At 37.1% G+C, this 69,940-nt stretch overlaps 7 protein-coding genes and 2 long non-coding RNA genes across 14 annotated transcripts; 4 read left to right on the top strand and 5 right to left on the bottom strand.

The window, feature by feature from the left end:
* Window positions 1–7,931: 7,931 nt before the first annotated feature.
* On the bottom strand, window positions 7,932–8,697 carry LOC116121620. 2 transcript variants are annotated; one of them, XR_004126754.1, is made up of 3 exons: window positions 8,471–8,697; window positions 8,201–8,385; window positions 7,932–8,090 (listed from the first exon to the last, which is right to left on the bottom strand). It is a non-coding gene; the product is annotated as an uncharacterized LOC116121620 (long non-coding RNA). The 2 variants fall into 2 exon arrangements; XR_004126755.1 differs by having other exon boundaries at window positions 8,220–8,385.
* A 16,392-nt stretch (window positions 8,698–25,089) lies between these two features.
* On the bottom strand, window positions 25,090–27,573 carry LOC116121621. The gene is made up of 3 exons (XR_004126756.1): window positions 27,434–27,573; window positions 27,164–27,327; window positions 25,090–25,141 (listed from the first exon to the last, which is right to left on the bottom strand). It is a non-coding gene; the product is annotated as an uncharacterized LOC116121621 (long non-coding RNA).
* Window positions 27,574–29,497: 1,924 nt separating this feature from the next.
* On the top strand, window positions 29,498–30,525 carry LOC116121651. Its single transcript, XM_031407593.1, has 3 exons — window positions 29,498–29,970; window positions 30,055–30,231; window positions 30,309–30,525. The coding sequence occupies exons 1-3, from the start codon at window positions 29,498–29,500 to the stop codon at window positions 30,523–30,525; spliced, it is 867 nt and encodes a 288-aa protein (XP_031263453.1).
* Window positions 30,526–33,303: 2,778 nt separating this feature from the next.
* Window positions 33,304–44,617, top strand: LOC116121649 (chaperonin CPN60-like 2, mitochondrial). The gene is made up of 22 exons (XM_031407592.1): window positions 33,304–33,654; window positions 35,174–35,263; window positions 35,709–35,777; window positions 37,096–37,138; window positions 37,221–37,463; window positions 38,716–38,777; window positions 39,528–39,659; window positions 39,833–39,962; window positions 40,836–41,011; window positions 41,454–41,549; window positions 41,627–41,731; window positions 42,019–42,105; window positions 42,229–42,318; window positions 42,632–42,712; window positions 42,796–42,864; window positions 42,932–43,009; window positions 43,175–43,270; window positions 43,349–43,448; window positions 43,566–43,669; window positions 43,758–43,863; window positions 44,067–44,145; window positions 44,231–44,617. Exons 1-22 carry the CDS (start codon window positions 33,304–33,306, stop codon window positions 44,334–44,336), a joined length of 2,493 nt encoding a protein of 830 aa, XP_031263452.1. The 3' UTR covers window positions 44,337–44,617.
* Window positions 44,618–45,396: 779 nt separating this feature from the next.
* Window positions 45,397–47,737, top strand: LOC116121688 (putative pentatricopeptide repeat-containing protein At1g17630). The gene has a single exon (XM_031407625.1). The coding sequence runs from the start codon at window positions 45,429–45,431 to the stop codon at window positions 47,541–47,543; it is 2,115 nt and encodes a 704-aa protein (XP_031263485.1). The 5' UTR covers window positions 45,397–45,428; the 3' UTR covers window positions 47,544–47,737.
* A 539-nt stretch (window positions 47,738–48,276) lies between these two features.
* LOC116121648 (LOB domain-containing protein 22) lies at window positions 48,277–49,020 on the bottom strand. Its single transcript, XM_031407591.1, has one exon. The coding sequence runs from the start codon at window positions 49,018–49,020 to the stop codon at window positions 48,277–48,279; it is 744 nt and encodes a 247-aa protein (XP_031263451.1).
* Window positions 49,021–50,100: 1,080 nt separating this feature from the next.
* On the bottom strand, window positions 50,101–52,587 carry LOC116121681 (mediator of RNA polymerase II transcription subunit 9-like). Its single transcript, XM_031407619.1, has 6 exons — window positions 52,263–52,587; window positions 52,100–52,162; window positions 51,864–51,944; window positions 51,095–51,153; window positions 50,936–51,018; window positions 50,101–50,294 (listed from the first exon to the last, which is right to left on the bottom strand). The coding sequence occupies exons 1-5, from the start codon at window positions 52,527–52,529 to the stop codon at window positions 50,961–50,963; spliced, it is 528 nt and encodes a 175-aa protein (XP_031263479.1). The 5' UTR covers window positions 52,530–52,587; the 3' UTR covers window positions 50,101–50,294; window positions 50,936–50,960.
* Window positions 52,588–53,314: 727 nt separating this feature from the next.
* On the top strand, window positions 53,315–55,744 carry LOC116121701. 2 transcript variants are annotated; one of them, XM_031407640.1, is made up of 2 exons: window positions 53,315–53,514; window positions 55,349–55,744. In XM_031407640.1, exon 2 carries the CDS (start codon window positions 55,356–55,358, stop codon window positions 55,551–55,553), a length of 198 nt encoding a protein of 65 aa, XP_031263500.1. In that variant the 5' UTR covers window positions 53,315–53,514; window positions 55,349–55,355; the 3' UTR covers window positions 55,554–55,744. The 2 variants fall into 2 exon arrangements, with proteins under 2 accessions (XP_031263500.1, XP_031263501.1); XM_031407641.1 differs by having other exon boundaries at window positions 55,334–55,744.
* Window positions 55,745–57,011: 1,267 nt separating this feature from the next.
* Window positions 57,012–63,673, bottom strand: LOC116121626 (beta-galactosidase 17). Of its 4 annotated transcripts, none has more exons than XM_031407568.1 (19): window positions 63,422–63,673; window positions 62,943–63,047; window positions 62,519–62,714; window positions 61,988–62,076; window positions 61,753–61,833; window positions 61,273–61,367; window positions 60,928–60,998; window positions 60,487–60,577; window positions 60,306–60,423; window positions 60,129–60,224; window positions 59,994–60,042; window positions 59,609–59,796; window positions 59,425–59,496; window positions 59,131–59,280; window positions 58,576–58,626; window positions 58,171–58,339; window positions 57,901–58,046; window positions 57,730–57,795; window positions 57,012–57,472 (listed from the first exon to the last, which is right to left on the bottom strand). In XM_031407568.1, exons 1-19 carry the CDS (start codon window positions 63,614–63,616, stop codon window positions 57,323–57,325), a joined length of 2,178 nt encoding a protein of 725 aa, XP_031263428.1. In that variant the 5' UTR covers window positions 63,617–63,673; the 3' UTR covers window positions 57,012–57,322. The 4 variants fall into 4 exon arrangements, with proteins under 4 accessions (XP_031263428.1, XP_031263429.1, XP_031263431.1 ...); XM_031407569.1 differs by having other exon boundaries at window positions 57,901–58,047; window positions 58,178–58,339; XM_031407570.1 differs by lacking the exon at window positions 57,901–58,046 and having other exon boundaries at window positions 57,330–57,472.
* Between the last annotated feature and the right edge of the window lie 6,267 nt (window positions 63,674–69,940).

The raw sequence follows: 69,940 nt of genomic DNA, 5'->3' as shown, positions 1-69,940 counted from the left end.
TGGGGAAAGATTTAAATACCAAACCTTAAAGAAGACTACAGATGTTCAAACTATTTATCAAAGTATCTAAAAACTAGAGCACAATTTAATCACCTTCCAGTTCGACTACGTTGTTGGTTTTCCTCTTAACGATGCTTGGTTTACCACCATAGAAAAAACCAGTCAAGTCAAGTGCTTCACTTGCCGCGTGATACAACGCGAAGTGCGGGTGTAAAAAAGCGTGGGAAGGACCACCAGGGTCAATAATATTAAAACAAGCAACTAAAGTGTAAGTGAAGTATGGGACAGGTGCGAAGATTATTGGAGGAAGGGTATTTCTGTTAGTAGAAGAAATGAATAAAGGGCAGCAGAAGGAAATAGGCATCGAGAAAGAAGTGAGGAAAAGGGGAGTAGCTGGCCCTCGAAGTCCAGCATATCAGTTTCTATTACGTTCTAGCTTGGTTTCTCTTTTTTTCAGTGTATTTATTAAACCCAGTAGTTCTTATTTGAGAGATGGTCTAGAGTGGTGTAAACAGAATTATTAATGAATACTTCTCTTATGTTATTCTGGAACTCTAGAGGTTGCTATAAATTGTTGTTTGTTTCGGTTATGGCTATTGTATGTGTGAGTGATTGAGAAATCTGGGTAGGTTCGCAACAAATTGGTATCAGAGCAGGTGTGTGCGTGGGTTATGGTAACAACAAAATGGAATCTAGGCTTGAAAATGTGGACGAGAGTGTAACGAATTGGGCGTGGATTGGGGACAATTCGTGAATGCATGGTAGAGATACAGAGTTGGATGAGGAAAGGATGAAGAAGAAGCTGGGCGTGAGGAACAAAATTCATCTAAAACATGGAAATCAGGAAGGGAGAATCAAAACAGAGTAAGTGGATCAGGAGTTTGGGAAGTCAAGTGAGTTGGGAGGAAGAAAACTGGAATTACCCATTTTCATGGGTGAAGATCCTTACGGGTGGATCTTTAGAATTGAAAGGTATTTTTCTCTGAATGGAATTCCTGATGGGAAAATTAACAGCGGCGGCAGTGTGCATGGAAGGGAAGCCTTACTGGTATCAGTGGATGGAAGTCAGAGCACCTGTAACATCGTGGCCATCATTTAAACTTGCTTAATTCAGAGATTCAGCGGATCTCAAGAAGTAACCCTTATGAAACTCTAATGGCCCTAAAGCAAAACAGTACAGTCGCTGATTACAGAAGAGATTCGAAGCTGTAGCTGCTTGTTTTGGTGGAAGAGAAGGAAGAGATCCTGAACGCTGCGTTTCTGAATGGGTTAAAGGCAGAAATTCGGCTGAGCTGGGTTGATCCAGCCCATTTCTCTTCTCCAAACAAGAAGAGCCCACAGAGTAGAGGAACGTAACTGGGCTTTAGAAAACTGAAGACAGGTCCAGCAAGAGCCAATAGTGGAATGGGCCAGGATTAAATGTCGGGTCAAACCATTTGGGATCCAGGAGTTTTAACCCGATATCCACCACCCGACCCGAGATTCAATTAAAGCCCCAAATTTGACTGAATCCCTAAATCGAACTCCTTCTCAAATTCTTCCTCAAATTCATTCTCCAATTTCTCAAATCCTGGGCGAAGAAACCAGAAGGTACTGTCGTGGGTTCATCCATGAATTCCTCTCCTCGCGAATACACTTCGCACAAACTTCAGATACTTCGACAGAACCATCCACCGCGACGGGAATTTCCCTTTCGAAAGATGACGGAGGCCGAAATACAGAGGAAAAGAGAAAAAGGGTTGTGTTTCAAGTGTGATGGGAAGTATTTCTTTGGCCATAAGTGTGGTGAGAAGCAATTTCAAGTAATCCTCGTGGATGAGAAGAAGAAGAATTGGATCCAGACATGGAAACCAGTGAAGGAACGACGACAGAACAAACCCAAGGTAATGTTGAACTTTCCCTTAGCTCGGTTGTGGGAATCAATGGCCCGAAAACGATGAAGTTGAAGGGCAGTATTATGGGTCAGGAGGTTATTATCTTGATGCATGGGGCTTCCCACAATTTCATTAGCCGAGAGTTGGTTGAGAAGCTGGGTATTGCTGTAGAAAGAACACAGGCGTTTGGAGTGAGAGTTGGTGATGATATAAGTCCGATGTGAGGAGAGTGTAAAGCAGTATGTTTGGGAGTCCAGAGGGTACAAATAACTCAAGATTTTTTTCCCTTTGAAATGAGTAGTGCAGATGAGTGTTAGGCATGGCTTGGCTTGAAACATTAGGGGAAACCACAATGAATTGGAGGCAGCAGGTGATGATTTTAAATTAGGTGAGGAAACGGTGACAATTGTAGGGGATCCTGCACTTAGCAAAACAAGGTTTCCTTGAAAGCCATGATCCGAACATTGGAAGTGAGGGAAATGGTTACATGGTTGAATTTGGGCACTGCAAAAACAGTCAGACGAAGGATCAGGTCAGTATACGCTGTTTCCAGTTTTAGAAACTTTCAGATCCGTATTTGAGCCTCTACCAGATTTACCTCCTAGCAGACCCCAAGCCATGCAATTAGGTTCTGCCAGATGCCCAACCCCCAACCTTAGGCCTATAGATATCCGTTTTACCAGAAAAACAAATTGAAAAATCATTGGGGATGTGTTAGCCTCAGGACTTATTAAGCCTAGTATTAGTCCTTTTTCCAGTCCAGTGTTGTTGTTTAAGAAAAAAGATGGTGGTTGGGATTTTGTGTAGACTATAGGCACTCAAAAGTGACCATCCCGACCGATTTCCCATTCCAGCCATTGATGAACTGTTCGATGAACTTGGGGGAGCTGAGGTATTTTCCAAGCTGGACTTAAAGTCTGGTCCTCAAATCAAGTGCGCTCTGAAGACACGCACAAGACGGCTTTTCGCACTCATGAAGGGCATTACGAATTCCTTGTTATGCCTTTCGGATTGACCAACGCCCCATCCACATTTCAACTTTGATGAACGAGGTATTCAGGTCTTATCTTCGGAAATTTATTCTGGTTTTTTTTGATGATATTCTTGTGTACAGCCAGTCAATGGAAGACCACATGCAGCACCTCAGTCTCACATTTCAGAAGCTACAGGAACACCAATTAGTGGCCAACCAAAAAATGTTCCTTCGGGCAACCCCAATTAGAATTTTTGGCCATGTTATTTCAGCAACGGATTGGCTGTGGATCCCTCTAAATTGAGAGTATCGTCGACTGGCCCCGTCCAAAAGATATTAAACACTCAGAGGGTTCCTTGGACTGACCGGATACTACAGACGGTTTGTCAAAGGATACGGTAAAATCGCACTTCCCTTGACTAACCTGTTGAAAAGGATGCTTTGTTTGGGGTGAGCAACCGCAGGCCGCATTTGAAGCTCTAAAATCCCTTGACCAGTGTACCATTGCTACGCATGCGGATTTCTCTAAACAGTTTGTTATTGAAACAGACGCATCAGGATGTGGTTGGGAGCTGTCTTAATGCAGGAAGGTAGGCCTCTTGCATTTCTTTAAAGGACTGTCAGCCAATTCGAAACTCAAATCAGTTTATGAAAGAGAATTGATGGCTATTGTATTAGCAGTACAGAGTGGCGACATTTTTTGTTAGGCCGACGCTTCCTTATCAGAACTGATCAAAAAGCCTCCATTTCCTTACTGAACAGAGGTTGCTGAATGAAGACCAACAGAAATGGGTGTTAAAACTGCTCGGTTACAGTTTGAAATACAGTATCGGCCCGGGCCAGAGAACAAAGCTGCTGATGCCTTATCCAGGCGGCCAGAGAGTGTGAAATTAACGCCATCTCAATGGGTTTTTCGGAGGGTTGGAGGAATTGGAAGAGACCATCCAAAAAGATGACAAGTTGCGCAGCTCACCCAGCAACTTGTGGTCGACCCTCATTGCCATCCTCCTTTCAAGCTAATGGTAGACACCTTATGTATCATAACAGTTTAGTTGTTCCGAAACAAGGCCCCCATATCAAAAACTTTTGCATGAATTCCACTCATCCCCGATCGGCGGTCACTCTGGATTTTTCAGAACTTACAAAAGGCTGATGAATGTGTTTTATTGGGATGAATGAGAGGGATATCCGACGTAGTGAACTCCTGCAGTGTTGTGTCAACAGAATAAATATGAGCACTGCGGCCAGCCGGATTTTTACAGCCTCTCCCTATTCCCGTTCAGGTTTGGGAAGACTTTCTATGGACTTTATAGGGGGACTCCCAAAAGTGCACAATGTGGATACTATCCTGGTGGTGGTCGACAGACTCACTAAATACGTCATTTCCTCACACTCAAACACCCTTTTACAGCAAAGAAGTAGCACAGCCTTCATAAAGATATAGTTAAGCTTCATGGGTTTCCACGAACGATCGTGTCGGATCGCGATCGGGTGTTTATGAGCCATTTTTGGGGAGAATTGTTCAGGCAGGCTGGAACTAAACTTCATATGAGCTCGGCTTATCATCCGCAAACGGATGGGCAAACGGAGTTTGTTAATAGGTTGTTTAGAAACTTATCTCCGCTGTTTTGTAGGAAATCAGCCTCGGCAGTGGCCTCACTGGATTCCGTGGGCAGAATTCTGGTTCAACACTACCTATAGTAGCTCCACGGGCATGAGCCCTTTTAAAGCATTATATGGACGCGATCCTCCAGCATTGCTGAAATACACAGACCATAACTCTCCGGTGGATGAGTTAATCAACAAATGCAACCCAACAGCATTTACTTGAGCTTAAGGAGAACCTGCACAAAGCTCAAAACCGCATGACAACTTCTGCCAATGCAAAGAGAGGGATGTCCAGTTTGAAGTGTGAATCTGCCTACTAAGCTACAGCCTTACCGTCTGAAATCTCTAGCTTGCCGCAGTAATGAAAGCTAATCCCGGTTTTTATGGCCCCTACCAAGTCCTTGAGAAAATTGGTTTAGCCGCTTACAGGTTAGACCTACCAGAAACTGCCCGTATCCATAATGTATTTCATGTGTCTCAACTCAAAAGGTCAATTTTCCATCACCCCATTCAGCCTCTCCTTATCACTGAATGAGATTTGGTCTTAGTGGTTCATCCAGGAAGTGCTCAGCTCCGCAGGTTATCAATGGGGACAGGGAGGTTCTTGTTAAGTGGACAGGGTTACCCCACCATGAGACACTTGAGGAATATGACACCCTGAATTTGCAATTTCCTTCATTCCACCTTGAGGACAAGTGGCCTCCTTCGGGAGGGTATTGATACAACACGCGAAGTGCGGGTGTATAAGAAGCGGGGAAGGAGCCCAGGGATCAATAATATTAAACAAGCAACTAAAGTGTGAATGAAGGTAGTGGACAGGTGGCGAAAGATTATTGGAGGAAGGGTAAATTCTGTTAGTAGAGAAATGAATAAAAGGAGCAGCAAAGGAATAGGCATCGAGAAGAAGTGAGGAAAAGGGAGGTAGCTGGCCCTCGAAGTCCAGCATATCAGTTTCTATTACGTTCTAGCTTGGTTTCTCTTATTTTCAGTGTAGTTAATTAAACCCAGTAGTTCTTATTTAGAGATGGTCTAGAGTGTGTAACAGATTATAATGAAATACTTCTCTTATGTTATTCTGGAACTCTAGAGTTGCTATAAATTGTTGTTTGTTTCGGTTATGAGCTATTGTATGTGTGAGTGATTGAGAAATCTGGGTAGTTCGCAACACCGCGCCACCCAAAACAGATACAACATTGGCAGACTTGCTAGAAATCAGCAAAGAAAGGAGAAAAGGAAACAAAAAAAAAAAGGTTAGCTGACCTGAAATGCAGCTCCTTTCTTGCGTTTGATTGGATGATGATTACTTTGTGAGATAAAATACATGATTACCTCTTTGCAAACTTATGAAGTCCCAGTTTATAAATCAAACTTGTGTTAAGATACCCAACTGCATCTGCAACCTCATGCCTTAGCATCATTTCCCGCAGCCTTTTCAACGGTCTGCATTTTAATATGTAAATGAGCTCCAAAAAAGTATTTAAATGTGAGAAATGATTTAATAGTAACTAATATGTAAAGGCGGACAAAACAGAGAAAATGTTACGATACAATGTCTTTCCACATTATATGTGCTCTTAAAAACACTATTCGGATGGGGGGAGAACCCTCATAGCGAATTTGCGTTAATGAAATAAATAAACTGGAACAAACAAAATGAAGACATAATATAATTACAAAGAATAATGTCAAGCTTTCACTAACTTTTCCTAAGGTTTGGCTCAATTTTAAAGAAGTGTTTTTTTCTTTTTTTTTTTTTTTTTTTCTTTTCAACAAAGCCTCCATATGAAGGTTTCTGCTGGTATTATACAATTGTGTTATTGGCAGTTCTCATATATTTAATTGGGAAGAAATAAAAATTTTATCACGATGCTTGGATTAATGAGATAAGTCAAGCTTTCTTGCTAAGACTTCATTTATATCTTTGAAACTGAAACCTACAACAACAAAGAAAGAGCACCTTATCTTGTTAAAATCCAGATTTCAAGCATCACTAGTTCTATTTCTTTCCGATCATTATACAACAATGCTGGTGGGAACAAGGGATGCACGTAATCATCAACTCTCTTATATTCCAACAAAAATAAGTCTTATTTATGGCTAAAGAACCAAATCCCAATTCTAATCCTAATACGGCAATGAACTATGGATATTCTAATCCTAATTAAACAAAGAAACTGAAATAAAAGACTGAAATAACTAAGACACTCAATCCTAAAACATAGAAAGATAGAACTAAATATCCTTTGCATCGTATATGCTCTAGAACGCTTCCTAGCTGAGAAGGTTGGCTTGGTATTTAGGGCTTCCAAGTTCTAGTTCATCCACACGAAAATGAGGTATTTGGAAAATGGCAATGTTGTGGAGGATTGGTTGTGGTAATAGTCAAAACGAACCATTTCGTTCTATTTAAAGCAGAAATTAGTAAAGAATCTAGATTTATACCAGCATTCTATGTCATTGAAGATATCTGGTTTAAATGAAGAGCAGCTGATTGACAATGATATTAGCCACCACATATAAGGGTCTTAGTTTGTTTTGCTATCTAGCCTTAGCTCTGATTGATTATTGAGAATAAAGAAACTTCCCCATTCAAATTTTCTCTTCTCACTTCTCTAATTCCTCCCCTTGCTTTTCTATTCCATCATCTTCATAGTTTTCTTATTTTCTTCCTCAAATTTTCTCTCCTGACTTCTGTTCCTCCCCTTTCTTTTTCTCTTTCATGATCCTCATATGTTCCCTATTGTAACACTAGAGGATTTATGTTGACAGTTTGTCCTTGGTATTAGGAAAATTTGTTTATCTCTTGTAAAATCCCCTTTACATAATTCAACTATGCTTGTTTTCATAGCATATAACAAAAGATCATTTATAAAACAGAAAGAAGCAATTACCACACAGTAACCTACATAGCAAGTCACAGAAAGCATAAAAGTTCCTCTACTTTTTATATAACGGAACTGGAAAACTGTTGTCGATGATTTCTTTAGGTTTTGGCCATTTTATTGGTGGTAATGAATTGGAAACTTGACTATACATGGCCATTCTCAACTTTACTGTTTTTCACACCATGATCTGAAAAGGAAAAAAAAGTAATGGCAAGAGGAGTGCATCACTATAAAATAAAAATTAAAAAATAAGCAAAAATAAACTCAAGCAATTATTTCATTTCACGCATAAACATCCTGAAAAGGTAAAAATTCTAGAAAATAAACAATTATTCATTTTCTCATACAACAAATAGATAACCAGGCATGAGAACCAATTCTGGCTCTAAATTAAAAGACGAATTCAACTAGTAAAGATCACAGTGGTCAGAAAGGAGAAATAAGTAAAATAAAAAAAAATAAAAATTCTTTTAAGAATATATCCACGACTTTAAATTGCCTAGGTCCATAAAAATTCAATTAAAATTCATTTTAACCCAATGAATTATGGCCAAATAAATGAAAAATACACCAAGTGGAAAATACCTGAGTTCGATTTTCGAATGCGCCCCATCTGATTGAATAGAGACATGAGGAAGCATAATCAATTGCGCTCATCTATACTGTATATCGCATGACCGCATATACATCCAATTTGTCTTTGCTTGGTAACCAAAATCAAATAATATGACTCCAAAAACTTAATGCAACCTTTACAAAATGAAGAAAAAAAAAAAAAGAACTCAATTATGTACTGAAATGCACAGAAATAATAATATAATAGTAATAATAGAAATAATAAGGTCTTTAACCCCGCCCACCCCTCCTAAATAAAAAGACCTCTTGTTCCTGTCACTCCCAATTAAATTGAAGCAGGTTTTTGATTTCCTGAGGGGGAATAAACCACCGTATCCTCGTTGATATTTAGATCAGACGGCTCTGATAGATCAATTTTCAACACTCGAAAAAACCTCTTGTTCCTGTCACTCCCAATTAAATAGAACCTCTGCTCAAAAACACCCAAACTCAATTCAGTTGAATAGCCCTTAGTTTATCAATTATTTGAAAATTACAGTTAAAAGAACCCTCACCGCTCTGCTCTCCTAAAGCTTGAACTTCTCAAGGGAGCAGGAATTGGGGTCTATCTCGGGGTGGATTTTTGCGGAAGAGGAAGCATATGCAGGCAAATGAGATTTCGCCATTGAAATAAGCTTCATACTGATCTTGTCGGCTACAGATTTTGTTTATAGGATTCCAATTCCATGGTGAAGGGATTTCAACGGTCGGGTTAATTACATTTTGAAGTCCGGTCACACTTATTACATTTTAAAAGTTGTATAATGTTATCTCTATACCATTTTTATCACATAATGATTCTGTAATATGTTACAATCAAACAAAATTTTAATTATTATAAATTTTTAATATTATAATAAAATTATTATTGATAAAATAGTCATGAAGTAAAAGAATGGCATAAAATACTGGTGATATATTACTGTTTAAAGTTAGACCAAATTACATTTCCCACCCCTAATTTCAAACCATCTGTTCCACCCAATTTTTAAAATTCAAATATTATGCTTAACCGTCAAAGGGTATTTACATCTTTTTATGCAATATATATAAACTTGAATAAATAAATAAAAACTTAAATCAACCATAATCTCTCTCATTATTTTTTAAATTAGAAAAATAATCCAAAAACAGATGTTTATACAAAAAAAGAACAAAATTGAAAGTTTATATATTCATTTTTGGTATTTGTGAGTATCCGGCCGGACTAGTTTGCGCAAACCTCTTAAATAATACACTCAAAAGTCTTAAGCGAACTGTCAAGTTATTTAAAGGTATTTATGAAAGTTTAATGTTGATGATGTGAAAGTTTGATTTTGTATCACCCGGAAAACATTTTTATCATAAATAGGACACAAATTTAGAAGAGATAATAAGAAGACATTTAAAAATCTATTACTTTGACCGAAATTTTTTAAATTATTTTAATATATATGTAGATGATTTAATCTTTTCAAAATTAATATATAAATTCAAGGCCTTTATAATGTAATTATAATATTACATTATAAAGGCCTTTTTTCTAAGTCTATTTGGAGCAAGATCCTTATGCTTGCTGACCTCGACTATGTGGTTAGACCTTGGCATGATTACATCCCCCATTTGGCAAGGAAATCGAAAGGTAAGAGTCTAAAATTCACTTTGGGTAGGCTTTGTTTAGGGGCTACGGTTTATTGGATTTGGAGGGAGCAAAATTCGCGAATTTTTAGGGGTGACTATAAGGATTCCTTCACCATAATCGATGTTATCAAAAGTGTTGTGAGAGACAAAGCTATGGACCTTAGGAATGTCAAAGCATCCTACATCAATAGGAAGTTGGCGAATGATTGGGGCCTCCCTAGATCTATTTTCAAAGACATTCCTCAAGTTCTCGACACCGTTTGAAGACTGGATTACTGAGGTTTATGCAGAATGGTTTTTGCTTGGTTGTATTTGTATCATTTGTAAAGAGTTTGATCTCATATTTTTCTTTTCATGATCCTAACCTAGGGAGGTGTCCTATGGTAAGTGAAATTTTTGGTGTTCTCTTTGCTTTCTTCTTGGTGTTTATCTCCCTATGTGGTTTCAGATAAACCCCAAGAGTGGATGGCCATTTGTAGGCTTGTTTCTTTTGATTCCTATTTTCAGGGCATGTCCCAAAATAGGATGGTTGCCTTTTATTAGGCCTTTGTACATTCTTCTCTTATTTTCAGTGTAGTTAATTAAACCCAGTAGTTCTTATTTGAGAGATGGTCTAGAGTGTTGTAAACAGAATTATTAATGAAATACTTCTCTTATGTTTTTCTGGAACTCTAGAGGTTGCTATAAATTGTTGTTTGTTTCGGTTATAGAGCTATTGTTGTGTGAGTGATTGAGAAATCTGGTTAGGTTCCAACAAATTGGTATCAGAGCAGGTGTGGTGCTGGTTATGGTACAACAAGAATGGAATCTAGGCTTGAAAATGTGGAACGAGAGTAACGATTGGGCGTGGATATGGGACAATTCGTGAATGCATGGTAGAGATACAGAGTTGATGAGGAAAAGATGAAGAAGAAGCTGGCGGTGAGGACAAAATTCATCTAGAAACATGAGAAATCAGGAAAGGAGAATCAAAACAGAGTAAGTGGATCAGGGAGTTTGGGACAGAGTCAAAGTGAGTTGGGAGAAGAAACTGGAATTACCCATTTTCATGGGTGAAGATCCTTACGGGTGGATCTTTAGAATTGAAAGGTATTTTTCTCTGAATGGAATTCCTGATGATGGAAAATTAACAGCGGCGGCAGTGTGCATGGAAGGGGAAGCCATTAACTGGTATCAGTGGATGGAAGTCAGAGCACCTTGTAACATCGTGGCCATCATTTAAACTTGCTTTAATTCAGAGATTCAGCGGATCTCAAGAGAGTAACCCTTATGAAACTCTAATGCCCTAAAGCAAAACAGTACAGTCGCTGATTACAGAAGAAGATTCGAAGCTGTAGCTGCTTTGTTGGTGGAAGAGAAGGAAAGATCCTGAACGCTGCGTTTCTGAATGGGTTAAAGGCAGAAATTCGGGCTGAGCTGAGGTTGATCCAGCCCATTTCTCTTCTCCAAACAATAGAAAGAGCCCCAGAGTAGAGGAACGTAACTGGGCTTTAGAAGAACTGAAGACAGGTCCAGCAAGAGCCAATAGGTGGAATGGGCCAGGATAAATGTCGGTTCAAACCATTTGGGATCCAGGATTTTTAACCCGATACCCCCCACCCCCCGGAGATTCAATTAAAGCCCCAAATTTGACTGAATCCCTAAATCGAACTCCTTCTCAATTCTTCCTCAAATTCATTCTCCAATTCTCAAATCCTGGGCGAAGAACGCAGAAGGTACTGTCGTGGGTTCATCCATGAATTCCTCTCCTCGCAATACACTTCGACAAACTTCAATACTTCGACAGAAACCATCCACCGCGACGGGAATTTCCCTTTCGAAAGATGACGGAGGCCGAAATACAGAGGAAAAGAGAAAAAGGGTTGTGTTTCAAGTGTGATGGGAAGTATTTCTTTGGCCATAAGTGTGGTGAGAAGCAATTTCAAGTAATCCTCGTGGATGAGAGAAGAGAAATTGGATCCAGGGGACATGAAACCAGTGAAGGAACGACGACAGACAAAACCCAAGGTAATGTTGAACTTTCCCTTAGCTCGGTTGTGGAATCAATGGCCAAAACGATGAAGTTGAAGGGCAGTATTATGGGTCAGGAGGTTATTATCTTGATTGACAGTGGGTTCCCACAATTTCATTAGCCGAGAGTTGGTTGAAGCTGGGTATTGCTGTAGAAAGAACACAGGCTTTTGGAGTGAGAGTTGGTGATGGATAAAAGTCCGATGTGAGGGAGAGTGTAAAGCAGTATGTTTGGGATGTCCAGAGGGTACAAATAACTCAAGATTTTTTTCCCTTTGAAATGAGTAGTGCAGATGTAGTTAGCATGGCTTGCTTGAAACATTAGGGGAAACCACAATGAATTGGAGCAGCAGTGATGAAATTTAAATTAGGTGAGGAAACGGTGACAATTGTAGGGATCCTGCACTTAGCAAACACATGGTTTCCTTGAAAGCCATGATCCAAACATTGAGAAGTGAGGGAAATGGTTACATGGTTGAATTTGGCATGCAAAAACAGTCAGACGAAGAGATCAAGGTCATAATACGCTGTTTCCAGTGTTAGAAACTTTCAGATCCGTATTTGAGCCTCTACCAGATTTACCTCCTAGCAGACCCCAAGCCATGCAATTAGGTTACTGCCAGATGCCCAACCCCCAAACCTTAGCCCTTAAGATATCCGTTTTACCAAAAACGAAATTGAGAAAATCATTGGGGAGATGTTAGCCTCAGGACTTATTAAGCCTAGTATTAGTCCTTTTTCCAGTCCAGTGTTGTTGGTTAAGAAAAAGATGGTGGTTGGAGATTTTGTGTAGACTATAGGGCACTCATAAAGTGACCATTCCCGACCGATTTCCCATTCCACTCGCCATTATGAACTGTTCGATGAACTTGGGGGACTGAGATTTTCCAAGCTGGACTTAAAGTCTGGTTACCACAAATCAGAGTGCGCTCTGAAGACACGCACAAGACGGCTTTTCGCACTCATGAAGGGCATTACGAATTCCTTGTTATGCCTTTCGATTGACCAACGCCCCATCCACATTTCAAGCTTTGATGAACGAGGTATTCAGGTCTTATCTTCGGAATTTATTCTGGTTTTTTTTGATGATATTCTTGTGTACAGCCAGTCAATGGAAGACCACATGCAGCACCTCAGTCTCACATTTCAGAACTACAGGAACACCAATTAGTGGCCAACCAAAAGAAATGTTCCTTCGGGCACCCCAATTAGAATATTTGGGCCATGTTATTTCAGCAACGGATTGGCTGTGGATCCCTCTAAAATTGAGAGTATCGTCGACTGGCCCCGTCCAAAAGATATTAAAACACCTCAGAGGGTTCCTTGGACTGACCGGATACTACAGACGGTTTGTCAAAGGATACGTAAAATCGCACTTCCCTTGACTAACCTGTTGAAAAAGGATGCTTTTGTTTGGGGTGCAACCGCAGCGGCCGCATTTGAAGCTCTAAAATCTGCCTTGACCAGTGTACCATGTCTACGCATGCCGGATTTCTCTAAACAGTTTGTTATTGAAACAGACGCATCAGGATGTGGGTTGGGAGCTGTCTTAATCGGAAGGTAGGCCTCTTGCATTTCTTAGTAAAGGACTGTCAGCCAATTCGAAACTCAAATCAGTTTATGAAAGAGAATTGATGGCTATTGTATTAGCATTACAGAAGTGGCGACATTATTTGTTAGGCCGACGCTTCCTTATCAGAACTGATCAAAAACCTCCATTTCCTTACTGAACAAGGTTGCTGAATGAAGACCAACAGAAATGGGTGTTAAAACTGCTCGGGTTACAGTTTGAATACAGTATCGGCCCGGGCCAGAGAAACAAGCTGCTGATGCCTTATCCGGCGGCCAAGAGTGTGAAATTAACGCCATCTCAATGGGTTTTTTCGGAGGGTTGGAGGAATTGGAAGAGACCATCCAAAAAGATGACAGTTGCGTCAGCTCACCCAGCAACTTGTGGTCGACCCTCATTGCCACCTCCTTTCAAGCTAATGGGTAGACACCTTATGTATCATAACGTTTAGTTGTTCCGAAACAAGGCCCCCATATTCAAAAACTTTTGCATGAATTCCACTCATCCCCGATCGGCGGTCACCTGGATTTTTCAGAACTTACAAAAGGCTGATGAATGTGTTTTATTGGGATGAATGAAGAGGGATATCAGACGTATGTGAACTCCTGCATGTGTTGTCAACAGAATAAATATGAAGCACTGCGGCCAGCCGGATTTAACAGCCTCTCCCTATTCCCGTTCAGGTTTGGGAAGAACATTTCTGGACTTTATAGTGGGACTCCCAAAAGTGCACAATGTGGATACATCCTGGTTGTGGTCGACAGACTCACTAAATACAGTCATTTCCTCACACTCAACACCCCTTTTACAGCAAAGGAAGTAGCAGCAGCCTTCATAAAGATTATGTTAAGCTTCATGGGTTTCCACGAACGATCGTGTCGGATCGCGATCGGGTGTTTATGGCCATTTTTGGGGAGAATTGTTCAAGCAGGCTGGAACTAAACTTCATATGAGCTCGGCTTATCATCCGCAAACGATGGGCAAACGGAGGTTGTTAATAGGTTTTAGAAACTTATCTCCGCTGTTTTGTAGAAATCAGCCTCGGCAGTGGCCTCACTGGATTCCGTGGGCAGAATTCTGGTTCAACACTACCTATAGTAGCTCCACGGGCATGAGCCCTTTTAAAGCATTATATGGACGCGATCCTCCAGCATTGCTGAATATCACAGACCATAACTCTCCGGTGGATGATTTAATCAACAAATGCAGACCGCAACAGCATTTTACTTGAGCTTAAGGAGAACCTGCACAAAGCTCAAAACCGCATGACACACTTCTGCCAATGCAAAGAGAAGGGATGTCCAGTTTGAAGTGGGTGAATCTGCCTACCTACTAGCTACAGCCTTACCGTCTGAAATCTCTAGCTTGCCGCAGTAATGAAAAGCTAAGTCCCGGTTTTATGGCCCCTACCAAGTCCTTGAGAAAATTGGTTTAGCCGCTTACAGGTTAGACCTACCAGAAACTGCCCGTATCCATAATGTATTTCATGTGTCTCAACTCAAAAAGTCAATTTTCCATCACCCCATATTCAGCCTCTTCCGGATTCACTGAATGAGATTTGGTCTTAGTGTTTCATCCAGAGGAAGTGCTCAAGCTCCGCAGGTTATCAATGGGACAGGGAGGTTCTTGTTAAGTGGACGGGTTACCCCACCATGGAACACTTGGAGGAATATGACCCCCTGAATTTGCAATTTCCTTCTTCCACCTGAGGACAAGGTGGCTCTCCTTCGGGAGGGTATTGATACAACACGCGAAGTGCGGTGTATAAGAAGCGTGAAGGAGCACCAGGGGATCAATAATTTAAACAAGCAACTAAAGTGTGAGTGAAGGTAGTGGGACAGGTGGCGAAAGATTATTGGAGGAAGGGTAAATTCTGTTAGTAGAAGAAATGATAAAAGGAGCAGCAGAAGGAAATAGGCATCGAGAAAGTGAGGAAAGGGGAGGTATTGGCCCTCGAAGTCCAGCATATCAGTTTCTATTACTTTCTAGCTTGGTTCTCTTATTTTCAGTGTAGTTAATTAACCCAGTAGTTTCTTATTTGAGAGATGGTCTAGAGTGGTGTAAACAGAATATTAATGAAATACTTCTCTTATGTTATTCTGGAACTCTAGAGGTGCTATAATTGTGTTTGTTTCGGTTATGAGCTATTGTATGTGTGAGTGATTGAGAAATCTGGGTAGGTTCCAACACCCGCGCCACCCAAAACAGATACAACATTGGACAACTTGCTAGAAATCAGCAAGAAGGAGAAAAGGAAAAAAAAAAAAAAAAAGGTTAGCTGACCAATGCATGTCCTTCTTGCGTTTGATGGATGATGATTACTTTGTGAGATAAAATACATGATTACCTCTTTGCAAACTTATGGAAGTCCCAGTTTATAAATCAAACTTGTGTTAAGATACCAACGCATCTGCAAACTCATGCCTTAGCATCATTTCCCGCAGCCTTTTCTCAACGGTCTGCATTTTAATATGTAAATGACTCCAAAAAGTATTTAAATGTGGAGAAAGATTTAATAAGTAACTAATATGTAAAGCGGACAAAGACAAAGAGAAATGTTACGATACAATGTCTTTCCACATTTATATGTGCTCTTAAAACAACTATTCGGATGGGGGGAGAACCCTCATAGCGAATTGCGGTTAATGAAATAATAAGAACTGGAACAAACAAAAATGAAGACATAATATAATTACAAAGAATTTGTCAAGCTTTCACTAACTTTTCCTAAGTTTGGCTCAATTTTAAAGAAGTGTTTTTTTTCTTTTTTTTTTTTTTTCTTTTCAACAAAGCCCCCATATAAGGTTTCTGCTGGTATTATACAATGTGTGTGATTGGCAGTTCTCATATATTTAATTGGGAAGAAATAAAAAATTTTATCACGATGCTTGGATTATAGATAAGTCAAGCTTTCTTGCTAAGACTTCATTTATATCTTTGAAAAACTGAAACCTACAACAAAGAAAGAGCACCTTATCTTGTTAAAATCCCAGATTTCAACCATCACTAAGTTCTATTTCTTTCCGATCATTATACAACAAATGCTGGTGGGAACAAGGGATCACGTAATCATCAACTCTCTTATATTCCAACAAAAATAAGTCTTATTTATAGGCTAAAGAACCAAATCCAATTCTAATCCTAATACGGCAATGAACTATGGAATATTCTAATCCTATTAAACAAAGAAACAATGAAATAAAAGACTGAAATAACTAGACACTCAATCCTAAAACATAGAAGATAGAACTAAATATCCCTTTGCATCGTATATGCTCTAGAACAGCTTCCTAGCTGAGAAGGTTGGCTTGGTATTTAGGGCTTCCAAGTTCTAGTTCATCCACACGAAAATGAGGTATTTGAGAAATGGCAAATGTTGTGGAGGATTGGTTGTGGTAATAGTCAAAACGAACCATTTCGTTCTATTTAAAGCAGAAATTAAGTAAAGAATCTAGATTTATACCAGCATTCTATGTCATTGAAGATATCTGGTTTAAATGGAAGAGACGAGCTGATTGACAATGATATTAGCCACCACATATAAGGGTCTTAGTTGGTTTTGCTATCTAGCCTTAGCTCTGATTGATTATTGAGAATAAAGAAAACTTCCCCATTCAAATTTTCTCTTCTCACTTCTCTATTCCTCCCCTTGCTTTTTCTATTCCTCATCTTCATAGGTTTCTTATTTTCTTCCTCAAATTTTCTCTCCTGACTTCTGTTCCTCCCCTTTCTTTTTCTCTTTCTTCCTCATGATCCTCATATGTCCCTATTGTAACACTAGAGGATTTTATGTGGACAGTTTGTCCTTGTTATTAGGAAAATTTGTTTATTCTCTTTGTAAAATCCCCTTTACATAATTCAACTATGCTTTGTTTCATAGCATATACACAAAGATCATTTATAAAACAGAAAGAAGCAATTACCACACAAGTAACCTACAATAGCAAGTCACGAAAGCATAAAAGTTCCTCTACTTTTTATATAACGGAACTGAAAACGTTGTCAGATGATTTCTTTAGGTTTTGGCCATTTTATTGGTGGTAATGAATGGAAACTTGACTATACATGGCCATTCTCTAACTTTACTGTTTTTCACACCATGATCTGAAAAGGGAAAAAAAGTAATGGCAAAGGAGTGCATCACTATAAAATAAAAAATTAAAAAATAACAAAAAATAAACTCAAGCAATTATTTCATTTCACGCATAAACATCCTGAAAAGTAAAAATTCTAGAAAATAAACAATTATTCATTTTCTCATACAACAATATAAGATGAACCAGATGAAACCATTCTGGCTCTAAATTAAAAGACGAATTCAACTAGTAAAGATCACAGTGGTCGAGAAAGTAGACAATAACACTTAATCAACATGCCAATATTATCAAGTAGAAGTGAAAGAAAAAAGGAATGTGAATATAGAATTTGTAATATTTTGTGAGGAAAGAAATAAAATTAATTTTATGGCTTCTATAAAAGAATTTAATGTATTCTCAAGAGGAAGTACTCAGTCAAAACTTCAAGAGTGCTAAGTTGCTTCTCCCAAGATTTTGAGAATACAACTTCTTTAAGAAAATTTTGCCCTTCCCAATCCATATTACTTAGAAACTTACTCACTTAGAATTGTTTTCTCCATGGTTGTAGTCAGTCCATCTACAACTTATGTGAAAAGAAATGAGAAAAGCCATCTCCTCCCATTCTTCCCCCTTTGTCTCCCATTTATAGATATACAAAAGCAATAATCCAACGTCCCCAGTTGTAGTCAATCCATCTACAACTAATGTGAAAACAAATGAGAAAAGCCATCTACTCCCTTATTCCCCCATCTACTCCCTTATTCCCCCCTTGCCTCCCATTTATAGATATAGAAAAGCCATAATTCAACCTCCCTAGCTCCCCCTCACAAAGAACAAAGTCCATCAAACCCAATCTAAATGCTAAGAAACCTTTTCAAAATCTATTTAACCACCATCCCTTCCAGCTTTTTCTTTCCTACATTACTCAACTTCATTGGCCACCAACGCAACATAAAAATATTTGTGTGCCCTTGGCAAAGGCTCATTGTGGAGTGGAGGCTTAGCACTTCTTTCTTTCAGTCTATTAGGCAATTGAAACAAGAATTAGTTGCCTATTATGGATTAAATTTAACTACCATCCTAAAGTTTCACAAACTGAAAGCTAGACACTAACTTTAGGAGTATTATACAAAATCACCCTTAATGTTTGAAAATTATTCAAAAACCACCCCTATTGACAGAATCTTTTAGTCTACCATTAACAAACTATGAAATATCACTTATACCCTTAATTTTATATCTTAGTTAAAAACAATTAGATAAAAATCCCAAAAACACCCTACTAAAAATATCACAAACTTTGTGGTGTCTTTCATAATATCCCAAAAAAAAAAAAAAAAAAATTCTATTTTCCTCTCCCCCATCTTTTTCTCTTTTTTTCAAATCCCTAAATCCTCCCAAATGACAAATGGTGACGAGGCCAACGGTGTCCATGCCAATGGTGGCCGAATAAGTAGTCCAGTGTGACCGCCGCACAACCTTATGTGACGCCCAGTATGGTTGCATCATGGCCTCATGTTGTTGCCTGCTATGGCCTCGTCACAGCCTCAAGTTACTACTGGTGATGGTCATGTGACGACCTTAAGCTACAACCAACTTGGGCCGCATCGCGACCTTATGCAGCAACTACCACCACCATTGCCCACATTTCAGACAACTACCACCAACCACTTTCAAATTTTTTTTTTAATTATTTTTAATTATTTTTTTGGGTCAGATTTTGATTTGGGTGTTTATACATGTGCTATGAATGTGGGTTTTTCTATGTTTTTGCCTATCATTTGGTGCCAAATAAAGAAAAGAGTTGCCTTTACTATCCAAGAAGTCAGGACTATGTTTATTCTGCCTTTGAAATCATATATTCTGCTTACATGCATGGAAAGGATTATTTGGGAAAATTGCTTGAGGATGGATAGAAGGTTTTACAGGAAATAATAGGTAATGGGGAAAGATTTAAATACCAAAACTCTTAAAGAAGACTACAGATGTTCAAACTATTTATCAAAAGTATCTAAAAACTAGAGCACAATTTAATACCTTCCAGTTCGACTACGTTGGTTGGTTTTCCTCTTAACGATGCTTGGTTTACCACCATAGAAAAAACCAGTCAAGTCAAGTGCTTCACTTGCCGCGTGATACAACACGCGAAGTGCGGGTGTATAAGAAGCGTGGGAAGGAGCACCAGGGGATCAATAATATTAAAACAAGCAACTAAAGTGTGAAGTGAAGGTAGTGGGACAGGTGGCGAAAGATTATTGGAGGAAGGGTAAATTCTGTTAGTAGAAGAAATGAATAAAAGGAGCAGCAGAAGGGAAATAGGCATCGAGAAAGAAGTGAGGAAAAGGGGAGGTAGCTGGCCCTCGAAGTCCAGCATATCAGTTTCTATTACGTTTACTAGCTTGGTTTCTATTTTTTCAGTGTAGTTAATTAAACCAGTAGTTCTTATTTGAGAGATGGTCTAGAGTGGTGTAAACAGAATTATTAATGAAATACTTCTCTTATGTTATTCTGGAACTCTAGAGGTTGCTATAAATTGTTGTTTGTTTCGGTTATGAGCTATTGTATGTGTGATGATTGAGAAATCTGGGTAGGTTCGCAACAAATTGGTATGCAGAGCAGGTGTGTGCGTGGTTATGGTAACAACAAGAATGGAATCTAGGCTTGAAAATGTGGAACGAGAGGTAACGAAATTGGGCGTGGATATGGGGACAATTCGTGAATGCATGGTAGAGATACAGAGTTGGATGAGGAGAAAGGATGAAGAGAAGCTGGGCGGGAGGAACAAAATTCATCTAGAACATGAGAAATCAGGAAAGGGAGAATCAAAACAGAGTAAGTGGATCAGGGAGTTTGGGAAGAGTCAAAGTGAGTTGGGAGAAGAAAACTGGAATTACCCATTTTCATGGGTGAAGATCCTTACGGGTGGATCTTTAGAATTGAAAGGTATTTTTCTCTGAATGGAATTCCTGATGATGGAAAATTAACAGCGGCGGCAGTGTGCATGGAAGGGGAAGCCATTAACTGGTATCAGTGATGGAAGTCAGAGCACCTGTAACATCGTGGCCATCATTTAAACTTGCTTTAATTCAGAGATTCAGCGGATCTCAAGAGAGTAACCCTTATGAAACTCTAATGGCCCTAAAGCAAAACAGTACAGTCGCTGATTACAGAAGAAGATTCGAAGCTGTAGCTGCTTTGTTGGTGGAAGAGAAGGAAGAGATCCTGAACGCTGCGTTTCTGAATGGGTTAAAGGCAGAAATTCGGCTGAGCTGAGGTTGATCCAGCCCATTTCTCTTCTCAAACAATAGAAAGAGCCCACAGAGTAGAGGAACGTAACTGGGCTTTAGAAGAACTGAAGCAGGTCCAGCAAGAGCCAATAGGTGGAATGGGCCAGGATTAAATGTCGGGTCAAACCATTTGGGATCCAGGAGTTTTAACCCGATATCCCCCCGACCCGGAGATTCAATTAAAGCCCCAAATTTGACGAATCCCTAAAATCGAACTCCTTCTCAAATTCTTCCTCAAATTCATTCTCCAATTTCTCAAATCCTGGGCGAAGAAACGCAGAAGGTACTGTCGTGGGTTCATCCATGAATTCCTCTCCTCGCGAATACACTTCGACAAACTTCAGATACTTCGACAGAACCATCCACCGCGACGGAATTTCCCTGAAAGATGACGGAGGCCGAAATACAGAGGAAAAGAGAAAAAGGGTTGTGTTTCAAGTGTGATGGGAAGTATTTCTTTGGCCATAAGTGTGGTGAGAAGCAATTTCAAGTAATCCTCGGTGGATGAGGAAGAAGAAGAATTGGATCCAGGGACATGGAAACCAGTGAAGGAACGACGACAGAACAAACCCAAGGTAATGTTGAACTTTCCCTTAGCTCGGTTGTGGGAATCAATGGCCCGAAAACGATGAAGTTGAAGGGCAGTATTATGGGTCAGGAGGTTATTACTTGATTGACAGTGGGGCTTCCCACAATTTCATTAGCCGAGAGTTGGTTGAGAAGCTGGGTATTGCTGTAGAAAGAACACAGGCGTTTGGAGTGAGAGTTGGTGATGGATATAAAGTCCGATGTGAGGAGAGTGTAAAGCAGTATGTTGGGAGTCCAGAGGGTACAAATAACTCAAGATTTTTTTTCCCTTTGAAATGAGTAGTGCAGATGTAGTTAGGCATGGCTTGGCTTGAAACATTAGGGAAACCACAATGAATTGGAGGCAGCAGGTGATGAAATTTAAATTAGGTGAGGAAACGGTGACAATTGTAGGGGATCCTGCACTTAGCAAAACAATGGTTTCCTTGAAAGCCATGATCCGAACATTGAGAAGTGAGGGAAATGGTTACATGGTTGAATTGGGCAGCTGCAAAAACAGTCAGAGACGAAGAGATCAAGGTCAGTAATACGCTGTTTCCAGTGTTAGAAACTTTCAGATCCGTATTTGAGTCTACCAGATTTACCTCCTAGCAGACCCCAAGACCATGCAATTAGGTTACTGCCAGATGCCCAACCCCAAACCTTAGGCCTTATAGATATCCGTTTTACCAGAAAAACGAAATTGAGAAAATCATTGGGAGATGTTAGCCTCAGGACTTATAAGCCTAGTATTAGTCCTTTTTCCAGTCAGTGTGTTGGTTAAGAAAAAAGATGGGGTTGGAGATTTTGTGTAGACTATAGGGCACTCAATAAAGTGACCATTCCCGACCGATTTCCCATTCCAGCCATTGATGAACTGTTCGATGAACTTGGGGGAGCTGAGGTATTTTCCAAGCTGGACTTAAAGTCGGTTACATCAAATCAGAGTGCGCTCTGAAGACACGCACAAGACGGCTTTTCGCACTCATGAAGGGCATTACGAATTCCTTGTTATGCCTTTCGGATTGACCAACGCCCCATCCACATTTCAAGCTTTGATGAACGAGGTATTCAGGTCTTATCTTCGGAAATTTATTCTGGTTTTTTTTGATGATATTCTTGTGTACAGCCAGTCAATGGAAGACCACATGCAGCACCTCAGTCTCACATTTCAGAGCTACAGGAACACCAATTAGTGGCCAACCAAAAGAATGTTCCTTCGGGCACCCAATTAGATATTTGGGCCATGTTATTTCAGCAAACGGATTGGCTGTGGATCCCTCTAAAATTGAGAGTATCGTCGACTGGCCCCGTCCAAAAGATATTAAACACTCAGAGGGTTCCTTGGACTGACCGGATACTACAGACGGTTTGTCAAAGGATACGGTAAATCGCACTTCCCTTGACTAACCTGTTGAAAAAGGATGCTTTGTTTGGGTGAGCAACCCAGGCCGCATTTGAAGCTCTAAAATCTGCCTTGACCAGTGTACCAGTGCTACGATGCCGGATTTCTCTAAACAGTTTGTTATTGAACAGACGCATCAGGATGTGGGTGGGAGCTGTCTTAATGCAGGAAGGTAGGCCTTTGCATTCTTAGTAAAGGACTGTCAGCCAATTCGAAACTCAAATCGTTTATGAAAGAGAATTGAGGCTATTGTATTAGCAGTACAGAAGTGGCGACATTATTTGTTAGGCCGACGCTTCCTTATCAGAACTGATCAAAAAGCCTCCATTTCCTTACTGAACAGAGGTTGCTGAATGAAGACCAACAGAAATGGGTGTTAAAACTGCTCGGGTTACAGTTTGAATACAGTATCGGCCCGGCCAGAGAACAAAGCTGCTGATGCCTTATCCAGGCGGCCAGAGAGTGTGGAAATTAACGCCATCTCAATGGGTTTTTTCGGAGGGTTGGAGGAATTGGAAGAGACCATCAAAAAGATGACAAGTTGCGTCAGCTCACCCAGCAACTTGTGGTCGACCCTCATTGCCATCCTCCTTTCAAGCTAATGGGTAGACACTTATGTATCATAACAGGTTAGTTGTTCGAAACAAGGCCCCCATATTCAAAAACTTTTGCATGATTCCACTCATCCCCGATCGGCGGTCACTCTGGATTTTTCAGAACTTACAAAAGGCTGATGAATGTGTTTTATTGGGATGGAATGAAGAGGGATATCCAGACGTATGTGAACTCCTGCAGTGGTGTGTCAACAGAATAAATATGAAGCACTGCGGCCAGGGATTGTTACAGCCTCTCCCTATTCCCGTTCAGGTTTGGAAGACATTTCTATGGACTTTATAGTGGGACTCCCAAAAGTGCACAATGTGGATACTATCCTGGTGGTGGTCGACAGACTCACTAAATAAAGTCATTTCCTCACACTCAAACACCCTTTTACAGCAAAGGAAGTAGCACAGCCTTCATAAAGATATAGTTAAGCTTCAGGGTTTCCACGAACGATCGTGTGGATCGCGATCGGGTGTTTATGAGCCATTTTTGGGAGAATTGTTCAAGCAGGCTGGAACTAAACTTCATTGAGCTCGGCTTATCATCCGCAAACGGATGGGCAAACGGAGGTTGTTAATAGGTGTTTAGAAACTTATCTCCGCTGTTTTGTAGGAAATCAGCCTCGGCAGTGGCCTCACTGGATTCGTGGGCAGAATTCTGGTTCAACACTACCTATAGTAGCTCACGGGCATGAGCCCTTTTAAAGCATTATATGGCGCGATCCTCCAGCATTGCTGAATAACACAGACCATAACTCTCGGTGGATGAAGTTAATCAACAAATGCAGACCGCAACAGCATTTTACTTGAGCTTAAGGAGAACCTGCACAAAGCTCAAAACCGCATGACAACTTCGCCAATGCAAAGAGAAGGGATGTCCAGTTTGAAGTGGGTGAATCTGCCTACCTGAAGCTACAGCCTTACCGTCTGAAATCTCTAGCTTGCCGCAGTAATGAAAAGCAAGTCCCAGGTTTTATGGCCCCTACCAAGTCTTGAGAAAATTGGTTTAGCCGCTTACAGGTTAGACCTACCAGAAACTGCCCGTATCCATAATGTATTTCATGTGTCTCAACTCAAAAAGGTCAATTTTCCATCACCCCATATTCAGCCTCTTCCGGATTCACTGAATGAGGATTTGGTCTTAGTGGTTCATCCAGAGGAAGTGCTCAAGCTCGCAGGTTAATCAAGGGGACAGGGAGGTTCTGTTTAAGTGGACAGGGTTACCCCACCATGAGAACACTTGGGAGGAATATGACACCCTGAATTTGCAATTTCCTTCATTCCACCTTGAGGACAAGGTGGCTCTCCTTCGGGAGGGTATGATACAACACGCGAAGTGCGGGTGTATAAGAAGCGTGGGAAGGAGCACCAGGGATCAATAATATTAAAACAAGCAACTAAAGTGTGAAGGAAGGTAGTGGGACAGGTGGCGAAAGATATGGAGGAAGGGTAAATTCTGTTAGTAGAAGAATGAATAAAAGGAGCAGAGAAGGGAAATAGGCATCGAGAAAGAAGTGAGGAAAAGGGGAGGTGCTGGCCCTCGAAGTCCAGCATATCAGTTTCTATTACGTTCTAGCTTGGTTTCTCTTATTTTCAGTGTAGTTAATTAAACCCAGTAGTTCTTATTTGAGAGATGGTCTAGAGGGGTGTAAACAGAATTATTAATGAAATACTTCTCTTATGTTATTTGGAACTCTAGAGGTTGCTAAAATTGTTGTTTGTTTCGGTTATGAGCTATTGTATGTGTGAGTGATTGAGAAATCTGGGTAGGTTCGCAACACCGCGCCACCCAAACACGACAACATTGGCAGAACTTGCTAGAAATCAGCAAAGAAGAGAGAAAAGGAAACAAAAAAAAAAAGGTTAGCTGACCTGAAATGCAGCTCCTTTCTTGCGTTGATTGGATGATGATTACTTGTGAGATAAATACATGATTACCTCTTTGCAAACTTATGGAAGTCCCAGTTTATAAATCAAACTTGTGTTAAGATACCCAAGCATCGCAAACTCATGCCTTAGCATCATTTCCCGCAGCCTTTTCTCAACGGTCTGCATTTTATATGTAAATGAGCTCCAAAAAAGTATTTAAATGTGGAGAAAGATTTAAGTAACTAATAGTATAAGGCGGACAAAGACAAAAGAGAAAATGTTACGATACAATGTCTTTCCACATTTATATGTGCTCTTAAAAACAACTATTCGGATGGGGGGAGAACCCTCATAGCGAAATTGCGGTTAATGAAATAAATAAGAACTGGAACAAACAAAAATGAGACATAATATAATTACAGAATATATGTAAGCTTTCACTAACTTTTCCTAAGGTTTGGCTCAATTTTAAAGAAGTGTTTTTTTCTTTTTTTTTTTTCTTTTCAACAAAGCCTCCATATGAAGGTTTCTGCTGGTATTATACAATGTGTGTATTGGCAGTTCTCTATATTTATGGGAAGAAATAAAAAGATTTTATCACGATGCTTGGATTAATGAGATAAGTCAAGCTTTCTGCTAAGAACTCATTATATTTGAAAACTGAAACCTACACAACAAAGAAAGAGCACCTTATCTTGTTAAAATCCAGATTTCAAGCATCACTAAGTTCTATTTCTTTCCGATCATTATACAACAAATGTGGTGGGAACAAGGGATGCACGTAATCATCAACTCTCTTATATCCAACAAAAATAAGTCTTATTTATAGGCTAAAGAACCAAATCCAATTCTAATCCATACGGCAATGAACTATGGAATATTCTAATCCTAATTAAACAAAGAACAATGAAATAAAAGACTGAAATAACTAAGACACTCAATCCTAAAACATGAAAGATAAGAACTAAATATCCCTTTGCATCGTATATGCTCTAGAACAGCTTCCTAGCTGAGAAGGTTGGCTTGGTATTTAGGGGCTTCCAAGTTCTAGTTCATCCACACGAAAATGAGGTATTTGAGAAATGGCAAATGTTGTGGAGGATTGGTTGTGGAAATAGTCAAAACGAACCATTTCGTTCTATTTAAAGCAGAAATTAAGTAAAAGAATCTAGATTTATACCAGCATTCTATGTCATGAAGATATCTGGTTAAATGGAAAGAGACGAGCTGATTGACAATGATATTAGCCACACATATAAGGGTCTTAGTGTTTTGCTATCTAGCCTTAGCTCGATTGATTATTGAGAATAAAGAAAACTTCCCCATTCAATTTTCTCTTCTCACTTCTCTAATTCCTCCCCTTGCTTTTCTATTCCATCATTTCATAGGTTTCTTATTTTCTTCCTCAAATTTTCTCTCCTGACTTCTGTTCCTCCCTTTCTTTTTCTTTCATGATCCTCATATGTTCCCTATTGTAACACTAGAGGATATGTGGACAGTTTGTCCTTGGTATTAGGAAAATTTGTTATTCTCTTGTAAAATCCCTTTACATAATTCAACTATGCTTTTTCATAGCATATAACAAAGATCATTTATAAAACAGAAAAGAAGCAATTACACCACAAGTAACACAATAGCAAGTCACAGAAAGCAATAAAAGTTCCTCTACTTTTTATATAACGGAACTGGAAAACTGTTGTCAGATGATTTCTTTAGGTTTTGGCCATTTTATTGGTGGTAATGAATTGGAAAACTTGACTATACATGGCCATTCTCATAACTTTACTGTTTTTCACACCATGATCTGAAAAGGGAAAAAAAAGTAATGGCAAGAGGAGTGCATCACTATAAAATAAAAAATTAAAAAATAAGCAAAAAATAAACTCAAGCAATTATTTCATTTCACGCATAAACATCCTGAAAAGGTAAAAATTCTAGAAAATAAACAATTATTCATTTCTCATACAACAAATAGATAACCAGGCATGAGAACCAATTCTGGCTCTAAATTAAAAAGACGAATTCAACTAGTAAAGATCACAGTGGTCGAGAAAGGAGAAATAAGTAATAAAAAAAAATAAAAATTCTTTTAAGAATATATCCACGACTTTAAATTGCCTAGGTCCATAAAAATTCATTAAAATTCATTTTAACCCAATGAATTATGGCCAAATAAATGAAAAATACACCAAGTGGAAATACCTGAGTTCGATTTTCGAATGCGCCCATCTGATTGAATAGAGACATGAGGAAGCATAATCAATTGCGCTCATCTATACTGTATATCGCATGACCGCATATACATCCAATTTGTCTTTGCTTGGTAACCAAAATCAAATAATATGACTCCAAAAACTTAATGCAACCTTTACAAAATGAAGAAAAAAAAAAAAGAACTCAATTATGTACTGAATGCACAGAAATAATAATATATAGTAATAATAGAAATATAAGGTCTTTAACCCCGCCCACCCCTCCTAAATAAAAAGACCTCTTGTTCCTGTCACTCCCAATTAAATTGAAGCAGGTTTTTGATTTCCTGAGGGGGAATAAACCACCGTATCCTCGTTGATATTTAGATCAGACGGCTCTGATAGATCAATTTTCAACACGAAAAAACCTCTTGTTCCTGTCACTCCCAATTAAATAGAACCTTGCTCAAAAACACCAAACTCAATTCAGTTGAATAGCCCTTAGTTTATCAATTATTTGAAAATTACAGTTAAAAGAACCCTCACGCTCTGCTCTCTAAAGCTTGAACTTCTCAAGGGAGCAGGAATTGGGGTCTATCTCGGGGTGGATTTTTGCGGAAGAGGAAGCATATGCAGGCAAATGAGATTTCGCCATTGAAATAAGCTTCATACTGATCTTGTCGGCTACAGATTTTGTTTATAGGATTCCAATTCCATGGTGAAGGGATTTCAACGGTCGGGTTAATTACATTTTGAAGTCGTCACACTATTACATTTTAAAAGTGTTAATGTTATCTTATACCATTTTTATCACATAAGATTCTGTAATATGTTACAATCAAACAAAATTTAATTATTATAAATTTTTAATATTATAATAAAATTATTATTGATAAATAGTCATGAAGTAAAAGAATGGCATAAAATACTGGTGATATATTACTGTTTAAAGTTAGACCAAATTACATTTCCCACCCCTAATTTCAAACCATCTGTTCCACCCAATTTTTAAAATTCAAATATTATGCTTAACCGTCAAAGGTATTTAAATCTTTTTATGCAATATATATAAACTTGATAAATAAATAAAAACTTAAATCAACCATAATCTCCTCATTATTTTTTTAAATTAGAAAAATAATCCAAAAACAGTGTTTATACAAAAAAAGAACAAAATTGAAAGTTTATATATTCATTTTTGGTATTTGTGAGTATCCGGCCGGACTAGTTTGCGCAAACCTCTTAAATAATACACTCAAAAGTCTTAAGCGAACTGTCAAGTATTTTAAAGGTATTATGAAAGTTTAATGTTGATGATGTGAAAGTTTGATTTTGTATCACCCGGAAAACATTTTTATCATAAATAGGACACAAATTTAGAAGAGATAATAAGAAGACATTTAAAAATCTATTACTTTGACCGAAATTTTTTAAATTATTTTAATATATATGTAGATGATTAATCTTTTCAAAATTAATATATTAATTCAAGGCCTTATAATGTAATTATAATATTACATATAAAGGCCTTTTTCTAAGTCTATTTGGAGCAAGATCCTTATGCTTGCTGACCTCGACTATGGGTTAGACCTTGGCATGATTACATCCCCATTTGGCAAGGAAATCGAAAGGTAAGAGTCTAAAATTCACTTTGGGTAGGCTTGTTTAGGGGCTACGGTTTATTGGATTTGAGGGAGCAAAATTCGCGAATTTTTAGGGTGACTATAAGGATTCCTTCACACCTAATCGATGTTATCAAAAGTGTTGTGAGAGACAAAGCTATGGACCTTAGGAATGTCAAAGCATCCTACATCAATAGGAAGTTGGCGAATGATTGGGGCCTCCCTAGATCTATTTTCAAAGACATTCCTCAAGTTCTCGACACCGTTTGAAGAACTGGATTACTGAGGTTTATGCAGAATGGTTTTTGCTTGGTTGTATTTGTATCATTTGTAAAGAGTTTGATCTCATATTTTCTTTTCATGATCCTAACCTAGGGAGGTGTCCTATGGTAAGTGAAATTTTTGTGTGTTCTCTTGCTTTCTCTTGGTGTTTATCTCCCTATGTGGTTTCAGATAACCCCAAGAGTGGATGGCCATTGTAGGCTTGTTTCTTTTGATTCCTATTTTCAGGGCATGTCCCAAAATAGGATGGTTGCCTTTTATTAGGCCTTTGTACATTCTTCTCTTTTTTAATATTATTACTTACTTAAAAAAAAAAACAAAAAAAAAAAAAAAAAAAGACAAGAAAGGCCAAGAGAAACAAACAACCAAGACAGGAAAAGGGCCCTCGGCATATTGGGGGGCAGCCCCTTTTACTCAAAAAATGGTGTTCGAATTTAAAAATGGGAAGTGAAGGCATTAGTTATGTGCCAATTTGGGTCAAATTTAGTGGAGTGCCATTGGAGTTTTGGACTACTAAAGGGTTGAGCTATGTTGCGAGTGCTATTGGAAAACCTCTTTATATGGATAACATTACGGATGTTGGGGATAGATTGGAGTATGCAAGAGTTTGTGTTGAAATATACACATCTACTTCATTCCCGAATTCAGTGGAACTTGGCCTCCCAAATAGTGATTGTGTGAACATAGGGGTGGAGTATTCTTGGAAACCGAGGGTCTGCCCTTCGTGTAGAACTTTTAGGCACAATTTGAAGGAATCTCACTTGGCCCCTAGAATTAAGAAGGAAAGTGCCGAGAACAAGAACTTGACTTTAACTCAAGAATGGCGAATGGTGACTAAGAGGAAGGAGAATGTGTCAAAGGACATGGTTGTGCAAGGAGAGAAAGTGGGCGAGAGCTCTAGCCGCAAAAAAGAGTAGCCCATCGATGAGTCGAGAGACACGGTTAGTAAAACAAAACCCTCCAATAATCAATTTGTGGTTCTTAGTTCGGGGAATAGGCTGGATAATGGGGAAGTGGGTGTCGAAGAGGGTAATGAGAATGTTGAAGGTAGGTTTGGAAAAGATAAGGGTGAAATGAGTGGGGTTGATGTTCCTACGGGACTGATCTTAATAGAGTTTATAATCGAGGTGCGTGTGATGATAGGAGTAAGTGTGTTAAGGGGAATGAATGTGGGGTGAGTGTTCCTAACATAGAAGAGAGTTGATTGGAAGTAAGCAAGATGTTGAATGTTTTGAGTGCTGGTGACAACAGAGGAGAAATAACCCCACCTAGGGGACCCTTGATGGAAAACCATGAGGGGTGTGAAATGGGGTCTACTTCACCGGCTATTGTGAGATTCGGAAATTTGATTCGAGTCGATGAAAAGGATGGTCTTAAGGAAGGAAATAGAAGTCTTTCTAAAAGCCAAAAGAGGAAATTAGCCAGGAAGGCGAGAGAAGCTCCTAACGCCAAGCCATCCCATGATTAAGCTTGCTTCGTGGAATGTAAGGGGTCTTAATTCCCCTTTGAAACAAAAAGAGGTTAGACATCTAATCTCTTCCAATAAAATTGCAAATTGTGGTATTTTGGAAACTAGAGTTCGTGAACCAAATTTTGAGGTTACTAAGTCCTTGACATTTGAGGGATGAGATGTAATTCATAACTATGTGTGCTGCCCTAATGGTAGAATTTGGGTTGCTTGGAATCCTAGTTTAGTGAGGTTCGAAATCATACAATCTATGACTCAAGCCATCCATGGTAAGGTTGTTATTTTGGACTCTAATTACTTCTTTGTTTGCTCATTTGTCTATGGCACTAATGGTCCACTGGAAAGGAAAGAATTATGGAGAGACTTAATGGGTAAAGCTCAAGATTTTGAGGAAATACCATGGGTGATTATGGGTGATTTCAATGCGATGAGATTTGGGCATGAGAAAATAGGGGGTTCTTATAGGTGGAGAAATTATGTTTCGGACTTGAATAATATGTGTAATGAGACTAGGCTTGAGGACTTTCGATTTATGGGTAACTTTTTCACTTGGAGTAATATGAGAGAAGGGGAACATAGGATTACTACTAAGATTGATCGAGTTCTTTTGAATGAAAAGTGGGGCAATGTGTTTGGTAATTCCATATCCAATTTCCTTCCCCCAAGCATTTCAGACCATTCTCCTTGTATTGTTGAATGTGAGGTTATGTCTTCACCTAGGAAAATCCCATTTCGATTCTTAAACTTTTGGGCTCACCATGAAAGTTTCATTAGCATTGTTAGTAAGGCTTGGGAATAAGAAGTTAGGGGTACCCCTATGTATCAATTGGTTACTAAACTGAAGAGAGTCAAAGAAGCATTAAAAGTGTGTAACAAGAGGGAGTTTGGGAATATCTCGGCAAGAGTTATTGAAGCTAGAGAAAACCTCCTAAGGGTCCAGCATGCTCTTGCTTCTAATCCTCTTGAAGAGAACTTTATTCTTGAGGAAAAAGCCAAAGCTTTGAATTTTAAATCTTTAAGTCAAGTTGAGGAGTCTTTAGCTAGGCAAAAATCTAGAGTGCAATGGCTTAGAGAGGGTGACCAGAACACAAGCTACTTCTTCAAGTGTGTGAATGGCCAAAAGAATAGAAATAGAATCACCAAGCTTAGGAGTGATAACGGCATGGTTTTTGAAGACCCTTTGAACATTAGGGAGGAAATTGTCAGCCACTTTAAAAGAGTATTTGAGCAGCTGACGGGTGTGAGGGATTTTCGGGGTTTAGAGGAACTTATTGAACCTTGCATCACCAGTGATATGGCTAATGGGATGATTGCCGAAGTGACGGATGGGAAATCAAGAACACTCTGTTTTCTTTGGGCAATAACAAAGCTCCTGGACCGGATAGTTTTGGTGCTTGTTTCTTCAAGAAAGCTTGGGATGTGGTGGGAAAAGATGTGATTATGGCTATTAAAGACTTCTTCCAAGAGGGCAAGCTTTTTAAAGAGGTAAATTGTACTTCAATTACTCTTATTCCCAAGTGTGATAATGCTTCTTTCTGTAAGGACTATATGCCCATTTCTTGCTGCAACATTATTTATAAATGTATCACCAAAATCATTGCTAATAGAATTAAGAGTGCTTTACCTCTCTTTATTGACCCGACACAAGCAGCCTTTGTTGGTGATAGGAGAATAGGAGATAATATCCTCTTATGCCAAGAGCTGGTGCATAACTACAATCAAGCTTCGGCCAAGGAGAAAAAGTGTGCCTTGAAAGTTGATTTAATGAAGGCTTATGACTCGATTAATTGGGAGTTTCTCTTACAAGTCTTAAAGAATTTTGGATTCCCGAGTGTACTTGTCAATTGGATATCCAAATGCATCACTACTCCTAGGTTCTCGGTGGTTATCAATTGGGAGTTGGTGGGTTTCTTTGGGAGCTCTAGAGGGCTGAGACAAGGGGATCCCTTATCCCCTTACTTGTTTGTTATTGCTATGGAGGTTCTCTCTCAGCTCTTGAATAGAGTGGCGGCTAATCCGAACTTTAGTTTTCATTAAAGATGCAAGAAAATGGGGCTGACTCATCTTTGTTTCACAAAAGATCTCATGTTTTTTTGTAAAGCCGAAGGTACTTCTCTGTCTCTCCTTAAGAATGCTTTAATTACCTTTGAAAGTTGGTCAGGATTGAGTGCAAATCCCAATAAGAGCAATATCTTCCTTTCTAGTGTGAGTGACAATGAAAAGATGGAGCTCTTAAGTTTGATAGGTTTTGTCGAGGGTACTCTTCCCATCAAATACTTAGGTGTACCCGTTATTACCTCTAAGCTAACCTTTGGGGATTGTCGACCTCTCTTGGATAAAATCTTGGCTCGGGTTGCCTCTTGAAGAAGTAGGTTTTTATACTATGCAGGAAGGATTATTTTGATTAAGTCCATTCTTTTGAGTATCCAAATTTATTGGTCGTCTTTCTTTATTCTTCCTTCTAAAATTCAAAAGGAAATTGATGTTAGTTTGAGAGCTTTTCTTTGGTCTGGAGTTGATATGAATAGACCCAAAGCTAGAATAGCTTGGGAGGAGGTATGTATACCCAAAAAAGAAGGCAGGCTTGGGTTTATGAAATGTAAGGAATGGAACCTCGCAGCTTCTTTAAGACATATTTGGAACTTGCGCAATCATAGAAACCCTACTTTGTGGGTCTCTAGGGTCCCAATTCATCTTTTGAGAAATATAAGCATTTGGGACATAAGCATTCCCCAAAATTGTACATGGTCATGGAGACATGTCCTCAAAAAGAGGGAAATGGCTAGAAAGAATATCAAATGTAACATTGGCAATGGTAACACCACCTCTTTTTGGTTTGATAATTGGCACCCCGAACGGCCCCTTGTTTGCATCTATAGGGAAAGGATTATTTATGATGCATGGATTACTAAGGATGCTAAGGTGAGTTCTGTGATTGATGGATGCAATTGGAAGTGGCCAAGTGCCAATTCTTGTGCTCTTATTAACATGAGGAATTCTGTGAATTTCACACCTTCTAATGTTAACAACAAGATTTTTTGGATACCCTCACCTTCGGGGGATTTCTCTACCAAATCAGCTTGGGAGCCTATTAGAGGAAGAAGAGCAAAACTTGAGTGGTGTGACTTGGTATGGTTCTCAAAGGCTATTCCAAGATACTCTATGATCTTATGGATGGCTATAAAGGAGAGATTACCTACAAAGGACAGATTGATGAGGTATGGAGCTACTACTAACGCTCATTGTTGCTTTTGTAACTCATCTATGGAATCTCTTGACCACTTACTTTTTGCATGCCCTTTTTCTAAGTCTATTTGGAGCAAGATACTTATGCTTGCTGACCTTGGCTATGTGGTTAGACCTTGGCATGATTACATCCCCCATTTGGCAAGGAAATCAAAAGGTAAGAGTCTAAAATTCACTTTGGGTAGGCTTTGTTTAGGGGCTACGGTTTATTGGATTTGGAGGGAGCGAAATTCGTGAAGTTTTAGCGGTGACTATAAGGATTCCTTTACCATAATTGATGCTATCAAAAGTGTTGTGAGAGACAAAGATATGGACCTTATGAATGTCAAAGTATCCTACAGCAATAGGAAGTTGGCGAATGATTGGGGCCTCCCTAGATCTATTTTCAAAGACGTTCCTCAAGTTCTCGACACCATTTGAAGAGTGGATTACAGAGGGTTACACATAATGGTTTTTGCTTGGTTGTATTTGTATCATTTGTAAAGAGTTTGATCTTGTGTTTTTCTTTCAATGATCCTAACCTAGGGAGGTGTCCTATGGTAGGTGGAATTTTTGGTGTTCTCTTTGCTTTCTTCTTGGTGTTTATCTCCCTATGTGGTTTCAGATAAACCCCAAGAGCAGATGGCCATTTGTAGGCTTGTTTCTTTTGTTGCCTATTTTCGGAGCATGTCCCAAAATAGGTTGATTGCCTTTTATTAGGCCTTTGTACATTCTTTTTTTTTTTTTTTTAATATTATTACTTACTTAACAAATAAATAAATAAATAAACCCAAATAAAACCCCCAAACACAGCGAAGAAGAACTGAAACGTAACAAACTAAAAAGGTTAACAAAAACAAATAAGCAAAGTGCAGGTTGGTGAAAGAAAATGTGAAAAGAAAAGTAATGGAAATGATGAAGGTGATGGGTTCGAGGGACAGGTGATGTTTAATGGTAAAAGTGGAGGATAGAGGATGAGAGTGGAGAGAGGGGTGGCAGAAAAACATGGAAAGAGGGCTGGTTTCTAATCCTAGCGAGAAGAGAGAGAATTTTCTCTCACTAACAATTTTTTCATTTCTATCACATTTAACAACACATAAACTTTAATTTATTGCTACTAATAAAATTCCTTACCTCTTTTTGTATAATGGGGGAATTAAGCCCCCTAACATTCCACGCGACAAATTTAACCATGGCTAAAAGGTAGCTTAGGTGGAGTTCTCGCCTTCTTCGCTGTTTCTTCCTTTGATTCTTATAAAAGGCTTCACTTGTGAGAATATTGGAGCTGGCTCTAAATGTAATTAACTTTTTTTTTTCATATATTTTTTATTTTCTTTTTTCATGATGAATGGTAGGTAAATTATCAAGATATTCATGGAAGAATTCTCATTCCTTTCTTCTTTTGCCGTTTGATCAAAACTAGAAAAACAGAGAACTCCTTCTTGTTGCTGAGGACGTGGAAAGTGATGCACTAGATATGCTCACTCTCAACAAGCATCATACTGGTCTTAAGGTGATTTATTGGCTTTCCTTTGAAGTTACTTATCTAGGCATACAACATTAGATGGTGCATAATGTTATTGTTTGAAGATTTCGATAGATTGAAATGCTATCAACGTGTTTGTATATGTACACACTCATAGCCACAACCAGATGATGTTATTCTGTGTTCAGAATATATTTGCCAGCCCACACGAGATTGTTACACTAAAAGTCACAAACAATCCCTTGCCTAATGTTGGTAATGCCAATTGAAGGGCGTTTACTATTATACTGATGAATTTATGATTTTAGGTATGTGCTATTAAGGCTCTTGGTTTTGGGGAGAACAGACGAGCAAATCTAGATGATCTCACTATTCTAACTAGTGGAGAGTTGATAGAGTTTTCCGATTTTCAATTTGTGTTTCCCCCTTTTAGTAGTGCTTATGATAGCATGATTAACTATTTAATGTGTAGGTTATCTCTGAAGAACATGGCCTAACTCTCAATAAAGTCAAAGTAGAAATGCTTGGCACTGTAAAAAAGGTTGGTATATAGGCTTATGGTGTACTACAAGTGTTTTTTGTAATACAGTTGACACAGTTTATACCAGGTCACTGTCTCTGTTGATGACACTATCATTCTACATATTGGTAGGGATAAGAAGTTGATTGAAGAGAGATGCGAGCAGATACGCTGGTGGTTGCTTATGTTCCGTTTGTTGACTTTTTCCTTAAAAGCTTTTTCTTCAGTCAAATAAATAGAACCTTTTATTCTTCACTCAATTTGCAAATATAGATTGTATGAGAGAAACAAGTATCTTTATGGAAGTTACACTGGCTTTATAACATTTTACAGCTGATGGTTGCTATGTCATTATTGTTGCTGCTAATAAAGCGTTATTCTAAATACTGGGCACATTATTTTGTCATTATGTTTTCCTATTATTAATCACTAATTGTACAAGCCTTACAGGCATAACAGTAAGGGGTTAAATAGGTTGTATACTTTGCTTTTTCAATTGTAATACATTGACCAATGTACTTTTTCTCAAATACTTAATATATACGGGTGATTATTGTTTTATCTGCAGTAATATTTCTCATAAGAGGTTGAGGGTCCTCTTACTCTTTAGCCAGGAATTTTGTTGGGATTTGCAGCCCTTCATCACTCAATTCAAGTAACAATTCTGCTTATCATAAAAATATATGTGAATTTGATCTACATATACAATAAATTATTATATAACATAATTCACACTAATATTGCACTCTTCAATTTCCTTGTCGCATTTGTGATCGATAGTCTAGGATTCCGGATTGGTTTCTTTAAAGGTTCAATATTCCATAAAAAAGTATTAACTATTATGTAGTTTAAATTCACATATATTTTTATGGTAGGTGGAATTTTTGGTGTTCTCTTTGCTTTCTTCTTGGTGTTTATCTTCCTATGTGGTTTAAGATAAACCCCAAGAGCGGATGGCCGTTTGTAGGCTTGTTTCTTTTTATTCTTATTTTCGGGGCATGTCCCAAAATAGGTTGGTCGCCTTTTATTAGGCCTTTGTACATTCTTCTTTTTTTAATATAATTACTTACTTAAAAAAAAAAAAAACCGTCATGGCAATCAGGCTAATCCTCCTCCAGTGTATTATCTACCAATTCTGAAAAAGATTGAAAAATTTACTTGATTTAATTTGCTATTTGGGCATATGTTCTGAAATTTAATCTTTGACTTGCTCTTCCTTTTTTTTTCTTTTCACCTGGTTTCTTTGCTGCTGTAACATAATTAATTTGCTTTTGTGTGAGGTTCATCGTGCATTTTTTTTTCCATTGGACATTCTGATTCCTTATTTATTTGTTTAAAGCCTGCTACAAGTGACTTCATTGCCATGGACACTGGGAATTGCAGTCTGTGTTACATGAGGTGCATAATCAATCAGGTGTTCATCAAATAATTAATATACACAGGTGAATGTTGTTTTATGTGCAGCAATTTATCTTGCTAAGGTGTGTGATAATTGGCACCCAAGAGACCCTTTTAGGGATAGATATGGCAGCCGCATTGTGTATGATTCGTGGCTACATCATCTTGCTAAGGTGTGTGAGATTCAGGATGGGACAAGGTGGAGATGGCCAACGGCTAATTCTTGGGCTTTGATGGACATGAAGGATTCTATCGATTTTGATCCAAAGGAGGGCGAGGACGTGGTTGTTTGGAAGCCTAATGCATCCGGTAAGTTCTCTATAAAATCGGCTTGGGAGGTTACTCGTGTGCACCAACACCGAGTGGAGTGGCATCACCTCGTATGGTTCCCAAAAACTATTCCACGACACTCCATGATCACATGGTGACATTTAAGGATCGGCTTCAGACTAGGGACAAACTGATGAGGTATGGAATAGCTTCTAGCAATGTGTGTTGTTTTTGTAATCATGGGCAAGAAACGATCGATCATCTCTTTTTTGCTTGTCCTTTCACCCAAAGGATTTGGAACCGAATTCTTGAGCTCTCTTCCCTTGGGTATGTCACTCGGCCTTGGAACGATTATGTTGAGCACATAGCTAGTAGTTGGAGGAAGAATAAGCTAAAGTACTCTATAGGGAAGCTATGTTTGGGAGACACCATTTACTCTATTTGGAGAGAGAGGAATAGCCGGATTTTTGGTGAGGAATGCAAGGATGCACATATTCTCTACAACTCCATCAAGAATGTGGTGAGTGAGAGAGCTATGGACCTTAGCAAGATCATAAAGAATATTTACAATAGAAGACTTGCCGAGAAATGGGGTCTCCCCATGTCTATTTTTAAAACATCCTATGGGAGCTAATTATATAGTTTGTTGTTATGTGATGGGTTTTTTGTCGTGTAAGGGGATTTGGTTATATGACATCGCTGATTGTGCTAGAAGCGGCTACTTTGGCAATTGAAAGACTTGGGGTGTTGATCTAGTGCTTTGTCTTTATATCATTAACGGGCCCTACCTTGTTAATGTCCATGTTTATAGAATTCTTCTTGTTAATGCTTATGCACCTGGGTTTTGTATTCTGATACTTTTGAACCTAACCCAGGGCATGTCCTGTGGTAGGTGGGATTCATTGTATTCTTTAATCTCTGCTTGGTTCCATTCCTTTGAGAAGAGAAATGACAAAAAGAGAAGATTAGGGGTAGACATAGATAGTATCATTCCTTTGCTCCTAACCCAGGGCTTGTCCTGAAGTGGGTTGGCCGACTTTTAGGCCTTTTGTAAATTCTTTCTCCCTTCTATAAAAACTTACCCAAAAAGCAAAAAAACAAAAAAATTTATCTTTTAAATGATCTCATGAATTGAAGGTAATAAAAGAGATATGATAGGTTTCACATACAACTGACCTTTAATAATAGTGTCAATTTCCCTTTAATATGGGTGACTGTTATTTGTGTGCTGTAATTAGTTTCATTGAATTCGTTAATAATATTCTCATATTTGACCTTTTGGTAACATCAGGGATGCAGCTGGCTTTGTTGGTCCAACCACTGGCCCTTCCTTGTCCATCTGAGCCCGTACAGGTAAAGCATGAATGCTGCCTGAGTATAACTTTTGTTCAGACTAAAATCTCAGTGATTACTGCATTTGTTTGCAATTACCTCTACCAATGCATTTCGTCTCTTTAATACAACTTTTCTTGTTTCATAGATTGTGGACTTTGGAGAAAGTGGTCCAATTTGATGCTCTCGTTGCAAGAGCTACATAAATCCTTTCATGTAGTTCACTGACTTCATCTGTAACTTATGTCGTCAGTTTGAATATTACTGTATTTCTATGTTGAAGTATTGAGTAATTTGCTACAAAGTTATTTGTTATTGGTCTATGAAATGTGCGTTGCATTTGGGTTCCATTTTTCTATTCACCAATGCTTCCAATCTTTTTTTAGGCATGTTAACCCTGCTTTGTTCCTTAGTTACTGCTAATTTTCTCTTGGAAGTCGTTTAATGCCACCTATGAGATGGGTGAAATAGCTTAGTTATTTGCTATCAAGTATCATATATCATGATGTTTTATACTTGTCCTACGTTAGTGTTGAAATTCCTGATGTCTAGTTAGTAACTACTCTCTAGGATTTATTTGTTATTCCTTAAGTCAATGGTATTTAGTGTTTGCTGAACATATATCATGTAGCTAAAATGTTTTTCCTCAGACGTAAGTGTGAATGATGTGGGTGCAATAGCTTAGTTGTTTACTTTGAGTTTTTATAGAGGATAATGTTGTATGCTTATCATACATTCTTGTTGCTCTATTAATGGTTTGAATGGAAAAAGGTGTATAGCAAGGTTATATCCAATAGGAACTATGTGGCTAAGGACATAAATTTTGGAGTTGGAGTTCGGGCCGCATTGTTGCAAGGTGTATCCGAGGTTGCAGAAGCTGTGAAAGTTACAATGGGATCTAAGGTATCCATTCTTTCTTTTGTTTCCTGACAAATTATATTTTGATTAGTATAATATAGTTTTGATCCATTATAGTAAGGCTCAATATATATTGAGAATTTTCTTGTTTTCTTCTTAGTGTTTTCCATTCCCAATTCATTGATTCAGGGTTGTAATGTGATTATTGAGAAAAGTAGAGGGGATCTGGGGTCACAAAGGATGGTGTCACTGTGGCAAAAAACGTTAAAATCAAAGACAAGGCCAAGAATGTTGGTGCAGATCTTGTAAAGCAGGTCGCGAGTGCAACTAATACAGCCGCTGGAGATGGTTATTTCTTCTTACTATTTCTTGACATTATTTTGGTAACCTACTAGAATTTTTCATGGATTCATATGATTCCAGATGATGAGATGGGTTGAGTTATTTTTTGTTGGCAGATTGGCAAAGCAAAGCAACTTAAGAAAAAACATTACAAAACCTCGAGAAATCCTCACCTTTAAGTTGCTTGGGTTTTGCTTTCTTTTTTGAATTTAGTCTTTGAGTAATGTCCTGATTTTAACTTTCTTGAAGTTTACATGCACGAGTCAACTTGGAATGGCAGACATTTCTTTGGCTCTAATGACCGTTGTACCCTAATAGATTCTACGCATGCATGACTAGAAGAAAACCAGTATTTGTACAGCTAGCCATCAACTTTAAATGTTGGAAGTACAAAATTGAGTATTGTTTGGTCCTATCAATTTCGGTGGTTATATGATGATACTATTTCGCCTTAGTGTCTAGTATCAACTAACAGCCTTCAGAGGAGAGGTAATCTTTTTCAATATGGGATCTTGCACATCAGTTGAGTAGTTCTTCTCGCTGGAGATTTGCTACTAATCTCTTTTGCAGGTACAACTTGTGCTACTATCCTTACTCAGGCAATACTAACAGAAGGCTGCAAATTTGGAGGTGCTGGTGTAAATGTGATGGATTTACGCAGTGGTATTAACATGGCAGTTGATGCAGTCATAGTTGACTTAAAAGGCAAAGCGCAAATGATTAGTACCCTAGAAGAGATTACACAGGTAGTGGAATTTCTTTAAAAAAGTTATGTATAAGTTGTGTATGGTGAGAAGCATTGAGCTACGATATAATTNTTTCTTCACATCACTTAAGGGGTTCTTATTGCTGGAGATTTGCTACTTATCTCTTTTGCAGGTACAACTTGTGCAACTGTCTTGACTCAGGCAATACTAACAGAAGGATGCAAATTTGTAGCCGCTGGTGTAAATGTGATGGATTTACGCAGTGGTATTAACATTGCAGTTGATGCAGTCATATCTGACTTAAAAGGCAAAGCGCAAATGATTAGTACCCCAGAAGAGATTACACAGGTAGTGGAATTTCTTTAATATACTACGTATAAGTTGTGTATGGTGAGAAGCATTGAGCTACGATATAATTATAAGAAGTCTTACCTAGTCCAGAGTAGGAGACATTGATGATTTTTAACTTTCCCAAAATCTCTAACTTCTTCTTGTAAATGTGGTAAATGGTTGTAGCCTGGCTATGATTCTATTATCTTGTGTTTCATTTCGATAATTATAGCAAGATGAAGTGAATATAGGAGCAAATAGAGTTTTTAGAAACTATGCTAAAGATATATCTATCTTGATAAATTGAAAAATGTTAATTATTCGTATTTGCTTCTAGGTTTCAAAATCATTTTTTAATTAAACTTACTTTTTTGAATTTGCTTTTACTCTATGAATGCCACTCATTCTTACTTTTGTCTTTATCAATAGCAATTCAAATAAATTGGTATGTTATGAATAGGTTGCCACTATCTCTGCAAATGGTGAATGTGAGATTGGAGAATTGATAGCAAGAGCAATGGAAAAAGTTGGAAAGGAAGGAGTGATTACTGTTGCTGTAAGAACTTTTATTCCTTTAACTATATTATGCCATTTAACTTCTACAAATAGGTCAAGCTTATTCAAATTTTATAGGATGGAAATACTTTGGATAACGAGTTGGAAGTGGTGGAAGGAATGAAGCTCGGAAGAGGCTATATATCTCCATATTTTATTACTGATCAAAAGACACAGAAATGTGTAAGTTCCAGATCTTTGTCATTCTAAATGATGATTTTTACTTTCATCGATGGATTTCTTGCTGTATTGTGGTAAAATGAGGTATCCAGTATGAGTATGTGCTGATAATTTATTGTTAAATTGTTCCTTTTCTTTTCAAGTTTAGAAGATTGCTACTGACCCTTGGTTTCTTTTGAGGTTTCACTAGTTATGACTACTACATGAAGAATTCCATTTAACACCATAAAATTTTCCTTTACATAAAAGTAAGAGCTGAAATATTAAATGTTGTTATTCAAATGTTGCAGGAACTTGAAAATCCGTACATTCTCATTTGTGACAAGAAGATATCAGATATGAACTCACTTGTGAGAATATTGGAGCTGGCTCTAAATGTAATTAATTTTTTTTCTTATCTTTTTTATTTTCTTTTTTCACGATGAATGATAGGTAAATTATCAAGATATTCATGAGAGAATTCTCATTCCTTTCTTCTTTTGCTGTTCGATGAAAAACAGAAAAATAGAGAACTCCTTGTTGTGGCTGAGGATGTGGAAAGTGATGCACTAGCTATGCTCATTCTCAACAGGCATCATGCTGGTGTTAAGGTGATTAATTGGCTTTCCTTTGAAGTTACTTATATAGGCATACATCACTAGATGGTGCAAAATGTTATTGTTTGAAGATTTCGACATATTGAAATGCTATCGACGTGTTTGTATATGTACACACTCGTAGCCACAATCAGATGATGTTTTTTTTGTGTTCAAGAATATATTTGCCAGCCCACACGGGATTGTTATTGATGTTTTAATAAATTGCATATGTGAATACTAAAAATCACAAACAATCTCTTGCCTAATGTTGGTAATGCCAATTGAAGGACGTTTACTATTATACTGATGAATTTTATGATTTTAGGTTTGTGCTATCAAAGCTCCTGGTTTTGGGGAGAACAGACGAGCAAATCTAGATGATCTCGCTATTCTAACTGGTGGAGAGGTGATACAGTTTTCCAATATTCATTTTGTGTTTCCCCCTTCTAGTAGTGCTTATGATGACATGATTAACTATTTAATGTGTAGGTTATCTCTGAAGATCGTGGTCTAACTCTCGATAAAGTCAAAGTAGAAATGCTTGGCACTGCAAAAAAGGTTGGTATATAGGCTTATGGTGTGCTACAAGTGTTTTTTGTAATACAGCTGACACAGTTTATACCAGGTCACTGTCTCCGTTGATGACGCTATCATTCTACATGGTGGTGGGGATAAGAAGTTGATCGAAGAGAGATGCGAGCAGGTATGCTGGTGGTTGCTTATGTTCCCTTCATTGATTTTTTCCTTAAAAGTTTTTTCTTCAGTCAAATAAATAGAACCTTTTATTCTTCACTGAATTAGCAAATATAGATTGTATGACAGAAACAAATATCTTCCATAATTACTCACGCTTTATAATATTTTACAGCTGAGGACGGCCATGGAGAAGAGTGATGCCATGTTTGACAGGGAAAAAGCACAAGAACGACTTTCAAAGCTATCTGGTGGTGTTGCCGTTTTTAAGGTTAAATATTCATCTTACCAAATTCTTCCACTGATATATATCTTACAACCTCTTATGCAAGCATTCAATTTCTTTCAGGTTGGAGGGGCGAGTGAAGCAGAAGTTGGAGAGAGAAAAGACAGGGTCACAGATGCTCTAAATGCTACAAGAGCAGCAGTAGAAGAGGGTATTGTACCCGGTAAGTTGACTTATGTCTTGTGTGTTTTAATTATATATGTCTATGTATTACATTATTATTAATAGGTTTAATATGTGTATATTTCTTCTGTACTAAGAAAACATAACTGTTATTTAGGTGGTGGTGTTGCTCTCTTGTATGCAACCAAGTCTCTGGAGAACCTTCAAACTCAAAATGAAGACCAGAAAAGAGGCATCCAGATAATTCAGAATGCTCTTAAGGTCTAGTTTGTTGGATCTACTTTTTGTCAAAATTTTCATGGTTTTGGATGCAAATCTTTTCCTGACTGTATATATTGGTGTATTGTAGGCTCCTACTTATATAATAGCTTCAAATGCTGGTTTCGATGGTTCAGTTGTTGTTGGCAAATTATTGGACCAAGATGATCTTAATGTGGGCTTTGATGCTGCTAAAGGTTTGTTCCTGGTGATTTTATGAAATACAATATTCAGCCAGCCATATCATGCATGTTTCCCTAATTGTGGTTTCTCAAACTCCTCGCAACTTTCTTCGTTACTCCGCACAACATTAATAATTTCCTCATTAACCTATTGCTTTCTTGCCATGATATTTCCCTTCATCAGTTGCTTAAGCTGTGTAATGAATGTGCTAAAACAGGTTCATACATCAACATGGTGAAAGCCGGAATCATTGATCCTCTTAAAGTTATTAGAACTGCCTTAGTAGATGCTGCCAGGTGAAAATTATAATCTATTATCACCAAGTTGTGCATTGAACAACACTAGTATTTTAAGCCAAACTCTTGTGCTTTCCAATTGCAGTGTATCGCTGCTGTTGACGACAACTGAAGCAGCAGTCATGGAGAATCCTGATGACAAAAATAAGCTTCCAAATCGTATGCCAGCAATGGATGACATGGACTATTGATTACAAGTGTACAAGTTTCGAAAGGAACGATTTTAACATCAAATGTAACATTACTGAGGCATTGATACCCGGATTCAAGATTATGACACAGGCTGAATTACTTGCAGAGGTTTGAATTTTGACAGATGAAAGGGAGAAAAATGTGTTCAAGTACAATTTGGAATTCTTATGGTGAAGTATGGTTTAGAGTTAGACAAGAACATCGTAATTGTAAAACAAATCACAAATAAAACTGCCATTCTGAAATTGTGTAAACCTTACTAATATGTTTGGTCACTTTATGATGCTGTTCAGTGCCATTGTCACCTGAAGAGAATTTCTTAGTAAGGAGTACATAAAGATAGTGAAATTTTCGATAAAAATAATATTATGGTAACGTTGTTGCAGTGACTCAATAGGTCTTGTTGAGGTAACAATATCCTGAATCGATTTCCTATTTTTTTTTTTTTCTTAAATATCTCTACAACCCACTAAAATATATTCAAAATAAAAAACTTAATCAATATAAATTGAAAAGTTAATGACAATTAGGGATGGGAATGGTCCCCGAAATTTAGGGGACCTGCCTTGTCTTGTACGAGGCAAGGATTCCCGGTAATAGGCTGGGATGGATTCCTCATAAATTGGGACGGATAGATGTCTCTACGCTTTGTTTAAACCCCTTAAATTACATTAGTTTGGAGATTTTCTCCTCAGGTGGAATTTTTCCGTGTAGTCTAGGGTAGGGACGAGGCGAAGACAGGGAATGGGTTTAGGGGACGGAAAATGGGAAACCGGGCCCTATCTCGCCCCGTTCTCGTCCCTAGTTATTGCATCTACTGATCAACCTTTTTAAAGTTTAATTAAATAACAAAATATCCCTTTGAGTTTTAAAATAATAATTTTTTTGGTTCAGTAAACTTTTAATGAAATTATCATGAATTACCCTAAATATTTTTTGTTATTTTAGAAAATTTTAAGAATTTTTATTATTTAATATGATTTGAGGGATTAACTTAAAAAACATATAAACTAAATTCTGATATCTTATAAATCCGTGGCGCCACTATAAATACGAATTTATACAAATTTGTTGGCCATCTCGTGCTTCATATGCTTCATGCTGCTGCTTCTCTCCGTCTCGAGTCTCGCCGTTGGTTTTCAATAATTCCTCATCAAAATGATCTTCTTGATATTTTTGATCACTTTCTCCAACAATGCACGAAAATTCACCTCCTCAAACAAGTGCATGCGCAAGTCATTGTCAATGGATCCAGTAACTCCGCTTTCTTGGCGGCTAGAGTTACTTCGGTTTATGCTCGTTTCGGGCTTCTTTCTGATGCGCAAAACGTGTTTAAAACAACCCCAGTTCATTGTTTGTCGAGTTCTTTGTTGTGGAACTCTATATTGAGAGTGAATGTGTCAAATGGATGCTATGAGAACGCACTTCAACTGTATGTTGAAATGCGACAACGAGGGGTTTTGGGTGATGGGTTTACTTTCCCGCTCATTATAAGAGCTTGTAAATTAATGGGTAGTTATAGTTTTGGCAGGATTGTTCATAATCATGTTTTGCTAATGGGTTTTCAAGATAATGTTCATGTTGTGAATGAACTGATTGGAATGTATGCCAAAATGGGACGGATTGATTATTCGTGTAAGATGTTTGACAAAATGCGTGTCAGGAATCATGTTTCGTGGAATTCGATGGTTTCTGGTTTTGCATTGAACTATGATTGTGATGGTGCTCTTGACATGTTTCAGAGAATGGAATTTGAGGGATTGGAGCCAAACCTTGTAACATGGACTTCACTGTTGTCAAGCCATGCTCGATGCGGGCGGCTTGAAGATACTATTGGTTTGTTTGACAGGATGAGGATGAGAGGAATTGGAGTTAGTGCTGAAGCACTTGCTGTGGTGTTATCTGCTTGTGCTGATTTAGTTGCCTTTAAAAAGGGTATGGTCATTCATGGGTGTGTTTTAAAGGGTGGATTTGAAAATTACTTGTTTGTGAAGAATGCACTTATATGTGTGTATGGGAAGCATGGGGATGTAAAAGAGGCTGAGAAATTGTTTCTAGAAATGAAAGATAAGAATATAGTCAGTTGGAATGCTTTGATAACATCATATGCGGAGACTGGTTTATGCGATGAGGCACTTGCAATATTTCTGAAGTTGGAGAATTTAGATGATGGTTCAATGGAGAGACCTAATGTGATAAGTTGGAGTGCTGTAATTGGTGCTTTTGCTTCCAAGGGGAGAGGTGAGGAGTCTTTGTATCTTTTTCACAAAATGCAGAATGCCAAAGTCATGGCCAATTCTGTGACAATTTCTAGTGTTTTATCAGTTTGTGCTGAGCTAGCTGCACTGAATATTGGTAGGGAAATCCATGGCCATGTAGTTAGAGCTTTGATGGATACTAGTATTCTAGTGGTAAATGGCTTGCTCAATATGTACATGAAGTGTGGATGTCTTGGGAAAGGACGTTTACTATTTGAGAGAATTGACAGAAAGGACTTGATCTCATGGAACTCAATGATTACAGGGTATGGCATGAATGGACTTGGTGAAAATGCAATAGCAACTTTCAATCAGATGATTGAAGCTGGATTCAAACCAGATGGGGTCACGTTTGTTGCTCTTCTTTCTGCTTGTAGCCATGCTGGGCTTGTTGATGAAGGTCGTAGGCTTTTTGATATGATGGTCAAAGAGTTTAGGATTGAACCCCAGATGGAGCATTATGCTTGCATGGTTGATCTTCTTGGCCGTGCTGGGTTGATGCAAGATGCAAGTGACATTGTTAAAAATATACCAATAGAACCTAATGCTTGTGTTTGGGGAGCTCTTCTGAACTCATGTCGGATGCACAAAAATACAGATGTTGCGGATGCATTGGCTTCCCGAATCCTTAGTCAAAACATGGAGACAACTGGGAACTACATGCTACTTTCTAATATTTATGCTGCAAGTGGGAGGTGGGAGGATTCAGCGAGGGTGAGAATCTCAGCTAAAACAAAGGGTCTAAAGAAAGTTGCAGGGCAGAGTTGGATTGAGTTGCAGAACAAGGTTCATATGTTCTCATCAGGAAACAGTATGCAGTTGGATTTGAAGGAGGTTTGTGAAATTCTTGAGGAATTAGCCCGTCAAATGGAGAGTGAAGGCTATATAACTGATAAAAACATCATTGCAGAAGATGTAGAGGAAGAAATCATGGTAATCACGCTGTAAAAATAGTGAGACACTGGCTCTCACTCAAGGTTTTGAACCTGAACCAATTTCTTCTGAAAATGACGAGCTCTATTTTTTGGAGGTGCATTGTTTTGATCTAATCTGTAAATGGGTGGCACAAGGAGGATAGGCACCAAGTAGGCTAAACTGAATAGGGGTCATGTTATATTATTCAATCAATTTCATTCAAGTGTAACCATTAATTTTCTTTGCATTATCAAATATAAGGATTCAAATCTTACAACATTCTACTCCGTCGTGGAGGATCACTGGCTAGTCTTTTGTGCTGTTGAAGTGAATTGTACTATCCCTTACCCACCTCCTTGTGTGGGGTTTGGAAAGTTACGATCATTACAAATTATTTTACCCACCTCAATTGGTGGCTCGGATATGTCTCTCCCACTATTTGAGGTGAAAGAAAGACAAATCTGAGCTCCACCAAATGAGGTGGATAAGACAATACGTAATAATCGTAAATTTCTAGGTCCCGCTCGGCAAGATGGGTAGGGGATGTTCCGTAAATTTTATTAGTCTACTAATAAAAATAAATCAAAATGAGATCATATATTAGCAGAAAACATGCCATCAAATCCAACACATCATTAACATTGATGAAACATACAAGACTTCACCTCCCTCAAATGCCATCATCCTCAACAACAAAATGACCTAATTTGATCTCCAATATACACATACATTTTCATTAATTTTCCAGCAATTCCTAGTACACAATCTAGGACGATATAAGCAACTGTGTCGTAGGTACAAACCTCCTCTCAACCAATTCTTGATCAGCCTCAAACTTCACCTCATGTCTCTCATATGGTATCTCAACAAGCTGCGTCGTCGTCGCTGTCACCATCACCTGCTCCACCTTCAACCCCTCCTCACTACTTTCATTATTAATCTGCAACGTGGACACCATGGTCGGATCTTGCATGGTCCATGCATCAACATTTAGGTCATCTACTAAATTATTCGAAACAACATAATTATCACTCTCCTGTTGCCCTTGATTAATAAAAAACGGTTCAGAATTAACTATATTCTCAAAACTAAGAACCGAATCATCAGTTTCTTGAATCTGTTGCTGAGCTTGCGCCCGACAAATCGCCACCTGATGAAGAACCAACTCCAGCTCAGCCTTGTTTAACTCAATCTGACGTTGAAGTTCTCTTATAATTCTATAACATCCTCCCACAGGGTCACTGGCTCGCACGTCAGACTGGAAAATAATGGTCCGCATGGCTTCATCCTTCTCGGGAGGCTCAAGATTCTTGATGATCTTCGTGATGTTACTGACCCCAAACAATTTATGAGCGTTGAGGAATTGTCTCTGGCGATCGTGGGGGAAGTAAGGGGCGAGAATGCAATCAGGAGCACATTTTCTACGTTGGTATTTACATGCAGCGCATGCCTGAGTGGTGCTGCCATTGCTGGTGGCATTGGCATTGCCAAGTCTTGGAAGGGGTCTCATATTTGATGGGGAAAGTTGCACTAGTTTTTAATGTCGTTGAGAAGGGTGGAGAATTCGGAGGCGTTGCCGGCGGGGTCGAAAGGTAAGGTTTTTGTTGTCGTTTGAGTGTCAAGAGAAAGAGATGGAGAGAAATGAATGGAGAGACAGACAGATTGTTTGTTTATTATAGTAATGGGGTGGAATTTTGGCAGAGAGGTTAACGGATTAGTTGTTAAAGGTAATAATTTTAAAGGTTTTGATTTAGAAAATAAAGGGATTGGCTAAAAATAGTGTTTGTGTTGTAATACATTCTGTTAGAGTTAACTCTTTTTAGCGACAAGATTGGGAAGATCAGCCATTGAAATTAAGATTAAAGCCATATATCAATGGACTCATTAAACGGGTTATCTAATCTAATCTAGATCTAGTCAAAATGGATGGATTGTTATGGAATGGTGTAGCTACTTTCACACGAGTGTAATATAGTATGATCATGATCTCTAAGATGTTTACATTATTGAATGGAAACATTAAGTTGATTAGGACAACTTAAGGATTGGGTATATTTGTGAAATTTTACCTGCTATCAAATGATTGGAATGAATACCGTCTTCTTGAACCACCATCAAGTGACCTTATGATAAAAGAGTAAAAAGAGTTTCCTCAAACTCCTGAGTTCGATTCCTCTCAGGCCTTAATAGAGATAACCACTGGAGGATTATCTAATTGGATTTTCAGAGTCTTGAATGTTTAGTTGAGATACGCACAAACTAATCTAGACACCCTCGGTCATTTTAAAAAACAAAAAACTTTCCTCTTCTCACTTTATAATTGTAAGAACATTTGAGTTAGACTTGGGTTGGCTCAAGTTTCATTTAGATTTCTTTTCAGATCTAAAAACTTACCCAAACCTTAAAAAATCCAGAGGTTTTTTTTTATTGTTAATTATCGCCCTATTCTTGTTCCTCAGTTAAAGGGCAAAGCGTGGCGCATGGCGAATTCGAGCTCTGTTTGAGGCACATTATGAACCAAAATATATACATAACCCATTGATGCAAAGATAAATTTGCAGCTCATGAAAGCAAAAAGTCTTGTTGCCAAATAAAAGAAAGGGCTATAAGCTGATCTCATTACTTGAAATGTTGTACAATCTGAATGTAAGGGATGAAAACAAGAAGATAAATTATTTTTCTCAGTGAACTAATAGTTACAGAAACAATCTTATTCTACGAATATGGAAACTCCTGCCTTCACTTTGAACAGGAATTTCTGCGGAATACAACCTGAAATAAAAACTGAAAATTTTATCATCGGAAAGCTGATTCAAATGACTCGAGTTAATCATCTCGGGTAAATGATGAGCCGAAAGAACAAAAAAACAAAAAAAAAAAAAGTAAAGCAAGAAGATGAAAAAGCTCTTTGCCCACTAACAGTAAGCTACATGAATCTTATTTTGCCTATATGCTTTATCTCTGGCTGCCAAGTATCCCGACCTGTGTTCCTTTTAGCCTGTCTCATGTGGATTTAGTGCATTGAACTAGAATTGGTTAAAAATTAAATGAACGCAAATATATACATAAATACATAAACCCAATAGCAACTAAACTGTAAGATCGTTCGTTGATACAAAAAGTTCAAGCTAAAACTGTAGGCCTTAATGCATCAAAATTTTGCTAGCTGGATTTGTTGTTACCAACAAGTTTAATTTTTCAACAACATGCTCATTCTTCAAAAAGGATTAATGATTTATAAACTTCTTTTAAGAAGAAACTAGCATTTTATGTGCATTCAATAATTATTATTTTTTCCTCTTCTCAATTCAATAACAGAGTCCAGTAATCAACATGTTCAAAGATTTACACTCCAAAATAATAATAATAATAACAATTCGCAACTTATTTCCCTATCATTTAACGGTGAAAATATATTTTCTTACCCAATGTCAGAATGCAGACAAACAGTTAAGGCTCAGACTTGATAAGCTCTTCGACAGAGTTCTTATACTTGCTAATCAGTTCCCTGGCATTCAATCAGAAAACAAGTCACTTCCTGAGCAATCATAAAACTTAACACAAAACTCTAAACCATGCACAACCTCCGTTGATTCAGCAGCTGTTCACTCTCCTCCAGCTTTCGCTTCTGCCCCTCAACCGTCTGCATCCAATATCAAAAAATTCCCCAAATCATACCAAGAAACTTTAAACCAACCAAAGAGAAACTAATTACATTACAATTCATACAAAGCTTTGTAACAAAAGACAAAAAGAACTCTCAGTATTCTGCTGTACATCTATCAACCCAACTAGTTCTATCTAAACTAAAAAAAGCTGACCGTGAAACACTATCTCCCACGAAGACCTCAATCAACAAGATCCTTTACTAATTTGAGCAGGTTTATACACATCTTTTTCAAATGTCAAATAAATCTCTCATCATACCCCAAGCTTTTACCATTGCAACAAAGACTAGTAAAACCCATCAATACAACAAAGTCATAATACACAGCCGGATGCAAAATCTTGGTAATGTTATCAGAACAAGTTTATCATAACATTAAACATCACAATTGTAACACTCGATGTCCATTTTTATATTTTGTTACTAGTTACCAATAAAAGGTTACTAGTATAATTTATTACAATTCTTACATCTAATGTCACCAAAGTACGATGTTCCGATAATCCAAATAATGTTAGATATTCTGTAGCTGTTACCAAAACTCCATTTCATTTTTCAAACATAAAGATGTCATCTTCATACATACCATTGCAATGTAATTACCTATCCTAAAAACTTAATCAAAATATCATCCTGAAAAACGTTATAAATGTCCAAAAATATGAAGTATATGTGATTAAACTTACCATTGCCTTACTGCTGATTGATCCTGATATTGAATTCAATAGTTGCTGACACTTCTCAAAGTGATTGTTCAACTCACTAACCTTCAAACACAAATAAATAAAAACATAAATTAAATTATACACATTAAAATTTAATCTCCCAAACGTTACCCAAATCAATAATTTGATGACGTTGCCAGTAACATTACCAGGATCAAGGAGAAATTAAAAAAAAAAAAAAATCAAAAAATATGTACCAAAGCATCTGAGTGCTGGTCCCTGGTTCCATCCTCAATAGCGTCGGCTAAATTCTCCACCAACTGTAAATCAAAACCGCACAAAAGAAGAAACTAAAAGTTACAAAGAGCACCCAATTAGATTGAAAAAACTTACAAACAGAGGACATGAAACACAACCCACATGCAAGAGATGGAAGTGAGAGGCGAGTGACTGGTGATGCTGGTTCTGTTGTGGTTGCTGTTGCTGCTGTTGAAGCGTACGATGTTGAAGCTGCGGTTGTTGTTGAAACTGCTGTTGTTGAGGAAATTGAGGTTGTTGGTAGAATTGTTGTTGATGGTGTTGTGGGGAGAGGAGTAGATGGTCTTGATTTGAGGGTGCAGGGGAGTTTGTGTGGGTCGGCATGGTGGGGATCATTGGCCACGACCCGGAACCCGAATATGGATCCATTTTGGGAACTGGGGTTCTCAGGTCACCGCGGGATTTGATTAACACGAATAAATACGAATTAAAGAGCGAGGAGGAGGATGAAGAAGATATTAGCTTAACTACGAGTTTGTCCTAAACGCTGCCGTAAAGATAGTTCTTTTGGGGTCCTCTATATTTTAAATTTATTGCAAATGTACACTCTAGTCTATAAATTAGATAGATTATTTTGTCTCTTAATGTTGATTAGAATATAACATAATGCCAACATTTAACTTCTTTGAAAAAGCATAAACTAGTTTTTTTTTAAATAACTTTTAATTTTCTAAATTTTTCTTAAATTGCGGATGCTTAGATAGGGAATCAAACTTGAGATCGTGTTCTTATCCAGACTATCTCCAATTTACTCTAACTATCTAAACTATCCACAAATAAATCTCTTTAAAGTTGGTAACCTTAGAATTATAAGTAATATCATACCTCTCAAATTTTATATCTCAAATGATGCGATATTTGATTTATAGCTTATTACACGTAATTATAGAATCACGTGAAAACTCAGTTCTATAAATCAACGTGGCATCCCTTGATATACAAAAGTTAGGGATGTAAATGTGAGATACAAAACATTATTTTAATGAAAACTGGTTTATCTTTAATATTTCATATAAATTATGTGAAATTATAGTAAATAATTTCAAAATAATTGGATTGATTAGTAATTTAGTACAATATAGGGGAGTTAAAAAGAATTCCCCTTACGATTTTGATGATTGTGATCATCACTGAAATCCAACGGTTGTCATCAACTCAACCCAAAGGTTACAGCTTTTCCTCACACAGAGAAACATCACCAGATTCAACACCTTCAAGCATATTCGTTTCTCCACAAAAAGGCCTCATTTTTAGTTCCGGGAGTGAAGGATAGTCAGTAACCCGCTATCAAAACTTCATCTTTTGGACTTCCCAATTCATAGTTTCGACAATACTTATCAAACTTTTGCGTTAGGTTTGTTTTCTTCTCTCTCTCTCTCTCTCTCAGTAGCTTTGATTTGCATATTGAATTTATTTTTGTGTGTATTTGTTTATATATTTTGGTGGTTTCCCTTTGTAACTTGTTTGTTTGTTGAAATCAATTCATTTTGAGATTAAGAGGAGAAAGAAAGATCCCTTTTTTTAAATAGAAAAATGAGTGAAAATGAATTAGCAACTTGGTTTAGAGGAAATTTGTTCTGACCCAGAATTTGTTTTGCGCTAAATTTTTTGTTTTGATTAGGATCTTGGGTAATGTTTGGTTACTGTGTGGTTTTGGTTATGTCTTCTCTAGAAGTGAGAATATTAGGATCAGAACTTTAGCGGTGCTGTGTATTTTAATGGAGAGGAAAGGATGTTGTAAAATCATAAGTCGTGTAGAAGTGGATGAGGAATGGTTTTGTGGGGCTATAAATTGAAGACAATGCTTAGTAAAGTAGTATGGAGAAAATCTTTAGTGGGATGGGTTCATTTGCAGGCCATGTCAGTGCACGTGGCGTGCATGACGCACGTGGTGATTGGATAGGTGTACTTGCATCCGTCTCACTGATATAAACATTTGCAAAGATAAGATTTATTTTGCAAGTGTTAAAGTTGTTGGGCATTGTTTGATTAGCATTTTAGAAGAAGTAATTTTGATTGCCTGTGGGGCACAACTTATGGGGAAATTGATGCTGAAAGCAATGGACACACTCTTGAAATGTTGATTGTATGATGGATTAAAGGGCAATCCTTCTTGAGGAAAACATGGGTTTATTATTGAATATCAGATCCTGTGGGTCGCTTGATTGATAGACAGACATGATACGGAAAATATATGAGGGAGTTCTCAAGTTGTATTTGGGGGGAAAACAAGCATAAAAGTTATTCTCTATTTTGTTCTTGTGGATATTGATGATTACTTATTAGAATGATAGAAAAGCCTTTTTGGTATTAAAATATAACTAGGATAGGATTTTTGTATGAAATCACTTAAATAATGGTTGCTAAAATCATATTTTATGTGGGGTTCCGAGCTCTATATTTTGTGAAATGTTTGAGCCCTTAAGAAAACTGCTTATATTTTTGTCTATGATGTTGTTTCTGAGTGACTCTATGATGTTGAGGGTCAAGTTCAAGTCCAGCAGAGAATTGCAGGAAGATTCTCGCAGAATGTTATATATCAGTATGAATATAATATATATGGAGAAATTTAATTAAAATACCATTTCAAATTTGGAATTAATTAAATATTCATGAAGTTTGAAACTCTTTACTAAATGACCATTCGCTTAAGCGATATAAGCTTATTGTTTAAGCGATGTGGGTTTATCTATAAGCTTATCTCTTAAACGATTTGCGTAAATCGCTTAAGCGATGAAAGTTCATGGCTATTTAATTCATTCCAAACTTGAAATGGTGTTTTAATAGTCTGCCCTATGCCAGATTTTTCTTCAATTTCTATGTAGTTTCAGTCTTATTTAATATTCCTGAATAGATTAAGTCACATATAACCCAATAGATGAACAAAATATCTCCAAATGTGGACAACCTTACATGGCTGCTGATAATTCTGATATAATCATACGTCAAGGCAATTTAGTTCCTGATTTTACAACATAATCCGAATTGCATTATGCTGGAGTTAAAAAGGGGTTGCAGTCACATCCATAAAGTGTAGAGAACTATGCAATGTAGTTTGTTCTCATTTTGTTGTTATTGCTCAGTTTTTTTTCGTGGCAGTTATTCACGATGTATTACAATCTGACATTTATTTGTCGTTTAAATTGGAGCTATTGTCACTGAATTTCTTATAGTGTTTGAAATTACAGGTAGAAAATGGCAGTAAAACCAACTGTTGCCTTGAGGGCTGTCCTTGTAGGTGGGATAGCTGTGTTTGCTAAAATAGCTGGTACAATGAAAGCAGCTGGTGGTGCAAAGTTGGGGGCAGCAGCAGCTGCCATGTCAATGGCAGCCGCGGCTGTGACACAATCAAAAGAGGATCAAAAGGACGGTTCTAAGCCATCCTCGAAGTGATTTTTTTATTTTCTTTTGCCTTTCTGTTTACGATGATTATGTAGTTGGTACTGTTTGTAGCATAGTTTGATGTTCCCGGGTTGTCGGGAGCAGTGTATTCACGGTTTACTGTTACTTGACCACATGAAAATGTCTAAAGATCAAACAACTTGAAATAAAAGCAATGACTTGATTCTTATTTATTTTGTTCTCATCTTGACTGCATATTTGTGGTTCTCAAAAGAACTGTATAACAGACAACTTCACACCAATTCTTAAAAACTTAAGTGAAAGTTGCATGAAGGCTCTGAGCTTTCTGCTGAAGTATAAAGTTCCCAGATTGACGAGTAAACAACATATTCCCATCCAAGGTTTGACGAAATCCCAAGTTGGTATCCTAGGTTACATTTATTCTAGATTCTCACCCTTAAAATAACAGTATTCGCAATTTTTAGGGTTTAAATGGTGAAATTACTATAATGCCTTTAACTCTAAATTAATAAATTATGTTTTAACCCCTAAATTAGTAGAATTATAAACTTACCATTTTATTTTCAAATTATGTCAAAAACATCCTCGGTCAGTCGTCACTACACACACTTGTTAGAAACAACCTAATCTGGGCTATTTCTGACTATGTCGAACCACCTGGTCACCTCCATCACCTTCCCCGTAGTCCGTTGTCCAAAACCTCTCTGGTTGTCGACACATTGGCCCCTCCAATCACTAGCGTCGTTAGGCTCAGGGTTTTGGTGTTCTTCGTTGGATTCCGATCGATTTTGGCGACAAAAATCCAATTGGACACCACCATTACAACCACCGACTCCAAATCTATAAAACCCATATGTCCCCAACAATCGTTTCATCATCGTTCTTCGGCCGAGAGTTCTTGTTCATCGGCCTTTTTTTGTGAAGTGGTGGACAACAAACAGTAAGTTGTCGTGGCTGGGAAGGTTAGGGGTTTGTAGGGGAGGATGAGAGGAGTCAATTGGTGGTAGTGGTTGGGGTTGTAACTGTTCAAAACGGTCGAAAATCGACAAAAACCAATCGCTTGTCACGGTTGACGATTGACAAGTGATGAGGGGTTGTGAAGGATATGGTTTTATAGAAGGGAGGATGTGGATTCAAATGGTGGTGACAATAGTGATTTTGGGTGAAAGAATAGCCGAAAAGAGGGCGAAAAACGTTAGGGATGCCGTCTACTAATGTGCACCGGAGGACTGTTAAAGGCAACTGTCTGCTAACGTACGTCACCCATGTAAAATGACCAATTTACTCTTTTACCATTACATCAAACATTTTTCCGTCACTTTAAGGGTGAGAATCTGAAATAAATGTAACTTGGAGTACCAACTTAGGATTTCATCAAACCTTTGGGTGGGAATATGTCGTTTACTCCCAGATTGACATAATAGGTTATAGCAACATAAAGCTGCTTAGGCAAACATGTATTCCATGTTACAGAAGAGAAGAAAAGAGTGGAATAAAATAATTATTTATGTCAATTTAGATTCCACGATATAATCAGGTCTTCAAACCATTATCAATTGATTGCCACAACAAATATGCTAACAGAAGAGTTATACTGTGCATGAAATAAGTAAACTATACAATGCTTTTTCTTGAATCGGAATTTTCTCCACACCGATACAATCGTCCATATCCCAAGTACTATCGTTCATGCAATGTCTTCTCCACCGGGGTGAGGAATGTGATAAAATATTGTGCATGAGGAAGATATTCAGAATTCGACATTCCGTATATGTTAAACTCTTACCTTCTCAATGTTATCAGCTTGGCACGAGATGTTGGATGTTTAACCGTGCCGGTAGACTTAAAGCTTGTGTACATGTTGATCTGCTTGAACCACACATGAAATCTGGCTTATCAACTGAATGTACCACAAGCTCAGAGTTGGGAGATTCTAACTCAAATATGACCTGCAAATAAAGAAAATTAACATTACCAGAAATATAACATTAAAAGTTTCCATTTTAGGCCGTGCTCATTCAGACTTCTACAAGGTACCAGAAAGCTTCTAAGAGAGAACAAATCAAAATTAACATTTATATGCCAGCATAATTATATATGTGAAAATATAGTAAATATCGTGTTCAGAATTATTAAACATGTAAACTACAACATAGGAACCACAGATTGAAAATATAAAACCGAAAGGATATTTAACATTCCATACCACAACATTTTCACCATCATGAAGGATAGGAGCAGGGACATAAAGATTGCATTGTGGTCCAAAAGACTGCAAAAAAGGCTAAGTAAAGATTCTAAAAGGAAACTAACCATAAATATAAAAGCAACAGCAGAAAAGCATACAAGACATGATGGAGATAAGGAATAACTTTACCGGCCAATATCTTCCTATGTTAAATTCATTAACAAATGCAATCCCTTTACCCCAACCACTGAAAGATATGTATGTATCTTTAACTTGGTTTACTTTATCAATACTAAAACGGCCGGCAAAGAATGCGGGTTCTTTCGAAATGGTCCCTGTTAAGGAGATACAAAGAGCAAAGAGCCATTGTTGACTGGAGAACCAGAAATGAAAGAGAAAATAATGCAACAAGTATGATAGAGCATCTTTCAACCTTTTCATAAGGCTCTAAAGACATACCATGTTTATGTTCTAATTTTTTGCGGGCAGATTGTTGAATGGATCCAGAAGATGCAACCTGAATGATGGGATTGATTTTTGGCACCTCATTGAGGTTGTGAAAAGGAATAGAGTACATTTTCCATCCATGCAGAACTTTCCCATCCAAATAAACCGAAGACAAAATACCCTATAATCCAGGAAAATCAGCCATAAACAACTAGGATTCAATACGATGGACACAGAAAGGAACTTCCTAGTTACCACCAAGAAAATTAAGCATGACCGGATATCTTACATGAACAATCAAAGCTTACAATGCTGGCATGGAGAGATTAATATTACAGTCTCTAAATGACACTGAACAATGATCTAATGCATCTGATAAACAAAGATTAAAAGTTTCAACTTCATAAGTAACTTTACCTTCTCATCAAACAGGTATTGCCCATAATTTACACGACCCATGTTTTCAACCTGAAGAACGAAAATATATTACATTGGAAGAAAAGAAAATTCTATCATATGCATCATAAAAGTCAGATAACAGCAAAGAAGCCATTAGAACTAACATACACCTAGCAGAATCCATGTACATGGAAACTATCAGTTTGCATTTGTTCTGATAACTTCTTTCCAAGACAGAAATCATTAAAATGGTCAAGACAATTACATGAGTTCCTAACCTTCCATAACTATTTATATACAGGGGATATGAAGGTGAATTGGTGTTACAATATTGCTTCCAGAGCTACAAAACATAACTGATACTCAATATAAATGAATATTTTTACATTTATGAGCATAAAAAAAACCATTATATGTATAATGAAAATCTTGTATCCACATCCGCAACGTAAGCATGTATCTTTATTCCAGTTTACTATCTTCTTAAATATAAATAATTGCCCAAAAAGGGTGGCAAGTCTAGAACCCTAAGTGGCTAAGTGAACTGTTCAATGAAAAATAAAAGCTAGTTACCAAAATATACAAGCTGATGTTGGAGACACATCTAGCATTAGGGAGGCCAAGTGCTTGATTTGACCATCTTTCAATTGTACCGACATATTCTGGCTTTCCACCATTATCTCCAGATGGGCATGATATCAACACTTGAGCTCTGTCATGCACCTGCAACCACAATACTTACATTATTTATTGAATTTCTGTGAACTACGTAATTCTGAAACCACTAATGAGAAAAAAAATTGAACATAACTACAAAACTAGAAACTGAATTACTTGGCTTAAATATGAATCAAATGACATCTGTACCTTTGGTATGCGCAGACTACTTCCACGGTTCTTTCCAACATATTCAGATACATACAATAGAAATCCAAACATCTGGAGTGAAAAAAGAAATCCAAATGTGGCCATAGTAATGTTCAACACTCTTGGATTATTATAAAACGCAGAACAAAGAAACTTACAAATAAGATCATAAATTCTTACACACCTGACCCACAGACTCCATTGAAATTGGGTTTTCAGATTGAACTACATCTGCAGGATCTATAGTATCAAGTAAATCAAACAACAATGCTGTTTTCTGTAACTGAATAGGTCCATATCCTGCCTTTGCATTATCCGGAGGAATTGAAGGAAGAGATGTAGCACTATATTTCTCTACCACCCCCCGAATTGCTGAAAGCAGAACAGTCTTTGTTAACAGAATATCTTGCAGAAAAGCATTACTGCCAAGATAAAAAATCTCAGGAGCCTAAATATCTCAAATGAGAATAAAAAAAGGTATGGCATAATCAGATTAGTGAAAAAATCAACAAAAATCAAAGACAGATTATCCCAACTACAGAAGGAAAAAAAGAAACCTAAAATTATACCTTTGAATTTTGCATTGTCCACATCACCAGATTCCTTAATTGGTGCATCCTGGGATAAAGGGGCATATGACTATCAGTTTAGTGCATAAAACCAGTCTGCTTTTTTCCTGATAAGCAAATCAATATTGTTCTCACATAATCATAAGAAGTTAGATCAGGCTTATAATCAGAATCATCCACTCCAGTATTTGCTCCATTGTAAAATCCAAAGTTTGTCCCACCATGTGCCACCTGGAATTAGAAGAGTCCGAGTTAGAATTATCAGTAGGTAAACAACGGCTTGATAGCAGCAAAAATGGGAAACTATTGTACATAAAGCACTGCAGAACCGTTCTTTGATAAAATCTTTTCTAGGTAAGATGCTGTGGAATCTGCACTAGTTGCTGCTATCTTCTCCCCCCAGTGTGTAAGCCAGCCAGTATAAAACTCCCTGAAATTACAAGCATTATAGCAATGAACCATTGATCAGAAATAATAATTACAAGACACTTACGAAGAAAGCGGTGGTGATTTTCCTGGGGCATTGAACTCCTTTTGTAACTTAAATATAGGCCAAGGCTCATCACCAGTAGAGAAGTCAACAGCTACAAATCAGAAATCCAGATAAAATTATAGCAAAATATATTATTTAAACATAAGATCCTATTAACTTACTCCCAGTGTAAATCTCAGTTACATTACTTATGTACGTAGCTAAGACATAATAGTAATAATCAAGTTATACAGTGGAAAGCTTCTCAATTTTTTACCCTTTTGAAGACAAATAAAGGAACAATTCTATGAATTATGCCAACGGCTATATAAATTCTAAAGAGATAACCCCAAAAAAAATATTGACAAAGATTGATATTTGCAATTCCCGAGTCTTTAAGAGTATCAAAATCTCCCTTATGCTCAGAACTAAGAAACTAAAATACATTGCTATCGACTTTACCAGAAAAAACAGCGTCTCCACTTATAGTCCCCTTCTGAAGATTTTCCCTCCTACCTCCGTCCGTCGTATACCTAAAAATCAAGTCAAGGAAAGGATGAATAATCAAATAAGGAAAGAATAACATCAGAAGTCCATTCAAAGTATGCAATTGGTACACATTTCTACTACATATAACAATAGAAATATCAACTAGATGCAGCATATGAACAACTGGACATTATAACCAACAATTATCAATAGAACAGTAAACTAGGAAGTCGTAAATATTCAAACCCAGGTAGTTGGAATGAAACCAAAATTCAAGTTAAAGAAATAATCTGGAATAAGGTCAATAAAACAGCTTACAAAACAATTTCTTCCCCAAGATGTGCTCTGGCCAATGTAACAAGGTGATGAAGGTAGGCCTTGTCATCTCCATATGACCCAAATTCATTCTCAATCTGTGAAAATAATATCAATTAACATTAAGATACCTAAAAGCAGGGAATTTAAAGTTCAACTTCACAAATTAAAAGGTTCTCCCATTCACACCATGACAAAAGTAGCTCTTTCCCACAAGCAACATTAACATTCAAATAAGGATTTATCATCACAAGTTGGCAAATCATGAGTTATCCATCATCCATCAATTTTTTTTTTTTCATAATTTCAAAACTTCAATAGCTTTCTTTAAACATTAAGAAGGAAACCCCTTTTAGCTTAACCGTTGTGAGTTCAGTACTGCACATTGGAATTCGGATTCTCGTACTGATCCAACAATTTTCCACAGTATTTACCAATTAAAATTCATGGTTGGAAGACTATTGAAGTAACATATCCACAAACCTGAACCATTATAATAGAGCCTCCATTGTCATAAAGAAGAGGAGCTATCTTTGGGAGTAGGACTCCCCACCATCTTTCAACCTACAATATTTCACATTGCCATATAATCATATTAATGCACAGCATGGTGAACGTTCACATTTAAAGCCATAAACAGCAGCTAAAACATACTTCATTACAAAAATTAAAATCATGAGACACAATTTTGAGCAAACAAAACTATAGGGGCATATACCAATCGAAGGTAAGCAGGATCTGATGACCTGAGTTTGAGAGCTGGTTTTATGGCAAGCAGCCAAGCTGGGAAACCCCCCAAATCCCACTCTGCAACAAAAGGATATTTTTAAAGGAAACAATTGTTATCATGGCAACTACAAAAGATAAAAAAAATACAAATTATCACAAACAATGGGATATCAGAAGTACTGAACATGAAGTTCAAGTGAAAAAATGACTATAAATCAAGATACACGAACTATGTGCCCATCTTCTACGAGCTAAGTAACCATGATTTACATGGAAAATGTACAAAAGGCAACAAAAAAAAAAAAAAAGTTTTTTGAAAAATGCTCTATTATAAGGATCGTGGATAAGGGGAACATCACCTAGTGCCTCATAAGTTACAATAAGTAAGAGTAATTTACAACTGTTCCAGATGTATGGCAATATCAATACTGGAATCTCCCTTACTACTAATAATCCATGAAACAGAAATGAAAATTCAACATACTAGCAGTGGGAAAAGAATCTAAATGTTAAGACTGACCAGCACATATGTAAGGCCCAGCTCGAAGCATAACAAGCAAATCCAGCTTTTGACAGAGTTCGAGAAATGATACTAGATCTGCAATACCCTCAAAAACCAGCTTGCCAGGTTTTGGTTCATGCAGATTCCAAGGAACATAAATTTGGATGGTATTTAAGCCCAAAGCCTTAGCTCGTAAAAGCCTATCCTCCCAATACTGCATTCATAAGATATATACTCAACACATTACCATGTCACCAAAAAAAAAGAATCTTACAAAGAAAATTTCCCTTTTCAATAAACTTGGTAAGTGATATATTGAAAGAAGTACATAAAACTACATGACAAATGAACAATGAGATAAGATTTCATTATAGAGATCCAACTCTCTTAGCAAAATACAGCTTTAGTAGACAAACAAATATAGAAAAAGGGAGAACAATACCTCAGGAAGTACCCGGAAATAATGCACATCGCCACCAATAATCTGAAATGGCTTACCATCTTTCCAGAACATGTCCTCAGCAACCTCGAATTTTCGTTCATTCATCTAACATAAACATAAAACGAAATTTCACCCAACATAAGACCAAAAAAGTAACTTAACTCCAACATAAAACGAAATTTCACCCAACATAAGACCAAAAAAGTAACTTAACTCCAACAATTCAAAACAGTGCAAATGCATACAAAACCAAGAGCCAAACTTCCATTATCCATTAAAAACTTCCTCAATTTCAGATACTTTTTAAACAGTAAACGAACTATTTGAAAATTCAATCTTTTTTCTTCTCCTGAGAGCTCCCTCGCTCTCACCAACCAAAAAAACATAAAAATATAAACTTTAACATAAAAACGAAACCTTTTTTCTCAAAACTGAACACCAATTCATATAAATATATAAAATCAGAGACGTAATCTTACGCTCTTGTGTCGAAGCTGATGATGAAGAGGTGAAAGAGAAGGAAGAGGAGCGAAGACTGGGACCAAGCCACCGAGCAGCACCAGAAAGAGCAAAACGGAGAAGAACGCCGTCGTTTTGGAGCTCCGCCTTCGCATTCCCGACATTGCTGAGAACTTGGTCTTCCCTTTCGTTGACTCCGTTGCAGTGTCAGCCATTTTCAAATCGAATGAACCCGACCACACTGAGGTAACGCATATTTTGTATTATTTATTTTTCCAAATTTAGAGAATTTATTCCCGGATAACATTTTCCCATATACGTCCCTAAAGTTTAGTCCAATGCCTTTCTATAATCATTATGGACAGGGATGTCTATTTTGCCCCGATCGGTTTTGGACCTGAAGAGCCGAAGTGGTCGAGCCAGGTAGAACTCAACCCGACATGTCCGTATAATATTATCATCAAGATCAAGAGTTTTTATCATAACATTGGGTGTTTTCGAGCATTAGCATAGTATTTGAAAAATTATCTAAAGATTTGGAGCATTTGTTTCCCTATTTTTGCCCTATCTTATTCCTATCATTTCCAAAGTACACATTTGTTTTCCTAATTTGAAAATACTATTATATTTTATTCAATTCTTTTTAAACTCCCTAAGTTTTTTAATTTAACAAAACACCCCCAAAAAATTTAAAAATTTACAAAAAACACCCCACCCACACCATTGTTGGAAGGTGGCCGGAATTTAGTATAATAGCGTACTACCGACTGGATTTGACCGATATAGTTATTTCCAGCCAAGCCAGATCCAACGTGGATTTGGCTAGAAAATGCTAGATCTACGGCCAGATCTTCGGCCGTAGTTAGTTGTCAACGACAGCCAAGATATGACCATCAACGATGGCCAAGCTATGGCCGTCGACCATCAATAATGGTCATATCTTTGGTCATCATTGACGACCAAAAGCGGCTAGATCTAGCTGTCAATGGATAGATCTAGCTGTAGATTTGACTTTTTTGGACAGATCCAGTCGATTGTGTGCCAATACGGCGACTTTGGCCACCCTATGGCTGTGATGGCCGGCTGCCGGTATTTAATGGATGGGTAGGGCTGTTTTTGTAATTTTTAATTTTTTTTATTATAAGGGCGTTTAGTAAATTAACAAACCTAGAGGGTGCTTTGTTAATTTTTAAATTCAACCATGTTATTTCTACCCAATTCTTACTTTTTCAAAAATAATATCCAAAATACTAAAACAATCTCATTCTTTGTATGAAAGTTTTGTGTTTACTCGACTCAACTAGAGTAGAGTATGTTTATAAATTTGAGTCAATTTAAACTTTTAGAAAACCCAACCTAACCAGAAATAATTAGATATTTTGTTTGATTATAATAATTTAAATAGTGAGCTTAAATATGTTATGGTAGTTTTCAACCAAAAATTGACAAGTTAGGGGGGATTTTATTAGTTTTTGAAAATATTGGATGCCCATATATTTGTAAATCTCTCATGGTCCGTGTATTACCTATATGCTATTCTTTTCTCAATTCAATACCACAACTTTAATATTTAAGGCCAAGTGACAAAATATTTGATTTCTATTATCTTTTTTTTTTTTTTTTTTTTTTTAACTAAGGTGTCCGAACTAGCTTACGCACGCTTCGATTAATCCTTGGAGAAGATTAATGCAGCAATCCACTGTTACGACACCCCACTTAATATGATTTCTATTATTATATTATTTAATTACCATATCATATCGAATACTTAATAATTAAATTATGTTAAAACTTATAAAATTCATCTTTTCTTTTCTCATCCTTTAATTTTCAAAGCAAAGTCATTGCATATGTTTTCTTTCAAGGCAAATATTGTTTGGAAAATGTAAAAGGTTTCTCTTCCAAGTAAAGTTCTTGGATAAAAATAGAATTATTATTCAAGTATTGATAATTCTTAAAGGATGGGCCAATAAGTGGGCCTAATGTTTCCCTTTTTGGGCCTTCCTCATCTTGGGCTTATTTAAGGCCCATCTTTTCATTTTCCAATGGTTTACATGACTATGTAATTCAATTTGTGTAGGTCAAAAGTTTTAATTAAAAGAGAAAAACAATGACTTAATTTGTCACTATGTATAGGAAAGTGGTGATCAAAATCTAAATAATGGTAGTCATATATTCCAAGTCCCACTACAAAATTTATTAGTGTGAAAGAAGCCAAATTAGCTTTAGCTTTCCACATATGCCAATGTCCTCAACTAATAGTTATCAATCACTTTTATAAAAGATGAACAGTATCAATCCAATAATTTTCAAAATCATAACCACTAGTATTCTAACCTTTTTTCGAACCTTATAGTATTCAAAAAACAGGAAAAATAGGACCGGTTTAGGGTTGTACACGAAAAATTATCAAGATCATAACTACTAGTATTAGAGGACCGGTTTGCCAAACCCTACGATATTTGAATAATAGGAAACAATTATAGTCTTCGGTAATGTAGGCGTTCATGAGTGGATTCAAACCTCAAACTTGGTAAAAGCAAACCATATATTTAACCTCTTTAGTCACTAGGGTTAGTTATACCTAAGAGGTTTTGTGTTCGAGTCGCAAGAAGGATACCTATCACATTTGTGTACTTACCTTCGTCTATTGGGTTTATAAGGTGTTCCATGGCTTTGAGGATTAGGTAGACTCCAATGTGAGTCTGGATACCTCAGTTACCTAAAAAAAAATATCCCAAGGTTGCACATGAAAAATTATCAAACCCTACAATATTTGAAAAACACATAAAAACGATGGCCTTGGAAAAAACCAGAAACCTAACCGTTCGACTAACCCGACCAAATATCATAGAGTTGCACATGAAAAGTATGCAAAAATGGGAGAAAACAAGAAGTTTGATTAGGGATGGTCAAGTGTTCCTAATTTGAAACATGAAACAGGGAAAAGAAATGAAAGTAAAGTGAAGTGAAGAAGGTTGAGGGGAGTGGACCCTGAGGTTTGTGTGTAAAACCCGAAATTGTTAGATTCTTTTTGATGTTACAAGTTCACTGGAGATGAAGGATATATAAATATATATATTTGACTATTGTGGTGTCTCCAGGGTGAGTGGGCCAAAAAAATAATGCAATAATATTGAGTTTCTTCTTCCATATTTATATTGTTTTTTTCTTGCCTTTGAGATCACTCAAGTACTACTTTATTTAGTAGATTCTTTCTCGTACACTATTTTATGCAATTATTTCAACTCATTTCACCTTTTGATTTTATGACTCTGTTCTGCCACTATATTAATGTTCCTTCACAAAAATGTGTGGTCATCGGGATTCGGAAAAAAAAAATGTTTGAGATTTAATTAGCACAAAAGGAAATTACCCAAAAAATAAATAAAAAAAATATTGCTTATGTTATATGATATGAAATCAATATGGGAAAATAGTATTCCGGAATGCAAAAACAATGTTGGGTCCTTAATGTTGGATGTAGTTCATACTTTACACAGGGTTAACATCGACATATTTGGGGTACCCCCTTCACGGTAAGTTCAATTAGTAAATGGACTTGAAGTTAGTTTGTAAATATTTGGACCTCTAACAGTTTAGCCCAAATGTAATTAGGTTTATTATTACCTTAGTATAGTAGTGGAAAACCTAATGTAAGAAATCGAGAGAAAGAGTGAACGGTTGATACTTTTTATTATTGTATTCTAAAACTTAATAAAAATTACTCTATTTGAATGTTAGACGTAATTTCTTCATTGCATACAACAACGTTGTTCTAGTGCCAAGAAAAGTGGGTTGTAGAAAATGTCCTTCGATGCAAAAACACAACGTACGGTAGAAATATATGTATGTATGTATGTATGTATATATATGTATCAGCTTCGATGCTATGTTGGGTCTATTTTTATGAAATAATTATATACACTCACAATGTTTTTGTAAAAGGCATTGGAGCCCCTCATGGACATATACATGACCAACTACCATATTTACCGCTTCTCGAAGATTTTAGAGTTAAAAAAAAGCTCTATTACAAACTCGGGTTTACAAAACAAGTTGGGGGATTTCCGGATTATAAAAAAAGAAAAGAAAAGAAAAAAAGCATTCTCAAATACTTTTACACAAAATTACAATGTGGAATGAAAAGTAGGGTTTGTAAAATGATGTAGGAAATTTGTTTTTGAAACTTTCATTAAAACCTGACAGTAAGCAAGCAAAGGGAAGGTAAAAACAAAAACAAAAAGAAGAAGGAAAGAGAGTGATTGAGTGAAGACTGTAAGTCAAAGAAAAAGGTACAGTACTATTATTAACACAAAGGCAGGAGCATCTTTTTACAATGACAAGTCAACCAGTTTTTAGCCATGCGCCACCACCACCATGGTCACCACCCACCATCATCAAAATACGTAAAACCCCTAAATTAAACAACACAGAGAGAGAGAGACCTTCGAGCCATACACATTCAGCTTTAATGGCCAGCTTTTTAGAGAGAGAGAGAGAGAGAGATATAGATGCCATCACCAGACAAAAAGCACCTAACAAAAACAAATAAAGCAAATGATATTGCATCAAAAATAATGTATCAGAAATAAAAATTTAACTTATGTGGGTTTGGAGCATGTGATTTCTTCTGCTCTTGTAGCCCACCACCACTTTGTCCCTTTTTTATCTTTATCTTCATCTTCATCTTCATCTCCATTACCAACAAGACAAAAGCTTTATATATATATTTACATGCATGTATGTCAGAAATATTATGATAAACATGACACATTCTCGATCTCCATATATATATATATAAAGTGAAAACATGTCATATTTCTTTCCAAAAGCATATTTGATGGGTCTGGATTTGTATGTCTCTTGTCGTGTGTTTATGCAACAAAATCTCATTTTATTTATATATATATGAAAATTTAGATGAAAATTCTCAAGTGCAAAAGTCTAGAATTGTGTTCACATAGGTAATTTCGTATTAAAAGACAAAATTTTAATAAGATTTGTTGCTTAAAAACCATAAAAAGAAAAAAAAAAAAAAAAATTCTATTGCAAAACTACCTTTAAAAATGTAGGTCTAAATATTTTTAAAATCTGGACCTACATTTCTGATGACAGTTTTCTACTAAAAGATAAAATTTTAAAATTCAAGATATATATATTTTAATTAATAGATGAATTTCAAAATAAGTATGTCGGTCGAGATACACGTCTTACCTAAAATTTTCTCCATATTAAGAAAAAGTTTATTATAAAAATGTTTGTTTGAAGTATTATTAAAAAGTATATAGTATATTCTTATATAGTAATTATATATCATGAATGTCAAATACATTTCTTTCATTTAAAACTTTTATCTCATAAACACCTCTAGAATGAGCTACGGGAAGAATATATATATATATATATATATATATATATATATAAACCATGAACATGCATGCATATGGGTTTGAAAGACAAATATTCTCTCTCTCTCTTTCTTTCTTTCTTCCTCCCAAGCTAATATAAGTTACAAAATTCATCAGAAAACCAAGGAGAGGAAGTGGGATTGCAGAGGAATCTTTGATTTGTTGTAATTAATTATATATTTTGGTATTTCATTTGCAAAAACCAATGAAAGGACAGGTGCCTGCCAGCCACCACTTTCAAAGTTAGTCCATACATCTATTCAAATTGACCTAACATAGCAAGATCTTAGCCAGGGATAAGCATCTTTCTTTCTTTCTTTCTTTCTTTCTTTCTCACATTTCTGGTTTTATAAACTTTTCACAGAACTACCTTTTCTTATGATAACCTAATCATACCTTACTTATAATAATATCCTCCCTCTTTCATTACTCAATCTCTCTCTATTTTTTATAATATATGTATATATATATACACACACACCTTTTACCTCACTTTTTTCTTATACTTCGTCATTAACTCTAACCCACAGGCAAATCACATCAAGTATAATAATTAGATATTAATCTCTTATGCATTGCTTGAATTTCTTTCATCTTTGTCCATGAAAACCCACCTTAATTTACTTATTTTTATAAATTAATTCCACAAAACAAAATTGTAATTAAATTAAATTAAATTTTGATATATTCATAGTGTTATCTGTCTAGCATGTAGGCCAATAAAACTGAGTGATCTTCCCTCGGGATTGAATCCCACTTGCACCCACAATAGGTGTCAAACATCATCTCCTTTATATAAAATGTTTATAAAAAACTTTGCCATATCTACCTAGGCTCATAAACTTTCACTTGTATTTATGCACATTTTTCTAACCTTTTTCCATTTCAGAATCCAATGCTTTAATTTATTTCTACCCATCAAACGTATTGTAGATCCCTGATTATATTATTTATAAGATGATTTATATTATATATAGAGATTAAGAATTGGTCTATTTTTTTGTGATGGTTTAGTGCCATCCACCAATCGATATCAAGGATTACCATGAATAGAAATTTACCTTTTGCATAAAAGGGTTAAATTAAACTAAATCAAACAGGATGTCCGTGCCAACTCGCGTATAACTC

Source organism: Pistacia vera, unplaced genomic scaffold, assembly GCF_008641045.1.
Source record: "Pistacia vera cultivar Batoury unplaced genomic scaffold, PisVer_v2 Contig127, whole genome shotgun sequence".
NCBI lineage: Eukaryota > Viridiplantae > Streptophyta > Magnoliopsida > Sapindales > Anacardiaceae > Pistacia > Pistacia vera.
Note: the sequence above shows the minus strand (reverse complement) of the source record. Positions and strands in the feature narration are given on the sequence as shown.

Coding starts and splice junctions, on each gene's coding strand:
- LOC116121651 (XM_031407593.1), top strand. CDS start 29,498: ATGGGAAGTGAAGGCATTAGTTATGTGCCAATTTGGGTCAAATTTAGT. Junction 29,971..30,054: donor AGCTCTAGCCGCAAAAAAGA/GTAGCCCATCGA, acceptor TTCGGGGAATAG/GCTGGATAATGGGGAAGTGG. Junction 30,232..30,308: donor TTAAGGGGAATGAATGTGGG/GTGAGTGTTCCT, acceptor TGGTGACAACAG/AGGAGAAATAACCCCACCTA.
- LOC116121649 (XM_031407592.1), top strand. CDS start 33,304: ATGGCTAGAAAGAATATCAAATGTAACATTGGCAATGGTAACACCACC. Junction 39,963..40,835: donor TAATACAGCCGCTGGAGATG/GTTATTTCTTCT, acceptor TCTCTTTTGCAG/GTACAACTTGTGCAACTGTC. Junction 42,106..42,228: donor TATTGGAGCTGGCTCTAAAT/GTAATTAATTTT, acceptor GATGAAAAACAG/AAAAATAGAGAACTCCTTGT.
- LOC116121688 (XM_031407625.1), top strand. CDS start 45,429: ATGCTTCATGCTGCTGCTTCTCTCCGTCTCGAGTCTCGCCGTTGGTTT.
- LOC116121648 (XM_031407591.1), bottom strand. CDS start 49,020: ATGAGACCCCTTCCAAGACTTGGCAATGCCAATGCCACCAGCAATGGC.
- LOC116121681 (XM_031407619.1), bottom strand. CDS start 52,529: ATGGATCCATATTCGGGTTCCGGGTCGTGGCCAATGATCCCCACCATG. Junction 51,945..52,099: donor ACCAGCACTCAGATGCTTTG/GTACATATTTTT, acceptor TTGTGTTTGAAG/GTTAGTGAGTTGAACAATCA. Junction 51,154..51,863: donor CAATCAGCAGTAAGGCAATG/GTAAGTTTAATC, acceptor TATTGGATGCAG/ACGGTTGAGGGGCAGAAGCG.
- LOC116121701 (XM_031407640.1), top strand. CDS start 55,356: ATGGCAGTAAAACCAACTGTTGCCTTGAGGGCTGTCCTTGTAGGTGGG.
- LOC116121626 (XM_031407568.1), bottom strand. CDS start 63,616: ATGGCTGACACTGCAACGGAGTCAACGAAAGGGAAGACCAAGTTCTCA. Junction 61,368..61,752: donor GCTCTATTATAATGGTTCAG/GTTTGTGGATAT, acceptor TTATTTTCACAG/ATTGAGAATGAATTTGGGTC. Junction 59,497..59,608: donor CAATGGAGTCTGTGGGTCAG/GTGTGTAAGAAT, acceptor TTTTCACTCCAG/ATGTTTGGATTTCTATTGTA.